This window comes from Cupressus sempervirens, chromosome 9 (assembly GCF_028749045.1).
Source record: "Cupressus sempervirens isolate cs-2001-9-10 chromosome 9, ASM2874904v1, whole genome shotgun sequence".
Lineage (NCBI taxonomy): Eukaryota > Viridiplantae > Streptophyta > Pinopsida > Cupressales > Cupressaceae > Cupressus > Cupressus sempervirens.
Window position 1 is genome coordinate 740,343,143 of NC_143126.1, and position 72,089 is coordinate 740,415,231.

Below are 72,089 nucleotides of genomic sequence, written 5' to 3' on the forward strand. Positions count from 1 at the left end.
TTAATTTAAATAATAATCTACATATTAAATAGTGCTTGCACTAATTAATAAAGTGGAGGAAAAGAAAATAAAAGAATTATAATGTTCTTTAAGTGTGCATCAAAGGATTCAATAATAAAAGTAATTATTATTTTAAAAAAGTTAGTGCCTTTAATAATTTAGAAACCCTTGTTAGAGTTATTATTTTTTATAAGGGGGTTTTTAGCTTATTTGAAAGACACATAGATTTTGGGGAGCAACATTTAGAATTCAACCAAAAGAATTGTTGAAAGTTGTAGAGGGTTTGAATATGCATGCATTCATAGATTGTCTCATATTTTAGCTATGGTTTTGAGGTAGGGTTTGAAAACACATTGTAGAATTTTATTGAAAGATCTCTCTACTACGTGTCTTCTTGGGTTCTTGCATAATGATTATTAATTTATTATACTAACTTTTGGATAAAGAATTATGTCATAGGATTTGAAAAGAAAAACTTATTGATGGAATTTTATCATATGACTGAAAACTTTGGATTTGTATTCTATTTATGGTCCTGTGATGTTTATTTCCATGATGGTTTTCTTTGTGGTTTGAGTTAGGATGTGCTGCAGAGGTGTTTTTGAGATTTTTTTTATAGTTATTTAACTTGATATCATGATATACTTTATGATTTGAATTACGATTTATGTCTTATGAGCTTTATGATATTGAGCATTTATCAAAAATTGGGTTTTCAGAACCAATGTTATTTTTTGGTAGCCTATTATGGAACCAAATTCGATTAATATTTATTTTATGGTATGACACGCAAAGTTCGTTTGTGAGTTTAGGGAAGTTAGTTTAGATGCATGTTTATGGAAGTGGCTAGCAATGGGGGTCGGGGCCCAAAGTGGTTCCCAGGGTAACTCATTGTAAGTTGTGTAACCAGTGATAACATAATAATTAAAATATTTTTCCTAGCCCTTTTCCTTGAGATACACTAAAAAGATAAGTTACCAATGCTTCCCTCACTCATGCCTTGAGTTCGTGTATATGCCAAGGATGGGAATGGGATGATATCTAGTGAGAGGTGTGAGTGGTTTTCTTTATCTTCATGAGATGCTAGTCTAGTTTTGCATGTGTCACATTGAGGGTCCAGGGTCAAAAGTGATAAGCCCATGGTAACTCAAGGCTTGAAGGTTCAGGTTTTAGTGAGAGAGTAGTCTAAGAAAACTCAAGTAGTTTGACCATGCGATGACACTCTCTAGTATTTAACCTAAGTCTCCTTCATGATTTTTTATATTTTCCTCTATTGGTCTATTTGTTGGATATTACTTTTGATGGTGTACTCATTGATTGGATGCCATTTATTGTTGACAGTTGACATTTATTAATGATTGTCAGCTATTTATTGGCAGTGTCCTTATTGTTGGATGTTCTCATTGTTGGTGATTTAGCTTTATTAATGGTGCTTGTTGTCTATTGATTATTATTCTTGCATATATGGCCTTTGACTTAAGTTGGATACCTTCCATTAGCTTTATCTTGATTTGATATGGTATTGTATTTGGTATCTGGATGTTGACTTGGTGTGTGATGTTAGTATTGGAATGAGTGTCCTTTCAATTTTTATTATCTATTCTTCTTGAGTAGTTTGTGTTACCTTTGAGGTAGTTTTGACTATTAGGATTCCTTTCCAAGGAATATTTTGTGATTGGTTATCCATTTGTGGATCTTCCATTATCATCCCTATATGGTAGGAATAGAAGACTAACTAGGTAATCACATGGTCAAGAGGTAGTGGCTTCTAACCATTTGGGTCCTTGTCACATTGCTAGTTGTTAGATATTCATTGTATGAGATGTACCTTTCTCATTCTTATTCATAACTTGGATGCTTCTATTCAATTAATGTATATATGTTAATATGTATCTTATATTTGGATGTCATTGTATATATTCTCACATACCCTATAACATGTGTGTAGTTGATGTTATTCATTAGATGTATTGTGTTAGATGTACTTATGAATTTTCTTATAGGATAATGTATATATTATATCCTTATGATACTTGAGCATGTAGTGGAGACTTGAACTAATTACTATAAACTTCTTAAATGTGACTCAACATGAAGGAACACTTCAGGAATGAAATTTGTGTTGTAATTAGATTTTTGTAAATGTTGTGTATGTGTATATTGCTTTTGGATCATTATTTTGATGTTATTTAAACTTAAAATAAAATATAGTTTCATAAACTTTGTGGCATATTAGATTTATTTATTTTGGGTTCCTAAGCAGGGTGTTACATATGGTGTCAGAGCTAGGTTTCAACATTGGGAACTCTAGGAATATTGTGTGCCATCAGTTAACAAGTAGCTAAACTTTTAACAAGATTAAACTAATTCTTATCAACATAAAGTATAAACAAAAAAATTGAGAATAATAGGACTAAATAAAACTTGGAGTCTAAACACATGGTCTTTCAAAGCTATTTTGTGACTTTATATTTCATATTTCTTATCCTAGTAGCAATAGTTGGCCTCCAAGAATAAGCCTATTTTAAAGGAAGGATGACGTAATGCGCCTCCTTTGCTATCATTTTATACTTAGTTGTGAAATTTCTATATGACTCTTCTATAGATTTAATGGACCTTATTTGATAATTGTGTTGATATATGATTGAAAAAGATCACTTGAGTAAGAAAATGTTGAAAGAAGACTATGTGTTTTCAATCATTATTTTGTCACCAATGTCAAACCAACTATATGCTGGTAAGAAAATTGCTTATATATTTCAAGAACTATCACTTAGTTGATTGATGAAGAGGATTTTATTAACAAGATGTAACAAAAGTATCTAGAGGAAAGGTTGAGTTATGATTATGTATTGAAGTGTAAGAATTAGTTAAGACAGTGATAACATAATGTATTGATGATCTACTTGGGTTACAAAATGTTTGGCTACACTTAGAAAGTTCAGAAGAATAATATTGGACAAAGTTCATTTTCTAAGCTTGACAAAGTTGATAGAAGGTGTTGAGAAAAGTTAGTGAAAGTTGAGCAAAAAGTCAATAGGAGCCAAGTGAAAGTAATTTCTAGTGGATGCCAAGCAAGTTAGTAGGTGCTTAGCAAAATAATAGATGTCGAGCACTAGTAAAATCTAGTTGATGTTGAGTGATTTTATAGTAGATGTTAAGTGTTGAGCATCAATAAATTGATAATGTTGAGTTGCTACATTATGAAAAAGATAAAATATTCACCAAATAAAAGTTGACAAGTTTGTCTTCTTGGAACTTGTAAGTAAGGAGGAAGATAAGATTGATGAGCTGCAGGCACAAAATCTTATGTAAACCATTTTGAAGGTGAATTCAAATGGATTCTACGAGAAGTTTCTAGAGAAGACAAGATATGGGGTAGATACATTGTATCCAACTTAATCCATCGAAAAACCCTAATTTTTGAGATGGATAATGAGTGGGAAAAAGAGTTCTAATTCCCTTTATGTAGGGATGTTTGGTCATGAAGAAAAGTTGGATGGAGGTTAAAGAGTCTTGGATGCAAAAATCTAACAAGGAGAAGGAAGAGGTTTTTCTCATCAAGTGACCCAAGAGGAGAAGTCTGCAATGGTGAACTAAGCAAGAAGGCTTAATAAGGATGAATCCTTGAAGGGTGACCAAGCTATCAGAACTATAAAGATAGAAGGCCAAGCATAGATGAGGACTAAATAGTGATCTGTAATATGCAAGTATAATTGTGAGTTGTATTAGAAAAAAACTCTACTATTACTTTCAAACAATTGTATCAAATTAGGGTAAATCCTTTGGAGAAAGGTTGACTTAACAATCATTGGAAAATTGTTTAACAAGGTGGCATTCCAAGTGAATGACCTAAAGTCCTTTAACAAGGCTCACTTTTAATAGGGTGATTCAAATTCCTTAATTGGGTCACATTTAATAGTGTGTGTTGTAACATTTAGAAGAGTGAAAAAGGAGTAGCATGTTGCTAGTGGTTTTTCCCAAATTGGGTTTCCATGTTAAATCATTGTGTCAAGTGTGTTGATGGATATATTGTGTCTTATGTTTTACATTTCTACATGTTAGTTTTACAATAATATATCAGTTTTGGTTAACACACAATGAGTGCATGCATGATTACGAAAGTTTGAAGGGTTCACTGAATTGTGAAAAGTTTAATTTTTTACATTTGGACCTTGAATAACTGATTCACCCCCCCCCTTCTCAATTATTCTAAAAGAATTCCAACAATTTAAAATGTAATAATTTTATATGTTGAGTAATTGATTATGCTATGTTGTAACAATTTCTTATGTGTAATGATGATGCTTTAATTTCTCTTAGTCAGTTAATGAAATAAATTTTATGATGATGATATATGGGTATGTGTAGGATCATGTTGTGCCAAAAAGTGGTGATCTAAAAAAATGTAGTTTTGAAATGCCTCAAACCATTTCAAAATCTATGCTGACTTTTTTCCTACCCATCCTTATACCAAACCAAAATATTAATATCTTTATAAGGCCTAATATTGTTTTGGATACCAACCCTATATGGTCAACTTTAAAAATGTCCTAAAAACATATTTTTGGCCTATTCTTTGCATTTTTTTTACTTCAAATATGTGTCTGATGACTTATTTCACCCAAATTTGATGAAATAAAAAAGTTTTCTTAAGAATTTTCTTATATTTCCATAAATATATTGTCTATCAAATTACAAGTTCAATAAGTCATTATTATTCATTTTCTAATGGAGTAACATATAATGTGTTGATTGAAACATAAATTGAAAAACAAATATAGATTTCAAATGGTATAACATTTTTGAAATCCAAAAGATGCATCAAATTATACACTTCTTATACTATAAGAAAAATAAAATAAAATAAACTATTGTAAAGATTTGAATTAGTTAAGGTTGTTAGACATGAGATTTTTTTGTTCCAAAAATGCTATAGTAGAAAATTCATAATTGTTCATTTATTTGTAGCACAAAGCCACATAAAATAGGTGTCACATTTGGGTATCAGTCTACTTATTATGTCTACAATATTATTTAAAAATATTATCATTTGACTTTGATTAAGATGGTTAGACATATGCCTACTTCTTATTTTTGTCTTGAAATTTTCGTACTATTGCATTGAAATTCAAAATTTTGATTAATCAATTTTTCTTTCTACAGATAAGCCCTAGTAGTTCAGAAACAAAATTTAATTTCCTAAATGCTATTTTTTGACAAATTTTTCATTGAAACTTCATAAGAAGTTTAAAATTCCATGTCAAGTTGACACAACCCTGATTTGTTGATTTTTCATTGCCACTGAAGGGAATAGTTTCATTGACCATGATCATGTACATAACTTTATGGTGTGTCTTAAAACAATGTTTATTATGTCTTTGTGATGATGAGATGTTCATATTAGAATATGATATTATTTATATTTAGGATTTATTGTTATACTTACTCCATACTTGCATGTGTATGGTGTGTGTGTGTATTTATTTTAAATTTATGTTTGGCATGCCTAATATGGTTGAGGGAGGGAGTCATAGTCACTTGCTTGTTGAGATTTACATGATGTACCACTCTCTATCATTATCTATTTAGCTTAGATATGTATTCACGTCTACATGCTCATCTTTTATACAGATTTACAAGTAGCGCACATCGACTTACATGAATTACTAGGATGAGCGTGCCCTATCACAATAACTTAATGGTAATAATGGGGAGATAATTATCAAGTCCAATCTGAACAATGGCCTAAATAAATTTCCTATAAGGAGGAATCATAACTGACCTTCCATCCTTTTTAAAGTCATGAGTTTATCTTTTCCTATGAAGTTTACTTTTGAGTTTTGGCCAGTTTTGGTAATGTTGCTTTCATGTGGATTTGGCTATGTGATTTAATTGGTAAATGATTTAATTATAAAAATTGGGTGAATTATATAATATTGAGAATTATTAAATATTATTTAATTAGAAAGAAAATATTTTAAAATTAAAAAATTTAATTAATTAAAAATTAATTAAATATGTACTTTTATTTAAAAGACTTAATTAGGAAGTTGTTGGTTAACAATTTGTCTTCCTTATCTTTTTGGTTGATACCTTGACTCTTAAACTACCCAATGACTTATGGAGGACAAAGAAGTTAAGAATAGAATGAGTTAGTGTATTTATCTATCATAGGCCGTTGAGTTGAAAGGTACAACTCCCTTTTATATGTAAGATTTGCAATGATTTTTTTTTTTTGTGGGGGGGGTTGGAGGTATGCTCTTAACCAAAGAACAGAAGAAGGAAAAACTAGGTTTCTCAACGGGTAAAAGCATAGACTTGGGTCACCCTTTTACAAAGGAAAAGACTAGCAAAAGTATAATCATTCACCTTTAATGAAATAAATCTTGTATTATTATTTAGAAATTAAAATTGAAGTAAAATAATGAAATGTGTAGAAATGGATGAAGTTTTGGATTATAATTTTTAATAACTATTTGAAAAAGAAACAATATTTCTTATTTTTTAAAGATAACTTTGTAGTTACTGAAAAACATTGGAAATTAGGGGTCTAGTTCCAACTACAAAAATACATGGAAATTAACTTATTTCCTTGTGATCTTAGATTATATTATACATAACATATGTAGTTGGAACAATCCAAAAAAAAATTGGCTTTAGACCTATATTTTCTCTTTTATAATGATTCAAATTTAAAATTATTTAAATCGATGGTTTTCATCTCCCACCATATTTATCAAAGCAAATATATTCCAACCAAAAGAAAAATTATAGATTCTTGAAGAGGACTCTCTCCTCTAGAACATCATATAATTATAAATTTTTTCTAATATGATTTAAGATATTTTTCTTTCTCAAAATTGACATCTTATCAAGTGTTAAAATACATACTTGTAGATTTTTTTCATTATAACATATTATATCTAATTAAAACACTATGAAATATATATGAGAATATTCTTGACTTTGAGCTCTATATAATGATTTTTATATGTTATAAAAAAAATCATTAAAAAAAGTAAGAGTTATTGAAACTTCAATTTTTTGAAATAATTTAATTTCTTTATTATTTGGATACTAACTACTATAAAACATACATTTAACAGATATTTCCAATTGGAATAATGTAAGACCATATATAACTTAGCTAGAATAAATTTATCAAGATCATATGTTTGAACAAAATTGATTTTTAAATAGAAATACTCAAATTCAATTGTTCTGATAAGTCAGCTTAAAAGGTGACACATCTTTGTACTTTCACCCCAACACTTTAAACAACTTAGGAATGTGAAAGGGGGACTAAATCACAACATGCAATCTATTTAGACCTAAATGCAAGAAATAGAAACATGGACAACCAACTACTACAAAAGGAGAGAGAAAAGAGGAAAAAATGGGTATTTCTTAGATTACAAAGTTAACTGATGTTTTGACAATACTCGCATTGTCTAAATATTAGCCACTTCATTGACCAATTTTTAGTTTCCTTCTGCAATGAATTGCATTAAACACATAAACTATGCCATATATTACAAAGAATGAAAGGATACTTATGCTGAAGAAATTAAAGAATATAGCCAATTGAATGAAGGAAGTAAAGCCAAGTTCATTTACATTCATTCAATTTTCAATAATAGCATATTCATTCCACATACCATATAAAAACTAAATGAACAACAAAATTAAAATTGGAGTCAGAATCACACACAATAGTCCTAGCTATAGGGGTTCACCTAAAAGTTTAAAATTTTTTTTTTTTTTTAACTTCTCAAAATGTTACATATATAGGCCTTCTCAAAATGGTCAGTTACACTATATGATTGCATGCATAGAGCATATTTGAAAAAAAAAAAGCTAAAAATAGGACAAGCTTGAATCATTGTCCATTATAGAGATTGACAAAGTACCATAAATGACTACAAAAAGAGAGAAGAGAGAGAGATAGATGTTTGGAAGAATAGCAGAACATCATGCTTGTTTAGAAGTAACTACTTTGGCTTTGTAAACTTTCAAGGAATCAGTTACTTTGTCCAGTACATCAATATTTGGAATGATGATCTTATCAGTCTGAATCATCCAGTAGTCATGAATCTTAGTCAATATGTTAGTTCTAGCTACTCTTAACTAGATCTTCTTTGATTCTCTCCTTACGATTGAGTTTTTTGCTTAGAGTTCTTGAATCTTGGAAATTTGGACATTGAGTGAGTCAATGACATCATCAAAAAATGTCAAGAACTTTGACTTCATCCTCTCAATATCCACAAGCTTACCATTAGTAGACACAAAAGACTTTGTATGCAATACTTTTAGGTATTTAAATAATTTATCGATGATCTTCTACACCTAGTCATGGACATCCTTGAGCTCATTTGCAGACCTCATGGAGCTTTCTATAATAAATTCCAAGGATAGTTTCCTAGGAAACAATGACTCCTTTCTCATCTTGAGGATCCCATGGATAATGGAAGCATTAGTCTTCATGACAATAACCTCTTGCAGTAGGGCCAACTTCTTTGTTAATCCATCTACTAAATTTTGTATGGTAGTCTAATGATTTGAAGCTACCTCCCTTAGCTTGTGAGAATCTAACACTAGGCCTCCCAAATTTTCAATTAATTGGGGAACTTGAGTGTTCATATGGTCTACCGATGCTCAGCTTATCGAAATTGTGTTTCTTGTTGTAGTTTTAGGAGTAGAATTTTTTTATCCTTTGTATTTAGGTTCAATTGGTTTGATAAAGTACTGTCGATTGTAGACCTAATGTATTCCATCAATTCCCTACTCAAGGCATTTAGGACCTCCTTTTTTGCTCTAAGTTCTCCCAACTTATCTTTAATCTTCTCATTGGTGGACATCCACATGTTCACCATGAAGTTGTGAATTGGGATGCCAAGATCCACTATTCTAATCTGGAAGTCATCATTGGAAAGCTCATGGAATCTTCCTTCCTTTTGTAGTTTGGAAATCTCTACTAGTATGTGGTCAGTAGTTGAATTAGTGGCCAATGAATCCATTTTCTTCTTCTTCTTGGTCTTGTTGGATGGCTTAGAAGAGGTGGCCTGTGTGATCAAGTCCTTCGATGGAGCCACTTCTTTGTATCTCCTCTTCTTCCTATCAATGGCCTCTTCAAGCCATAACTCTATAGAGAGAACATTGATAGCTAACTACATGGTAGTAGGATAAAAGAGCTTCCTTTATATTAGGGTAGTTTTCTTGTTCTAGGAAGCAACAAGGGAGGCAACAACCTTACTCAGTGAGAGGGCCATGGTACCCCCTTGCTGAGATGTGTCTTGCTCTTGGCCATCCATGGGGTTGGTGTTGCCATCCAAATTGATGATCTGGATAGGGGAAGCAAGCTTTGCCACTGATTTCTCTTCCTCTTTCTCCTTGTCCTTATCTCCCTTCTTCTCCCTAACTTTCCCTATGTCCAAAAGAGAGTGACCTCTATAAGTAGGAGTGATTGGCACATTCTTCTCTAGAGACAGGTCTTTGCCTTGACCAATAGATTGTGATGGGCTTGTAGATGTTGAAGTAGTAGTTGTGGTAGTCACTGTTGCATTTGACTAGATGACTCTAGTAGATAATCCACCACTAGAACCAATGCTCCATGTCCTCTTCTTCATTTCTTAGGTCCACTCCACCCACTTATCTATTATTTTGATAGGCAAACACTAGGGAAAATGTTAACAAAGAATTAAGAATTAATGATAAAGTTTATCTTGTTCTATTCATGTCAATCTAGGGGTGTAAGCTTGTGAAAGGTATCTAGGTAATATACAACCAAGGGTTGTAGGTTATGAGCTGAGCAATTATGGATGTACCAAGAACACACAAAAATAAACTTGTGACAAACCAAAATAAAAATGGTGACAAGAACTATCACTTCTTGGTGACAAGAGCTAAACTGAAACAAAAAAGCAAACCAAGGAAATTCTAGTGATAGAAAATGTCAGTTCTTGGTGATAGGAACTATCATTTACTGGAACTAATAATGTTAATAGATCTTATAATTAAGAAAATATAACTCACAAATCTAAATAAGATTAATCTATAGACCACAAAAGTACATAAGGTTTGAATGAACAATTTGATAAAGAAATAATTTCCCCAATGCACATTTGGTTTAACTTTATACTCCATTCCTCTGATTAAATTATGACAAGAACTATATAGAGAGATGATTATAAGATAAAAAAATGTTTTCTTTATTATACCAAACTTAATCTATTCTTCAAGCCAATCTTAAATCAGAATTATTTCATCTAAACAAAATTCATGAAATTTACATTATACAAATAGAAACTAAAACAAAATAACACACAAAAACGTAAAACATCACTAAGCTTCTAGAGAGTGGGCCCTTGTTCCTAGACTACATGGTGACTAGAATAAAAAGCGTCCTTATGCTAGTTCAATTAGAAGAACAAAGTCTTTATTCCACATAAGAAAATAATACCATCTTCTTCAATAGTAATTTGTAATATACAATAATCTGCACTGTTGAACTAGTCTTCATCTACATTATGTTGCTTTTCTAAGAAACTGCAACAAATAATTTTTTTAAAATAGTTTATTGTTTCTTCCTACTACAACCAAAAAACTAAATATAATGGTCTACGTAGGACCTTTACTATTGCCCATGGATTTAAAACAATATTATTATAACAAAATCTAGAAATAGATACTTCATTTTTCCTCAAAAACCACAAATGGTATGAAATCAATCTAGATTGTATATTGAGTTGGAGAAGTTATACATTCAATTGGAAATATGGCCAAAAAAGGAACAAAGTATCAGATGGATAATAGCCATCCAAATTCATTATGACATCTTGGCCATAATAGAAAATTATGAAATTTTATGTGTAGAAAACTATCTATAATTTTCCTTTGTTTGATTTTTTGAAAATTTTTTCATTAGATATTTAATTGGGCTCATCCTACACAATACCCATGTCTCAAATTTTTGATATTTTGCCTCATTTTCCCACAAAATACAGTGCAAAATTGACTGCCCTTTTCTTGCGAATGAATACATTACATGATCTAAGAAATAGGAAATGGTATATTATTTTTATTTTCTTCAAAGTTGCAATTAATCATCTCATATGCTAAAGTGAAATGTAAGTATCTGATGCAAGATTCCATGTGGCAGTAATGAGTGACAATAATAACAACCAATAATTTATTTGTTAAGATTAAACCATGGATAGAAATAACAATTACTTGAAAATCTAAACAATATTAGAAAATAATAGATCACATAGAAAAGAACACAAGACACAAAGATTTAATGTGGTTCACCCAATCCCTAGGCTACATCCACCAAATAGAAAGTCTAATATTATTACGATCTAGTGATTACAACCTGATTACAATTTGTAATCCCTTACAACTCAATACTGCTGCAAGAACTAATTTACACATCACCTTATGGAACAATCCCTAACCTTAAGCCATTTTATATAAGTATTTTTCCCACTTTAGGGTTAAAATTAGTTACAACATGTCAGCCATACATTGGTGAATATAAAAAATAGCCAATTGGCAAATAGTAGCCCAAAATTTTTTGCCATTGGTGAATGGTGAATAGTATGTTCAATACTTTATGAAGTATGTACAGTACTTTCCTAATCAGTCACAACAAATTAACAATCTCCCACTTGGGGACTGATCAGACTCCACACTAGACAACATTGTTTTCATATTTTAATCCCAAAACCATATTAAATACTAATTTTATATATTAGATCATAAGAAACATAAAATAGTAAGAAGGGATGAAATGGAATGGAAAAGGAATTGGGAAGTGAGTGTGAAATAAATAAAATGGATTAAAAATATGGCATAGAATGCATCATAAATTTCTATCATCATTCCCCCCAACTTAGCATATTGTATGTCCTCGTACAATGAATATGATCAAGAGGTCTTTAGTTTTCTTAGTTTTGAACTAGAAGCACTTTATATTTATAGATTTGGCTTTGTCTCCACCCTGAACCATGATAACTCATAGATGAACACAAAGCACTTTCTTTGAGTCATATGACAAAATGAGTTGTTTTCTTCTTCCTCCTTTTTTTGCTTCTCTATTTCCAATACTAATACCTCCTAGTTTGCTTCATCACCTTTTGTTCCTCTTTTCTTCTTCTTTCTTATCTTTCCATTTTATAGCAGCATGGGTCAAATGGATAAATAAATAGTTAAAATTTTATTTCACAATGCATAAGATGATTTGAAATGGGTGAAATAGGAGATATGATGGACAGACAAAAGGCCATTGTTTGTGGATATAATAGATAGTTTGATGGAATTATTAATAGCGATGGATGGAAGATTATAGGATGACATTCCTCCTAATAGTTAAAGGTAAACCATCCACAGGAAACAAGGAGAGGATAGGGAGGGGTATTTCAGAGTGATCAACATAATAAGCAGTATAAATAAAGTTAAGAGATAAAATAATGAAAAATTAAATTGATTATTTTACCAACATCCATGTTTAGAGAGAGAAAGGCTAGAAAATAGAGCAATTCATCAACTACCACCTCTAAAATGGACGAATCACAAACAAGGAACAAAGAAAGGCATCCAAAATCGCAACACCACAAAAGAACACCATTAGATAGAAAGCACAAGGGAGCATAGCACTTGGAAGGAAACAAAAACTATGATAGAGACTGCTGATGTAGGAGCCACCACCATCTAAAGAAATCATTATAGAGAAAGTAGTTGGTAGAATATTCCACAGAAATACCTCAACTGAATAGGTAGCATAAACTGTGTGTGATCAAATTTGTGGTGACCACACTAAACAAAAAAAATTGGAGTGAGTGACAGGAGTTTCCAAGAGTGAAGGAACCACATAAGCCAATGAGTGTTCTTGAAAAGAATGATGAGTAGAAAAACCAAGAGCAACAATTATTGCATTTAAAAAAAAAAATAGTTTTTGATAATGACAAGTAACCACTAGCAAGCCAATTTTCAATCACTTACTGTGTAATAGTGCTATAAAAATAGTTTTCACCACTAAGAATTTATTCTCAATTACTATTTGCCAGAAACTAGTTTTTTGATATTAACTGGCCAACAATGGTGAAAGGTTTTCATTGTTGGATCTTTTATTTCTTTTTCTCTCTTTTTTCCTTTTATTTTTCTTTCAATTTTTTTCATTTTAATTTTTTTTTCATTTTTTTCAATTTTTTTCATTTTTACATTTTTTTTTCAATATCTTCATAGAATGACCAAAGAAAAGGAAATGATTACATGGATGATGAAAAATGAAACCATCCAAAACATGAGGTTTGTCCATGACCTCAAAAAAGGCACTATTGAAACTTTGTTGCATAATGAACTTGGAATGATGACTACAAATAATCTCTAGAAACTTGGGAATACTAAAATACTTTACAGATCAACCTTGATCCATGTATCTCACAAGATTAAATCTGAAATTTTCTTGGAGAAATTGGAACATACTAGCACACTAAGGTAAGAGAATCACTTACAATGATGGTGATACTCACATTTTTCTATGATAAAATAGGATGACATGAAGATATGAAACCCTATTCTTTTAAATTTGCAAGTAAAACACCTTCATTACCAAAGACACAAGTATGGAGTGAAGACTGATAGTAGTCACCGATGTGTTCATAAAAATTTAGAGAAGAGGAGACACATCTCAATGAAGGAGTCTAGCAATGTCCAATATATTCAACATTATTGTACATGTCTTCAAAGAGTTTTCAAATGTGTAGCACAATAAAATAGTACCACATGCATGAATCTCATAAACCAAGTTGCACATTTTTCTATACATTACCAAGCACCAAATAAATCTCATCTCAAGGTGGTGAACACCTTATGCCAAGATCTTCCTAGGATCTCAAATAGTGAAGCACAAGTGAAAATGAGATGCGCCAAATAGCTGGCATGCCTACACAATATTAACAAAGCCAACATAGTGTATGATGTAATCTTTCTATAGAAAAAACATCATCAACAAGAGACTTGTAGCCATATTCTCAAACCAAAGAATATCAAGTATAGTAAAGCAATTTTATCCAATTAATCACTTGACCATTAAGGGTGTAATGCATTTTTACTAATGATAGGTAGAATTATTAATAGGAATAAATACTTGATAATAACAAAAAAATGTGTTTACAATGAATTAAACCAATGTCAATCAACATTTATTATGAATCAATGAAGAAATAGAAAAGTCAAAGGGTTTCCCCCAACTTAACTTCACACTACAAGGGCATGAGACTATGAAAACAAAGAAATAGGATAACCAAAGATTTCAAAAGTCAGCTTAATTTCATAATAAAGAATGATGGAGTTATTAGGAAAATCCAATGAATCAAGAAATAGGATAGTAGTACAAAGAATCAAAATTGACAAATATATACATATTAATACTTTGATTCCTTTGAAATGAATAATCATCCATGTGTAACATAATTTATTTGTCCATTAGCACATATAATCCCTTAGAATTATGCTTGATCAATTATTGGTCCTGAATCAACAAGTATGTGTGGCATACACAATTTAACCATAGGCTGCCCAAGATCAATATACATAAGTACAAAAGTAATAAAATATAGAGCTTGGAGAATCTAACAACACATTTATAGAATGAGGAAAGCATATAGTTTAATATTTCTCATTGCATGATAAATATCAACACACATAGTTATGAGTTTAATGATTGACTCACATTGAAGTATGAACTCATTTATTTTTATTTGTGATTCACTAAGTAGAAAAGAAGAACAAAGTTGATTATAATTCAACAAATTATATTTTTCTTCTAATCCAATTAAACAAAAATCACATTCCATATGTGCATCAATGCATTCCAACATTGATTTACCAATTACAAGCACATCATCAAATGGTCAAGGGATCCTTGAGAGTTTAGTATTATATGTAGTTTCAACCACCTTATTATGAAGTGTGTTATGAGGCATTATGGTTTCTTTTGGTGGACATGGCAAAGTGTAATGTGAATGAGATAATGGAAAGAATTGTTGAGGGCATAAAGTTGATGGGATTAAGGAGGATGGGTAGAATAGAGGTGGTAAGGATGGATATGGTGGGATATAAGATAGATATATGGGTAGTTGCGAGCATGCATGATTACATTCATTGTGCATACCAAGTGGAGAAGTATGTTCTAAAGAAATATGTTGGCTTTGTAATGAAATAGAGTGACCATATATGTTACTAACATAATTCATACCTTGATCTTCTTGGGTTGGTATTTAAAATGGACTACCAAGTACAAGGAAGAATTTCTCACTTGCATCCTTATCATGGCAAGGTTCACAGATATCTTCTACTTCATGTATAAAGTCATGCTCTTGGTTGTTTAGGCACAAGCACTAGTCATCTTTCCTTTAGCAATTAGAACAACAAGTGGTTAAATTATCTTCCTAAAAAATCAAATTGTTACAAGAATTCATCAATTATTTTCTCATGTTCAAAAATATATATAGAATGCTTGCATACTTGTGATAAAGGAAGATCCAGATTGTTTACGTTGCATTGACTAGGTAGATAAGGTATAAAAACATCACCTTTGGTTGATGCAATTTCAGTACTAGTTTCTTCTTCTTTTTTAAATATATTTAAAAGAAGGGGTTTGGGGATAGTAGCCACTAGTGGGGTCAAGGAGCAATGCCCCCTCAAGGTCTTGGGGCAACAAAACAATTTTTACCCAAAATTGATGTACTTGAACAACCTTGTAAATGTATTATTTTTAACATTTTTTTCTTCAAAATAACTTCTTCTTTTGTAACAATAACACACAACAACTAGTGATAATCTAAATTTGAATCTAATTTCTAAGTCCTACTTGAAAACTCTAAAGCAATGCATCAATATGATTTATGAAATGCAAATTAAGATTAATTACTTAAACAAGGCTAGAAATTGTGAAAGATTTCATACTAATGCATCATTCCTTTGACACCTTTCCTCATAAACAACACCAAAATGATAGGCCAACACTATGGAAAATTTTAAGAAAGAATTAATAATTTATGATGAAGTTCAACTTGGTCTATTTGTGTCAATCCAAGGGTGTAAGCTTGTGAAAGGTTTCCGAGTAATATACCATCAAAGTTTGTAGGTTATGAGTTGAGTAATTATGGATGTAGCTAGAACACAAAAAAATAAACTTGCAAAAAACTAAAATAAAACTAGCAATAGGAACTATCACTTCCTAGTGACATGAGCTAAATTAAAATAGAAAAACAAAGCATGGCAATTTCAGTGATAGAAAATGTTACTTCTTGGTGATGAGAACTATCATTTTCTAGGAACAACAATATTATTTAGATATAGTAATTTTGAAAATAAAACTCACAAATCCAAATAAGATTATTCTATAGACCACAAAAGCGCACAATGTTTGGATTAATAATTTGATAAAGCAATAATTTCACCAATGCACATTTGGTTTAACTTTCTACTCCATTTCTCTAATTAAATTATGAAAAGAACTATACAAAGGGATGATTATAAGATAAAAAAAATGTTTCCTTTATCATACCAAACTTAATCTATTCTTCAAGCCAATCTTAAATAAAAATTATTTCATCCTAATAGAATTCATGAAATTTACATCTCACAAATAGAAACTAAAACAACATAAAACACAAAAACATAAAACATCACCGAGCTTCTGAGGAGTGGGCCCTAGCTCCCAGATTGCATAGTGACTTGAATAAACATATTTCTTATGCTACTTCGATCAAAACAATAGTCTTTAATCCACATAAGAAATAATACCATCTTCTTCAATAATAATCTATAATATACAATAATCTGCACTATTGAACTACTCGTCATCTACATTACATTGCTTTTATAAGCAATTATAGTTTAAAAAAAATTAAAAATAGTTTATTGTTTCTTCCTACAACCAAAAAACTAAATAATATAATGGTCTACGTAAGACCTTACTATTTCCCATGGATTTAAAACAATATAATTGTAACAAAATCTAGAAATAGATACTTCATTTTTCCTCCAAACAACAAATGATATGAAATCAATTTGGATTGTATATTGAGCTAGAGAAGTTATATGTTTAGTTGGAAATATGGCCAAAAAAGTACCAAAATATAGGATGGATAATAGCTACCCAAATTCATTATGACATCTTGGCTGTAATAGAAAGTTATGAAATGTTATGTGTAGAAAACTATCTATAACTTTCTTCTCTTTCATTTTCTAAAGATTTTCTTACATGAGAATTTAGTTGGGACCATTCTGCATAATACCCATGTATCTGATTTTTGATATTTTGCCTCGTTATCCCACAAAATGCAATGTAAATTGACTACCATTTTGTTGAGGATGAATTTGGTACATGATGTAAGAAATAGGAAATGGTATATTATTTTGATTTTCTCCAAAGTTGCAATAAATCATCTCATATGATAAAGTGAAAAGTAAGAAGCTAATGCAAGATTCTATGTGGCAATAACTAGTGACAATAGTAATAACATGTTAATTAGTAAAAACAACCAATAATTTATTTTCATATTTTAATCCAAAAACCATATTAAATAATACTTATACATTAGATCATAAGTAACATAAAATAGTAACATGGGATGAAATAGAATGGAAATGGAATAGGGAAGTGAGTGTGAAACTGAATAAAATGGATTAAAATATGGCATAGAATGGGTCGTAAATGTCTCTCATCAATGGCTATAGAAGCTAATCCACTAGTAGAACTAGTGCTCCATATCCTATTCTTCCTTCCTTGGGTCCACTCCACTCCACCCACTTATCTACTCTTTTGATTATTCCATACATAAGGACCTCCATAGTGTTTATGATAGGACCTATAGGTAGGGTAGAGAAAATTAGGGTGCCTTTGATCTTCTTGTATGATGTGGGATGCATATAGGCTCCATCATCTACAAGGTTAGAAACATCAATATATTTGTTATATAATTTGATATCATTAAATTTTAGTCATGACCAAAATTGCTCCTAGGTTTGGTATTCATTGAGATACCCAGACTAGAATTCTTCAATATCAAGAACCTGCTTGTAGGCATATCCTAACTTCAAGTGATCCCTTACAAAGCTAACTAGATCATATTTAGTCCTGAGCACCTTATAGTCTACCAATTTGATCTTGTTCTCAAAAAACTTCACCAAATTCAAAGCATCAGATCTTGAAGCATACGAATAGGGCTCAACCACTATGGGGAAGAGAATTATGGCTATTTTATTTACATTAGAACACAAGGTGGTCACTTTAAGAGTTTGTTGACATGATTCAACTAAAACCACCTTGTTTTCTAGATATCGTGGAAGCCTCTTAGGAAAAACATCATAAGAACCTATCTACAAGTAAGACAAGATTGAAAATTGGATGAATGAGCATCTAAACTAGCTAATAGCTAAGTTTTCCTCTAGGGAGTATCTCATTTTTGGGCATCCTTGCAATTCTCAACATAGCCTCATTATGAAGGAATTATTTACAACCATATACTCCTTAAAAATTCTTTGCAACTATAGATGTGGATAGAAATCATACACTTTAGTGTGCTCATCATAGTTCTGGATGCTATGGAGGCCAGGCCACATGTTGTGAGTAGCCAAGGCATAAATTAGATAGGACATGTGTTGAAATTATAGGTGGGAAGATTTACTTCTAAGGGGGAGGGGGGTGAATCAAAAGTAACAATATTTAACCTCTAAAAACTTTTAACTAAGATCATTCACAAGATTTTGATCACCTAGAAACACTCCAAAATGAGAAGGTAAAATAGGGGTGGGGATGAAACCCATGAATTATCACTGTAGTAATATGTAACTAATTAACATTACAAAGTTTGACCACTTCCAATGATCTGCCCTATGAAAGGTCTACTATTTTAAAGGCTTTACACCCTGTTAAAAGTGACCTAGTTAAAAGACTTACAAACACTCACTTGGAATGTTACCCTATTAAAGAATTTACAACCCTGTTAAAGGCTTACAACATGGCTACTAAACCAACCTATCATCATAGGATTTTCATTCCTAATACAATGGCTGGAGAGTATTATAATGTATTGACCCGATGACTTACAATATTTAATTGCTAATTCCAGATCCTTGTTTTACTCAATCTGATCCGATCCTTCCTTGATCTGATATGTCTCTACTCGAAGTCCTGATGCTCTATTCTAACCAAATAGATTCTGCAATGCTGCTCTTCGTCTAAGTCATTACACCCCTCTAAACTTTCCTAGCATTCTTCCATATATCTCTACACACAAATTATGGACTATTAACTTCCTTATAAAGGATTCAAAGACTTAGGGTTGGGTATGAATCTATGAATGATATTCATCCATGTTTCCTACTCAATTCTTTACACTTTTCCTATTGATTGCATGCTTTCTCCATTTTTTCTAATTGGTTGCATGTTGATTACATAGGGAATGCAAAAGATTCGATCTTATCTTTTAGATCCTTCGAGATTCATCTTAAGTATGCTAAAAAATGGTTTACATCTGAGTTTTTGAATGTACAAATTCATATGTTGATCTTGTGTTACTCAAAAGTTACTAATTGCTGATGCTCAACACATAGAGGAATTTTATCTCGCTCAGCTCCTATAGTAACTCTATCTCACTTGGCATCTATACTTTACTCAGCACCTATAGTGACTCAACACTTGAAACTTGCTTGGCATCTAAAGTTTACTTGGTACCTATTGAATCTCTTGCTCAACACATACTGTAGCTCAACATCTATATCATACTTAGCATCAACTTTAGAAATTGGTTAAGTGTGTTGACACTCAATTGTCAAAACCAATCTAAGACCAACAATCTCACCCTTTGACATGATTGTCAAAAACACTTAACTAAACATTATGAATATGATCTCTATCAGTATAATACAGATTATGTTTGGCATATGTAGAAAACTTTAAAAACTTGTTCAAATTTTTTTATAAGACTATATACCTTAAAAATTTGTAACTCCACCTGAGTTGATGTGCCATTTTTGTATCCAAAGTCTCTTATGGTAGATTTGTCTCATGCTGATGTTTTTGATACTCTTTTCTGCTATCTTTGTACTCCCCCTTTGATTTTTCTCCCCCTTTCACACATCTCCTTGCAATTTTTGTATCCTTTTGGCTTTATTTCATTATCTCTCCTCAAAATTTTATTATCTCCCCCTTTTGGGTATCGTTTATTATCTCCATCTCTCCCCCTTTATTTTTTCTCCCCCTTTCACACATCTCCTTGCAATTTTTGTATCCTTTTGGTTTTATTTCCTTATCTCTCCTCAAAGTTTGATTATCTCCCCATTTTGGGTATCGTTTATTATCTCCATCTCAAAAATGTATTTCTCCCCCATATCTACATAATGTATTATCTCCCCCTTTTTGACACTTATGTCAAGGGGTCCTATGAATGAATGGAATACTTAGTCAAAAAGGTTTTATTCACCTCCATGATAGTTTTCAGAGAAGCATCCCAATTATCTAAGGCAATTTCTAGTGCTTTTAGCTAGATGGTTGTCTCTGCTGCAAGGTGTACCAGGCCTTCTAATGTAGAAAGATTTGGATATTTCTTCAAAAAATTATTTGCATAGGCCATCTCTTTATGCAATACTTCCATATGTGGAGTGATTTTAGACTGAATATGTATTAATTTGGCCTTGATGTTGGCCTCTTCTACTATAAGTAGAGCTAATTCTTTTTGGGTATGAAGCATTGTGGCAAAATGCTTCTCATTTGGAGGTAGATCCCTGGGTAGTTGTGTGCTTGATATTTTGAGGTTCCTCTCCAAGTTCAATATTATCTGGCTAGTCTCTTGTGTGAAATATGAGGAATCACACAATTTGGAGTATAATGAGAATATATTCTCAAGTACTACTTTCACTTTCTCTACCTTCTTAGCTAGTTCAACCTGTGATAGTGCTATTTCACTAGATATTTTCTCATTGACCTTCATTTGAAATTTCTTCCTAGACCATTCCAGTAATTTGACATTAGTATCAAGGTCTTCATTTTGTACCTAGTCCACTATGTTGGATATTTGGTCCATAATGGGCTTTGTTTCATTAGGTATTAGCAAGATGAATGCATCAAGAAAGATGTCTTTGGTTTTTATTAATGTTTTCCTTTGTCTATACTCATTTTTGAGTATCTTCTACTTCTTCTTCTTCTCTAGTACCTCTTGTACTTCATTAATCTATGTTGTGTTCTTTATTTTGTAGTCATAACTTGGTATGACTATTTCCTCATCAACTGCAGGATCTCCATAATGAAGCACCCTTGCTACCTTGGTAGAGCTTGAGCCTAGTGCTGATATTTGCAGTGGTACTGCATCAATGCTCGGTTACTTAGTAGGAGTTCCTATAGTAGGCAAATTGACTAACATTTGTATTGCCTCTTGTTCTCTCTTTAGGGGTCTTCTCCTCTTCTTTTTCTTCTTCAATTCTACCTTGATCAATTATGGTGATAAAAGGAGGTTCACCTTGATTATGTGCTATAGGATTAGAAGTATATTTTTGTCCTATATTCTACTTATCTTCCTCCTTGTAAGTTACTGTGACTATAGTGTCAACCTTATTAAATGTATCTTATGCCGCTTGCTATTGTGGTTGACCACTTGTAGCTATTGGATTTTGCGAAGCTGGTTCTTGTCTATTCACCTTCTCCTTGTTAATCTTAGCTACTACTTTCTATAGTTCCTCTACGCTCACTAGAACTAGATGAGTGCATAATTGTGCTTGCAAAGTAGTTTGGTGAAAGATCTTTTTGACATGCTCTATAGTTAGTGGATTGATGTTTTGACTAGAAGTATTAGGAACTTCCTTCACAATTGTAGTTTTTGCAGATGTAGGTGTTGCATGTAGAGGACTAGGTGATGGCAATTGTGTGTCTTGGACTCTCTATTCTTGTTGCTGCTCTTTAGTTATTTCCATGTCACCTTTCTATGTCTCCTCTTCCACTATAACCTCTTCCTTTTCTTTCTCTACTTCTTCCTTTTCATTTTCCTCTTCCTATTCATCATTACTTCTTCACTCAAATGGATCTTCTTGTCCTTCTTTTACTATTTGAAGGCCATAAATCACTTTCCACGTAAGAGTGGACTTCTTCACAACATCCTCAATCTTATTTTGTAGAATGTTGAAGGCTCTTTATTTGGGTGCAAACTTGCTCCCACTTTTCTTGCTAGCCTTTCTTATTTGACCTTTAGTGAGATCAGGCATTACATGAGCCAATGTTGACTCTCTTATTTCTTTCTCCATATTTAGGCAATAATGTCATTTATTTTCAACAATGGAGTATAGCTCCTCAGACATAGTATTATCTAGTTCAAGTGGAGTAGTCTTGAACTTGGTCATCATAGTGTAGATTGATTCTTCCACTATGTTCTACTCCTATTCACTTAGCTTATTAAAATCAATATCTTTTAGCCCTAATAGATCTGCATTATCCCTAATATTATCACAAATATTTTCTATGTTAGATTTGATGGAGTGTCTTACCACTCTGAATTGCTGATTATCAGATTTCATCCTCTCCTCATCTGATTCTAGTGGTGCCACATATTTTCTTTTCTTTTTCTATGCTAGCCCTTCTTGCTCTATGGCTTTCTTCTTTTCCTATTCTTTTTCCACCTTAATTGTTTCCCTTGTATCTACCCTAGTGGTAGCTTTGGCTAGGCTTCGCTTAGCCATTTTCTTCTTGCCTTTAGGCTATGTAACATGCTACCTTTGTGCTTTCCTCTTTTTGGGCTATGCCTTAGGTGCTTCCTACTTGGCACCTTCTTCTTCCTCAACATCCTAACCCATGCCTTCGGTTAATGCTAGTGGCCCTTGCCCTTGTTCTTCTTCATCATCATCTGCCTCTTCATCTTTTTTTGCCTCCTCTATCTCTGTTGTGCCTTCTCAAAATTTGGCCTTGAGCTTTTTCACCAATTTATCCTTTTTCTTTAATGCGGAAGCAGTTTTCAACTACATATCTACCTTTGATATTACCACATCATAAGTCCCAAAATGTGGTGCACTCTTATCCACTTCCTCTACTAGCAATTTTTTTATGGTTGTAGATGCCTCGTCTATGTTAATTTCATAACCAAGAGGTCTAAGCCATCTTACCCTTGGTATGGATGCTTGTATGTAAGTATAATCAATATCTACAAGAAGAAAAACATCATTTGCATGCTGCTTAACTAATGAAACAGGTATTCTTAGTCCATGTTTCATGGATTTCTTGAAATCTTCAAAATAACTTGTCATAAGTATCTCAATATTTGCCCCAATTTGATCAATAAACTCATTTACCTAGGCTACAATGGATCTATTGGTTTTCCAGCTAAATTTTCCAAAGGATGGAAATTCATTCTATACATAGAAAAATATACAAATAAAAATTGCACCAAATTTACATTGTGATCCCTTATTTCTTCTTATAGCTCCAAGATTTTCATTGATTTGCTACAATTGTAATTTTACTAGGTCATAGGTATGATCCTTTTTGACTAATTTGTAGCCAACCTCTATTGAAATGCAAGGAACACTATTGAGTGTGCTAGATGAGTAAAACTTGTGAGAACTGACTCTAGCAACAAAGTCAACAAGAGGATCTTGGATGGTATCAATGGTCATGCCTCTCTTGTTCCATTTTGCTCTTATATTTTTCTCAATAGCTTCCTTAGAGTCACTTCTGAGGGTTTTGGGTTGATCTAAGGTTGGATACTCTATTACTCTATGAACAATCCTCTTTGATATCTTTATTGGGCCATCTTCTAACCACAAATTTCCATCATGAATCCTACTCAATGCAATTTTGATCCATTCAGTGTTAAAAATAGTAGGAAATTCTAGGACATGAGTTAAACCCTTCCTTTTAATGATTTGGAAATCTTCCTTCAAGACCCCATTTTCACATGACCTATCATAAGCTTCTCTAATATTCATATCTCTAATAGCACATATCTTGTAGTTATAACATCTCTTAATATCTTGTACCGTTACTACCCTAGGAGGAATTAAGAATAGGGCTCCAGTTGGGTCATTTTTGTAGGCAACTTCAGGGATAGGTTAAAAATCTGGTTGTTTAACTTCATTTGACACAAGTTGAACTTCAAATGACTCTTTCTCCTAAAGTTTCCTAGAACTAGAGGCCATTTCTTTTATTTAGGGTTTAAACATGAAGAAAATTTGAAATTGCATAGCTTAGCACTAGTGTAAATACCTTGGAATCAATGAAATTGTGTTGAATCTACATAGAAATCTACTCAAATGCTTAGAATAATGCTTAGAAGTCATTTAGCTCTCTTCTTTGTCTTTGCTCTTTGTTCACAATGAGGAAAAATGATTCAAAATGTGAGCATATACCTTATTTCATAGAATTTAATGCTTAGTGCATTTATAGCTATCCACTTGGCTTCTTAAGCATTTTTGCATTACTCAGCTTCCATTGTCTTTCAACACTTAGCATAAACTAAATTTTTCCTTACTTGGCTTCAGCCAAAATTTTCCTTCACTCAACTTCCACTACCAACTTAGCTGCAATTAACCATTTTGCTTCTACTAACTTTGGCAATCAACTCAACATGTACTGGGATTTTACTAGGTATCTAAAGGCAACTCAGCAACTATAAGGATCCTCCTCATATGTACTTATCAAGTATGAATCCTCTATTAAAAACATTATAGGAAAAATAGAATGGATATGAAATAATGTCTTATGGTTTAGATGTCCTAATAGAAATTGAGATCGGTTGATACATTCATGTTTTAAATACTTAGTGATTCAAGAACCACTAGGTTATCTTGACTATGTAAACATTAATTTGCACTAACGATGATATAAGGTGTTTCACCTGATGATGATGATTATGGTACCTCAATGATTAGGTTATATGCATTCAGATAGTTCATTATTTGTTAATAGTGATGTTTATGATGTTTAGGTATATACATGCCTAATGATGATTATTCTAGAATTTTAATCTAAATAAATAAATAAGTTATGTTATATTGATTATGTAATTATTGATGATTAAATGTGTGTAGAAATGAGAAAGGGTTACTTAAATAAAAGATTAATTTTTTAATTTATGTGATTATCCAAATAAGTTTTGAATATATGTATGCGATCCTTTAAGAGCTACTGATGTGTGAAATGAGTGTGCAAGATTTATTAGCCAGAGAATCTAATAGAGAATTAGAACTGAACCTTATGTATCATTTATGGAAATTAGGGTTGAGTGTCATAAAATATGTAGACCCCATTGTTTGTATTTTATTTGTATCATGAATTTAATGAATGTATCATTTTGTAATCATTAAGTGTTAATGTTTTGTAATAGTGACTTTATAGTGTCACTTGACACTCGTGATCAGTATATGCATATCAACATGATAATTAGGGTTAGCTGAGTAACCTTAGAATTTGAGCTGGACTAGGTTAGTGATCTATTGCTAATTAGTGGAGAATTAGGAATAAATACCCTAATTAGGATTAGTAATTATTTTACATTTTTTTAGGGTTTTAAGAATTCCAAAATTTTCAAGCATTTTATTAGGTCACTAAATAGTCCTAGAAGCCAAAACTCAAGAAAAATAAGTACCCAAGGGGTATATGTATGGGTTGGGGGCATTTCCACCCCTCTAGCCCCTTTTGTTGACTTTTATGGTCACCCAAATATCCCATTTTTTCTTTATTACGAAAATTAAATGTTTCATCATGAGTTTGATAAGATAAATTCCACATTGAGGTTTTCTTTCATGGTGAATTTAAGTTAGAAGTTTCTAAAAACCTTAGTAAAGTGGGCAAGTTGTTGTATTTTGTACTTGATTGAGTTAAGAGCCTATTTAGAGGCAATTTTGAGAGTGAAAGGTAGTTCATCCAACCTCTAGTTTTAGAGAGCAATCCAAGATTGAAGGAGAAGGAGAAGGAAGGGAAGCTCATCTCAAATTGTTCAATTGCCATAACCCTATTTTGAAGGTAGGAATCCCTTAGCTCATGTTGTTCATGTTGTGTTCATTCTTAAGTAGTTTTAATTTCATATGTATGTTCATGTGGTTGATAAATATGTTTGGGAGGGATTGAAATGGGTTTTACTTAAATATTTTCCTTTTTTTTTCACTTTTGATTTTCGAAGGGATTGTATGGGTTGTATTGGAATTACTCACCCTCATATAGGGTAGAAGTGGCCATGTATGGGAGGAGGGCATTATTTGGACTCCGGTAGTGTAGTGTCTCTCCTCATGACGAGGAGAGGGAGAGAGTAGGGTGTTATGGGCCCCTACTCATCAGCACAAACCATGTTTTGAGTTTTGGAATTTGAGAAATGAAAGAATGAAATTCCTTGTGATATCAACCTCAAAACGGTATCTATGGAAGAACATAAGTTCTTGATATTTTAGCCCCGAAAGGGCATATGTTATGGTGTTGTGACCGATGTCTCATATTTGGAAAAATCCACCTTCTCCCTAGTCTAGTTCAATTATGAACCTATTGTGCAAACTTGGATGGGAGTAAATATTTGATTTTGTCATCATGTTAAATTTGTTTGTCTCCTAGTCAGTTCGTTCTCTCGGTGTTTACCTTGATGGGTTTCAGATTCCATAATGGCTACCCTATGGTGGAGCTAAGTAGGACATTGAGAGTTGTTATTTAAATTTAAATGTGCTGGGAATTTTCTCCTCGAGATTAAGATCATGTTGTAAAAATGTTATTGTTAAACTTATTATTGAAATGACTATGATCTCAAGTTTTATTCCCTAGTTCTTTCCCAAGGGAGTCCTCAAATCAAATGATTGAATTAAAAAATAAAATGGAGTGTGATCCTTTCATATGATATTTCCTGCAATTTAGTTTATATGCATGTGTTTATAAGAAAATGGATTCAATATTCAAATTTACACATTCAACTGCATTGCATTTTACTTACCTAGAAAATTCAATGCTTAAAATGATGGACTATAGTCCTAATTGAAACCATTTGTAAAACTACCTTAAATCATCCAACAACTATAGGGAAATAAAAATATATAGTGTAAAGAAATCCATGAGAAAACTTTAGTGTCAAGGAAAGAATGCATATTTCATACTCTTAGTGTTCTCATTAAGTTACTAAATGCAATTATGGATAGGACTCTATGGTTCTTGATTAATCCGACGCACATTCTAATACATGTATTGAATTGCTTATTTTAAACTTTGTGGAATATACCCACTTAATAAACCCCCAACATGAAGAAGACCTAGTAGAACTAATATATCTAATCTATTGACCTCCTAGTTGTTGAATTGATTATCTAATTCCTTGAAAATTAAATGATGCATAGAAAACTTCTATTATCCTTATGCCCTTCTCAATACTTACAAATCCAAAATTTTATGAAAATGCTATCTAGAAAAGAAAATAAAGAAAGCAAGGGAAAGGCCCTCAAAATGAATATTTCTCATACATTTCTTGGGAGAGCACATTTGTTCTCTAGAAAATGTATAGGAAAATATTAATGCCACCAAAAGTTAAATCACAGATCTCAAATTTAAAATAGAAATAAATTAGAAAGCAAAAAAAATAAAAAAATGCAAAAAAAGGAAGAGATTAATACTTTTAAAAAAAGCATCACACTCAATCACCTTTTCAAACTCACCCATAAAACTTTAAAACCATAACTTCTCTTATCCCTAAATACTTGCAAGATGACATCACCTTCCACTTCATAGTCCTTCCACTTTATGGTATGTTGACTTAGAAAGGAGTAAAGTTTTCAAGAATTTTTTTTGAAAACACTTTATAATGTTTTTTTTTTTTACTTGGTCTCTTTCCTTCCACCCATGCCTACATTCCTTTGGCTTATGTGTAGACTTCCTTGGTCAAAATGAGGGGACCTTGGTAGCCTACCAAGCTTTGGGATGAGCCATAGGATTTGATAGGGGATCTTGGCAAGTGGCCAAGTGGTGTGGGGAGATGGGTAAGGTTAGATGTAGGGGAGTTTAGTGGGGTTACTTGATAGGGATTACTAAATTTTAGTTGTATTAAGATGATTAAGTTAGGATATTAATTTTGTGGTGTTAGGTGTTAATTTTTAGTTTTTAAATTAATTTTGTGGTGTTAGGATATTAATTTTTAGTTAATTTTTAGGCATTTTTAAAATTTATTTTATGGTTATTTGACTTGATGTCATGATGTACTTTATGATTTGAATTAAGATTTTTATTTTATGAGCTTTATGTTATTGATAATTTATGAGAACTTGGGTTTTGAGAACCAATGTTATTTTTTGTTCGCATGTTCAGGAACCAAATTTGGTCAGTATTATTTTTATGCTATGAGACACAAACTTGGTTTGGGAGATTTTAGAAGGTTGTCTAGGTGCAAGTGTGTGGGAGTGGCTTGTAATGGGGTCCAGGGCCAAAAGTGGTTGCTAGAGTAACTCATTGTAAGTTGTGTATCAAGTGATAACATAGTAATTAAAATGTCTTGCTTAGCCCTTTTTCTTGAGGTACACTAAAAGGATAAGTTATAAATTTTTGCCTTGTTCATGCCTTGAGTACTTGGATAGGTTAAGGATGGCAATATGATGATAACTAGTGACAGGTATGACTAGTTTTCCTCATCTTCATGAAAGGGTATTCTAGTTCTGCATCTATCACATTGAGGATTTGTGGTCCAAAGTGACTAGTCCAAGGTAGCCCAACACTTGAGAGTTTGAGATCTAGTGAGAGATGAGTCTGGGGTAACTCAAATAGTTTAACCATGTGATGACACTCCCTAGTATGTAGCCTAAGCCTCCTTTATGGTTTTTTAAAAAATATATTTGCCTCTATTAGTGCCCTTTTTCAATTTTACTTTTGATGTTGTATTTATTGTAAGTTATTACTCATTGATTGGATGTCATTTATTGTTGACAGTTAACTTTTATTGATGATTGTAAGCTATTTATGGGTAGTGTACTTATTGTTGGTGATTTACCTTTATTGATAGTGGTTTTTATCAGTTGATTATTTTTCTTGGACATATGGCTTTTGACTAAAGGTGGATTCCTTTCATTGATTTTATCTTAATTTGATACAATGTTATGTTTGGTATCTGGATGTTGACTTGGTATGTGATGTTGGTATTGGAATTAATGTCCTTTCAATTTTGATTATATATTCTTTTGGAGTAGTTTTTGTTACTGTTGAGGTTGTTTTGGTTATTATGATTCCTTTCCTAGGAATATTTTTTTATTGGTTGGCCATTTGTGGATCATTCTTTATCTTCCCTACATGGTGGGAGTGGAAGCTTGACTGGGTAATCACACGATCAGGAGGTAGTGTCTTCCTACCATTTGGGTCCCCCTCACTTCATTAGTTGTTGGATGTTCATTGTAGGAGATGTACCTTTATCATTCTTATCCATATCTTGGAGACTTCTATTCATTTGATGTATATATGTTAACATGTATCTTATATTTGGATGTACTTGTGGGTAAAAATAAAAAATTGTGTCACCTTTAAGGCTGACTTGTTAGAACAATTACATTTGAGTATTTCTATCTAAACATCATTATTTTTGCAAACATATGATCTAGATAAATTCATTCTAGCTGAGTTATATATGTTCTCACACTTTTCCAATTGGAAATGTCTATTAAATGCATGTTTTATACTAGTTTCTATCCAATTACTAAAGAATTAAAGTTATTTTAGAAAACTAATGTTTTGATAACTTTCACTATTTTTTCTAATATTTTTTTAATAACATATAAAACCATTTTTAAGATCTCAAAGTCAAGAATATTCTCATATAACATTTATATTATTTTAATTAGACATAGTATATTATAATTACAAAATTCTACAAGCACTTATCTTAACACTCGAAAAAATATTGATTTTGAGAAGGAGAAAAATATTAAATGATATCAAAAAATTCAAGATTTATATGATGTTCTAGAGGAGAGAGTCCTTTTCCAGAATAAATAAGTTTTCTTTTGTAAGAATATATTTGTTTTGAAATATGTGCTAAGAGATGAAAACTACCAACTTCAAGTGAGTTAGAATTTGAATCATTATAAAAGAGAAAATATAGGTCTAAAGCTAAATTTTATTTTTGATTGTTCTAGCTATATATGTTCTTTATAACATAGTCTAAGATCAAAGGGAAATAAGTTTATTTTCATATAGTTTTGTGGTGGGAACTAGACCCCTAATATTCAACAATTTTTTAGTAACTAAAAAATCATTTATAAAAGTTATGAAAACATATCAATTCTTATTCCAAATAATTATTAAAAATTAAAAATTTCATAAACTTTATCTATTTCTACGCATTTTATAAGTTAACTTCATTTTCAAATTATAAATAAGAATACCAATTTTATGTTATTGAAGGTGAACAATCATACTTTTGTTAGTTTTTCCTTTACAAAAGGGTGACACAGGTTTGTGCATTTACCCTTGTATCTATTCTCACATACCCTATAAGATGTGCAGTGAATATTATTCATTAGATATATTGTGTTCGATGTACATATGCATTTTCTTATGGGATAATGTATATGTTATATCCTTATGATTCATAAACATGTACTGGAGACTTATACTAATTATTATAAACTTCTTAAATGTGACTCAATGTAAAGGAAGGCTTTAAGATTGAATTATATATTATTATTGCATTTGTGTAAATTTTTGTATTTTTGTATGTTGCATCCACACTATTAGTTTGATGTTGTTTAAACTTGAAAATAGTTTTTTAAGCTTTATAACATATTAGATTTATTTATTTTGGGTTGAGCGGGGTGTTACAAGTATAAATTTAGGTAAAATCTTTGGGATGATCTCATGAAATTTGGAAATCTTTTAAATTTACTTTTGAAGGTGATAGTCATGCTAAGAAGGTTAGATTTCAAAATTGGATATGTCTATTTCAAGAGGATAAGATGAAGGAAGATGAATCTTAAAGAAATTATATTGGTAGAATATCAGATATTGTTGCAAGAATAAAGGCTTGTAAAGGAACAAAAGAAGAAGATGGGTTCATATGGAAGATCTTGAAAGTTTTGACATGACCATTCAAGAAGACAACACAAATGATTGAACAATGGGTACCTTGTAAAGATAAATTCTTTATGGAGACTCTTCTTGGAAGCTTAGAAGCAACATCTATAAGTTTGGGATAAGTTAGAGAGTTTCCTAGAGTAGATATTGGCTTTAGTTCATTAAGATTTTTTCCTTCCCTATCAAGGAGGGAAAGTAAAAGTGGAGATTATGCTATTAGAAGTAGATAAGAATGTGAGAAAGATAGAAAGATTGAAGAAGGAATTGGCCTACTTTTGAGAAGATAACTAGATGGTAATAACATATTTAAATGTTAGATTTGTAATGAATTTGGTCATTATGCTGCTAAATTTCATAAGAGATTAAGAAATATAAGAATAATTTCAAGTCTAAGAATCCTAGAGAATATTTGTATGAAAATAATGCTATAAAAGAAGAAAATCCCAAAAAAGAAGTTAGACAAGAAAAATACTTAGTGTCACAAATTGAGAAGAAAGTATATTGGATCATAGACAATGGTTGTTGACATCATATGATTGGTGATATGAATAATTTTTTTTTACTTCAACACTTGTGATGGATGAATTGTTAGAATCAATAACAATGTGGCATATCATATTAGGGGAATAGGATCTATTACTCTTGATGGTAAAACAAACACAAATGATGTTTACTTTATTGTTTGAATAAGAAATAATCTTCTAAGTGTTGGATAGATGGTTGATAAGAGATATCAATAACACTTCATAGAGTAGACATGTATCATCAAGGTTAAGAATATGAAGATTATTAGCACTAGCACAAGATCTAGAGGTAACATTTTCCAGTTGAATCATACAAAGATGACATGTTTGGTTGTTAAAGTTGATATTAGTTGGCTATGGAATACAAGATTTTTTTGTTAGAAACTACAATTGGAATAATTATTATGTCTTCATTAATGTAAAACCTTATATTAAGATAGTTACCATCTAAGTATCTAAGTGCCATATCAAGATGATTTATGAAGAAGATTTGAGAAGACATAACAAAAGGACCTAGATTAAAGGTTGAGTTATGAGGAACTACAATGAGCACTTGATTAGCTAGACCTTTACAAGATAATATGATTGTTGAATAATAACAAAAGTGAAGAAGACAATTGTACTAAAGCCTAGAAGAAGGGATTAAAGAAATACCAAATGTAGAGGCTTGATCAAGAAAAAGAGAAAAATATTAATAAACAACAAGTTTATGTTGAGTGTTGTTAGAGTTAATCGAGTGATAGTATAAGCCAAGAAAAATATAGTGTCAGGTGAGCATCAATATCGAACAACTATCAAAAAGTATGTTGGACAAGATAGTTAGTATTGACCAAGTAAGTCACTAATGATTGAACCCAATTTTGGCCAAGGGATGGCATTTGAAAGATTAGGAGAAAATCTTTATTTCTAGCTAACATAATTGAATTCTTGGAATACAAAAAGCATGTTGAAGATTAGGATGGATGACATGGAGGATTTAAATTTAAGGGAAATAATGTTTGAGCATTTCTATGCATGAATTCAAGGAGTAGTCTAGAGAAGTTACTAGAAGAGAAAAGAGGAGATGAAATAATCAAAGTATTTAATAAATCTATCCAAATCTTAAGATCTATGGCGATGTTTAAGTAGAAAAAGATAAGAATTACCTATTTAAGGTAGTACATGGGCTAACCTAGAAAGATTTGAGTACTTGTTGATTTTGTTGATAGGTGAACTTGAACAAAAGGTTGAACAGTGCAATTTTGAGGTGAAGAGTGATTGCTTGAAGGATTTTAAAGAAAATAAGTGATGGAGATGTTAATAGAGGCTAGTCATTGAGTTAGTTGTTGGACTAAATTTGTAATTTGTATTTGCAAAATGAGTTGTATTTTTTTAGATTAGCCTACAATTAATTTCTAATCATTGTATATGTATTGAAATCATTTAATCAAGTTTGATCTAATAGTCATATGAAAATCCTTTAATCAAGGTGACATTCTAATGGAATGTTCTTAAGCCCTCTAACAAGGCCACTTCTAGGGTGATTAAATCCTTTAGCAATGTAACATTTAATAGTATGTTTTGAAAACTTTAACAAGGTTGGCTCCTAATAGATCTCACTTCAGAAGAGTGAAACATTGGTGGTATGTTACTAGTAGTTTTTCCCAAATTTGGTTTCCATGTTAAATACTAGTGTCAGATTTGTGTGGATGTTACCTAAGATGTGTTACTCTTAATGTTTTACATTCTACAAGTTTTTTTATTATTAGGACAATAGACTACAATTTTATGTTACTGATTATTTTCTATAGAAACTGAGCTACTAAATGTTTATATTTGAAGTATTTGAGGTGATTAAAAGTTTAATTGGTACATGCAAACTTGAGGATACCTGATTGACACACACACGCACCCCCCCCCCCCCCCCCCCCCCCCCCCACTGCCAAGTTATTCTAAATCATTCTGACATTAGTCAAATAAACTTTGATAATATTATTAAAGAAAACAATATATTTTCTGTTATGGATTGTCCTAAAATCATGATTCCTAGAAATCTTGTGTGCAAGGAATGTGTTATGATTAAGCAAAAGAAAATCTCCTTTCCTAGTAAGATGTTTAATAAAACAACAAAGTAGGAGATTTTTCACATAGAACTTAGTGGTCCTAAAAAGACAAGAGGATTCTATGGTGATAGGTATTTGATGATTATAATTGATGACTTTACTAGGATGATTTTGCTAGCATTCCTTAGAGAAAATTGAGAAGCATTTAAGAAGTTTATGTTGTTCAAGAATAAATTTGAAAATTGTTTGAAATTCTAGGAGTAACTAAGAGAGGAGGGGTGGATTAATTACCACAAAAACAATTATATATTGTCTTTGATGTTACACAAAATTTAATAAATTTACTAGTTAGTGTATGTTGAGCTCAGTTGGGTGATGTAGATAGTTTCCTATGTCTTCCAACTATTCTAGTGTTTGCCAAGTTTAGAAGATAGAGTTCACTTGGGCATCAAAGAGAAGTTCACAAAAGTTGAGTGTTAACCAATCTCACTTGGGAAACAAAGGAAATTTGGATGAAACTAGTGTTAACCCAGCTCACTCAGTTACCAAAGGAATTTTTTGAAGTTGCAACATTAACCGAGTTCACTTGGTTATCATAGAAAAATTATTCTAGTGTTGTTGACTATCAAGCAGGGTCAACTAACAAATGATTTTCTTTTTTTAGCATATTGGGTTTAATAGATTTTTTTTTTGGTTCTAGATGACTAAGGATATGAATATTAATTATTCTAAATTTGTATTCAAACCGAATTGACAATATATATGATATAAGTATAAGGTCAAGTTGAGGATTGAATATGTAAATGTGTAGAACATAAGAAGATGCTAAGAGGAAGAAAAGTGAAAGGATAAGTATAATATCCTTGTTGGGCAGCAAAAATAAATTTGATTAGGAAGGATCAAGTGCTTGAGCTAGAATTTAGATCTAAAATTAGTAATACAGTTACATTAGCAATCGCATCATATCATTGTTACTCTCTAACCATTGTAATGTAGTCTATCAAATCTCTTAACCAAATTGGCTTAACAACTATTTGCCAAATCTTCTAACAAGGTGGAATTTCTAGATTTAAGTGTCTAAAGACCTTTAGCAAGGGTAGTCATAAAAGGGTTGTCTCCTAATAGCGCTCACATCGAAAGAGTAAAAATAAGTAACTAGTTGCAATTTTTAGTTTTTATCAAGTTGGGTTTCCATGTTAAATCTTTGTGTCATTTGTGCTCATTCTATTTATTTAATGTGTATGCAACTAAGTTAATTAAGGTTAATCATAGTTAGTATCTTAAGATCTACATGTTTAGTATTTGCCAAGTAATAATTGATATAGTGGAGTTTGCTAAGTTACAACATATTGTTAGTGTGAACCAAGTGCCTCTATGCTAACGAAGTAACACAAATCTCAATAGATATTATGTTTTATATTCACATCTAAGGGATCTATGATATATTTTTGTGGTAAATGATTCACCCTCCATAGAATTTGAGGGGCCCTCTACACACATTCATGCATGTTGGCATACACCACTTCCATGTTTAAGCCGACTAATGAAAGAAAATATATCAAATCAAACTCTCTTTATTAGTCAGTGCCCTACTATTCTAAGGATCCACCACCCCATAGCCTCCTCCTAAGTTCCCACCCAATCCCATAGAATTATGGTGCTTGAAAGGGCTATCTGTAGAGGGGTGGGTTGTTGATTTTTGCCTCACCTTTGGACACTTCTCTTCTATTTCCAACCATTGATATTAGATCTTTTGGTTCTTGTAGAGAAGGTTTCAAGGACCTAATCTAAAGATCAAAATGTCTTACAAAAGAGAGATTCCCAAGTCTACCGAAGATAACTTTGAGTCATGGAAAGAACTTATGAATCTACATCTAGAAACCATTAGTGATTTAGGTCTGAAGTATTAAATTCTCAGTATAAGGATCCTACTCAAACATTGACTATGGAGGATATTTCTAAAAAGAAGAGTCATAACATCATGATGGTTGACATTGCATGAACTCTTAAATATGTTGAATTTGATGAGATCAAAGAGTGTGCTACTGCTTATGAGATGTGGACAAAGGTAAATAAAATCTATGGAGGTGATGATAATGTGAGAAGATCCAAAGAAGAAATCTTGAGAGGTTAGTTTGATCAAATGAAGATGAGAGAGGATGAAAATATTGAAAAATATGTTGATAAAATCAAAGCGAGTGTATGTGCAATCAAAGCCTCCAAAGGGACAATTAAAAATGCGACAATGGTAAGCAAAGGTAATCAGAACCCTTCTTCCTATCTATTGAATTAGAGTGTCTACTATTCAAGAGATGAGATGTGATCCAAATAATAAATTAACCTTGGATGCTCTAGTGGGAAGATTGACAACATTTCAGCTAGATAACTATGATAATTATGTTCCTAGTTCTAGTAATCTCGAGTTTGCATTTGAAGACAAGTTGTCACTCAAGAAGGGAGATGCAAAGTGTAAAGGAACACAATCTAAAAGTGAAGTGAAAGATAGTTTTTAAAATGATCTTGAGTCCATTAAATCATTTCTTGCAAGGAGGTATCCCAAAGAAAAAGGAAAATACAATGGTAAAATTCCTCTAATTTTTTTTTATTTTGAAGAAGTTGGTCACATTGATATAAGGTGTCCAAATAGAGAAGACAAATATGGAAAGAAGAACAAGTATAAAGATAAGAATGATTTCAAAAGCTACAAAGACTACAATGACAAAGGTAAGAATTATTGTTTCATGGCTAAAGATTGAGATAGTAGTGATCATGATGAAATGGTCTATATTGTTATAAAAGATGAATCTGATAATGAAGAAGATAAAATGGTATTTATCTCCCATGTTAGCAAAAATGATACATGGATTATTGATAGTGGTTGTTCTCATCACATGACTGGTTATAAGAAAATTTTTGAACATATGGAACAGTATGATGGAAGAAGTGTAAGATTTGGAAACAATGAACCATGTTGCATAAAAGGGAAAGTTTGTATTTCTCTAACCAATGAACTCAGATGTGATAATGCTTATTGGGTTTAAGGATTGAAACATAATATATTGAGTTTGGCATAGTTGAATAACATTGGTTTCAAGGTAGCATTCATGAATAGGAAGGCCAAGATGCTAGATGGAAAAGAAAATCTAGTTCAGTCCAATAACAAAACAAAAGGTAACTTATTCTACTTAGATCTTAGTGAAAGTTTATGTTTCATTGCTCAAGCAGAAGAAAGTTGGTTATGGCATAAAAGGTTATTTTATGTTAACTTTGATAACCTAATCAACCTAAGAAAAATAAAATAGTGATAGGTTATCCTACTATGAGGAAACCTTATATGAGGCTATGCAAAAATTGTCAAATTGGTAAGATGGGCTAGAGAACTTTCAAGAGTAAGAACTATCATTTTGGAGAGGTCTTCAAGCTGGTTCATATAGACCTTTGTGGAGGACCTATTGGCTTTGAGAGAAATAGTGGGGATAGGTATTTTATTTTATTTGTTGATGATTACTATAGAATGATGGTATTAATGTAATTGAAAGATAAATTTGAAGCTTTTCAAAAGTTTAAGTGGTATATGGGAAGAGTGGAGAAGGAAATAGGAAAGAAGCTGAAATGTTTGAGATCAAATAGAGGAGGTGAATTCATTTCTAATGAATTCAATAAATTTTGCACTTGAAAAGGAGTCATAAGACAAGTATCAACCCCTAGTACATGTCAGTAAAATGATATAGCAATCAAATAATGGAAGGAAACAATTAGTACAATATCTCATATCTTGAATAGAATGTAGCTAAAGAAAGGCTAAAATTAAACTCCTTATGAACTATAGTATGGCTACACACCTAATGTAGGTTACTTGAAGGTATTTGGTAGAAAATTTAATATTTTCAAGGAGACTAGGAAAGGTAAATTTGATGTCAAAAGTAATGATGATGTAATCCTAGGATACTCCAACAAAAGTAAAGCATGCAATTTTTTGAATCTAACTAGTCACAAGATCATAGAAAGTGCACATGTGAAGATTGATGAGTTTGTAGAAAATAGTGAAGAAGAGAGCAGCAAAGACCCTAAGGATTACAAAAATTTTATTTACTTTGAGCCTTATACATTCCCCAATCTAATTGAAAGTCAACTAACTTCATCCCTTGAATTCCCAAAATCTCTAGAAGCACCCAAGTTGCAGCTAGTGCAACTTGAGTGAAAGTTTGAAGAACTGAGGTCATAGTCTAAGGCTACCAAGTTCCAACTACTGCAAGCCGAGTTAGAATCTAAAGGACCCAAGTCACAAATAGTGAGACACAAGCATGGTGCAAAATATCATGGTGAGGAAAGTGGAACAAGTTATACATCCAAAGTACTTGTATTAGCAAGATATTTCAAAAGGTACCATGCACATGAGAAAATCATTAGAGACAAGTTAGATGATATAATGACAAGGAACAAATTGAAATGTACATGTTGTATTACTAAATTTGAACCTAGAATAGATAAAGATTCTTTGGATAATAAATGTTGGATTGAAGTAATGAATAAAGAGATGGAACAAATAGAAAGGAGTAAGACCTAGAATATTTTTCCTAGACCCAAGGATAAGATTGTAATTGACACAAAGTGGGTTTTTAGAAATAAGTTGAATGAGGATGGAACATTTTCAAGAAACAAAGCAAGGTTAGTATGCAACGGTTATTCTCAAGAAGAAGGTATTGATAATGGTGAAACTTTTTCTCATGTTACAAGATTAGATTTTTAGACATTACTTTCTTATGTTGCATAAAAAGGATTTAAAGCCTATTAGATGCATGTGGAATATGAATCTAATGAAATACTTGATGAAGAAGTTTACATAGAAAAACCTGAAGGATTTGTAGATCCTAGCCAAAAGGATATGGTTTGTAAACTGCACAAAGCATTGTATGGTCTCAAGCAAGCTTCTAGAGCTTGGTATGAAAGACTTCATAATTATTTGATGAAGATTTTTTTTCAAAGAAAAAATGATAAAAATAGCCTTTACATCAAAGAAGGACCAGACAAGAAGATTGTGTTTGCAAAAATATTTGTGAATGACACATTGTTCACTAGAAATGATGATTTATACAAATATTTTTTCAAGGAAGTTAGTAAGGAATTTGAGATGTCAATGTTTGGAGAAATCAAGTTCTTTTCTAGCATGCAGATTCAATAGAAGAAAGATGGTATCTACATTACTCAATCTAAGTATATTAAGGAGATACTAAAGAAGTTTGGAACAAAGGATTCAAGAATAGTTGGAACACCTGCGTCTACTGGACATAAGAATTCCCAAAATGATGATCCCAAGGAGTTTTAGATTAGACCACATATAGATCAATGATTGAAAAACTTCAGTATGTTGTACATAATAGGCCTAATATTGCTCTTATTATTGGTATGGTGGCAAGAAATTCAACTAATCCTAAAAAAAATCATATGATGGAAATAAAAAAAATCATGACGTATCTAAAGGGTGTTGAAGACTATGGATTATGGTACAAGAAAGGATGCAATTTAGATTTGAAAGCCTTTACTAATGTAGATTGGGTAGTAAGTGTTGATGACAAGAATAGCACTAGTGTTTGAGCATTCTATCTTGGTAACAAAAAAGTGTCTTGGACAAGTAAGAAGAAAAAATGCAATTCTCAATCTACAAAAGAGACAAGGTATATTGCAGCAGTAATTAATTGCTCCAATGTTATTTGGTTCAAGCAACTATTGACAAGTATTAAGGTAGAAATCAAGAGTCTACTAGTTATTTTATGTGATAACACAAGTGCAATTAATATATCAAAGAATCCTATGGAACATACCAATAACAAGAGCATTGTAGTAAAATATTATTTTTTGAGAGAATTGATCGAAGACAAAGATGTAATATTGGAATATGTGAATACTAAAGAACAAATTGTAGACATATTCACCAACCCATTACCTAAGAATGCATTATTGTATCTAAGAGGTAAGTTAGGGGTTTTTCTCCTATTTGAAGCTTAATAAATGAAGTTTAGTGATGCATCAACCATAGCATGTTGAAGACGAGTCAAGTTTATGTGGTAATGAAAGGGCCCTATACATATGAATATGTACATTAGGTACACTATTATTCACTAAATATTGTTTTTTCCATAAGATGTCAAAGAGGGAGAAATTGGTTGTCATATCACAAATATTTTGTTTGAAGAAATCAAAATGAAAGAACTTTGTCTGATATCAAAGAGGGAGAAATTGAAGTTGGAGGTAGTTCACACAAATAGATGGAGTTCTCATGGATGAGAATTAGAATGAAACTAAGGATATTTTCCTTAATTTATTTTGCTCTAAAATTTTATGGTATTATGACATGTTGTGTTGCCATCAATGCGAAAGAGGGAGATTATTGAGAAATTGTATATTGTATATGATCCTACACAAAATCTCATATCTTTACCAGTCAGTGTATGTTGAGCTCACTCGAGCGATGAAGATAGTTTCTTGTGTCTGTTGAGCATTCTAGTGTTTTCCTAGTTCAAAAGATAGTATCTGCTAAGTTCACTTGGTTGTTGAAGAGAATTTTGTGGAAGTTGATTGTTAACTAACCTCACTCTAGTAGCAAAGGAAATTTTGATAGAATTCCTCGATTACCTCATTGGTTTGATTAGTGTTGATGCATCTCAATAGGGCTCCATTGAAATATTTTATAAACAGTATCCCATCTAGTAGGACAAAAGGGATAGAATACAATATAAATTATCTTGGTTTGGCTCTTCTCAACCCTTGTGGATATCCTCTTCACAACAAGAAGTTTTTCTTGTCCTCCATCCAATTGTTCAAGTTTTCATCCCCTACTAATTCTATATTTTCTATAACTAGAGCAACCTGCTTAGTTGGCTACTAGGATGAAATCACCTATTTGCACAACCCTTTACCTCTGACCAACTTGGTGATCTTGATGTTTATGTCATACTCCATGACCCTAGTGGTCCATTCAAACCTCCTTTTATTTACATCCTTATTTAAAAGAAAGTCCTTCACACTTGCATGAGGAAACATGAGTTGGATCTTGTTGTGGAACATAAGGTGCCTGAATTTCTTTAGAGCTCTTGCAACTAAGAGGACATTTTTCTCTACATAAGTCTACTTATCTTAAAAATCCTTTAGCCCTTTAATGAAAAATGCTATAGGTTGTTCTTCATTTGTATCATTTAGCTACGTCAATATAGCTAATACACTTCACTCACCTCCAAGGGTATAGAGAATGAAGTCCTTATAAAAATTGGGGTTGATAAGGGTAGGAGATGATGTTATTGATGCCTTAATATCTTAAAAATTAGCCCTCCCTTCCTTTGTCAAGGTGAAGACCATTTTATTTTTTAGCATAGCTTTCAGGCTCTTAAGCATGGTACCAAGATTAGGGATAAATCTTCTTACAAGGTTGATTCTATCAAGGAAGCTTTGCAGCCCTTTCTTATAAGTAGGAAGTGGGAGAAAAAGAATTTCCTTTGTTCTCTCTAGATCAATAGTGAAACCCTATTTAAAGAATATATGTCAAAGTAATTTCACTTGATTATTGGCAAAAACACACTTTCTTTGATTCATTGACACACCATACTCCCTACATTTGATGAACACCTTCCTCAGCTAACCAAAGTGATCTACCACATTTTTAGAGTAGATGCTGATATAATGAAGGTTGGCCAACACAAATATTTCAACCATACTCTTGAAATCCATTTCCATTGCCTTTTGAAAACTAGCACCTATATTGGTGAGTCCAAAATACATATTACTATAGGCAGAAGTGCCCCATTTACTAGTGAAAGCAATCTTATATATGTTAGACTCTTGATCAAGTACTTGGTTATAACAAGAAAACTCATCTAAGAAAGAAAATATCTCTAAACCACTAACCTTGGATAGAATTTGTTCCATGGAAGGGAGGGGATGATGATCTTTAAGAGAAGCCCTATTAAGGTTTCCAAAATCTACACATAGTCTAATCTCTCCACTCTTCTTCCTAATAGTAACAAGGTTAGCTACCCAAGAATAATTCTTAATAGGAAAAATTATATTGGCCTCTACTAACTTGGATAACTCCTTTTTCATTAATGGCTCAATCCTAGGATTAATTGGCCTCCATTTTTGTCTAATAGGTTTGGCATTATTACTCAAATCTATGATATGGTGAGAAAACCCTGGGTCAAAACCCCTTAAATCATCATATGTCCAAGAAAATATATCATTAACTCTTGACATAGATGAATAAAACTTTCTTGTTCAATTTTAGAACATACATTTCCCACATTGAGAGTTCTCCCATCAATAATAACAAATGATATGTGATCATCTTTATTTGTAGCCAAGTTTGACTCCATGCTCATTTCCTTATCATCAAGGTTGAAGATACTCTCCAAAGTGATTAGGCATTTGGGTAACTTGTTTGAAATGAGATTCATGATTTGATCACTATACTGGCCTTGTAGTCTAGATTATTCCTCTTAGAGAATTTTGCTTCATTTTGCATAAAATTGACAATTTGTACATCTAAATCAAAGACTTACCAATAGATGCAATTTTCAGGGATATCAACCTTTACAACCAATCTAAAATGTTTTTCTCTATTATCCTTAACATGTTATGGCACATCATAATGAGCACCTATTGTTGCTAATATGTCAACATGTTTATTTTCTCTCTTAGTAACACTCTGAAAGCTCTCAAGATAACCCCAAACCCTGTATGTATATGCTTTGAGTAGATTTTTCTTTGTGATATTTTAGATCCTTACTTGATTGATAGCCAACTCAGTAACCCCAAATAACCTTGTAGCCCTGATTCCTCTCTTTTGTGGAAGGTGCATACCTTGGATCGGAGCTTCATACTCTACTACATTACTGGTGCAACTGACTTAGAGGCCATAAGAGAAATGGTATCTCTCCAATTCAAGAGAAATGAGCATGAAAATAGCCCCTAAACCATTTTTATTCCTTGAACCATCAAAGAAAAAATTCCACAATACAGTTGAATTTTTTCTTGTCTTCATAAGATTATCAAGTATGCAATATGTGCCAAGGCCTATCTCTAGGGCTTCTTGTACTTGATCAAACTAATAAGTAGTGGTCCACTCATCCTAGAGATAATCAAGCATGTCTAGTAAAGAATTAGTAGGATCCTTTGCCATGTCTTCATCTTCCTCTTCAAAAATAGTGCAATTCATGTTTATGGGACTAGGGGTGTAGGTTTCTATATGAATAAGGGCTAGAGGCTCTACCCTTATGGAAGCTTTTTTTCCATACCTTGTTATAAAAAACATGTATGACCAATTAGAAGAAATATAACCACCTATTTGTGTAGTAAAATCCATGAAAAGATAGATGGAAAAATGGGGTTTGACCTCAACTACTTATATATCTTGTGTAATCATACAACAAGGGCAAGCATGTAATGCCATATCCACATTTTTTAGGATCCCTTGACTCTTGATAGAACTAGCATCCAACTAAAGCACATCCCTAACAATTGGTTCATAATTGATACCCATGAGGTCAGCTATACACCTAGGCATTGCAAAACTACTAGCCCCTACATCTGTCATACAATTATGGACTAGTTTGTCTCCTATGATCAAGGAAAGATAAAAGATAGGAAGCTTGATTTTCTTACTAGTTTCTCCCCCTTATATTGGTTGCATCAAGCTTGATGCATTCTCTTCACTAGGTGGTTGATCTTTCACTTCCATGCTCTCTAACTCTTTTTGTAGCAACTTCTTTTGTGATGGTATGGTAGAAACAACATCCCATATAGAGATATTGAAATTACTCTTTTTAATTTGATTTATCACATTGAAGGGAGTATTAGTTTCCCTAATTGAAGCCTTGGGAGCTACATAGATAGGTAGCTGAATTTAAGAAGTGTAGGGTTTAGTAGAGTTCTTGTTGCTCATATCTTGCCTTTGTTGAGGAGAAATAGTAGATTGTGCATTCATCAGTACCACATGATGAGCAAAATCTAAAGTTGAGCTTGAATTGGGAGAGTTATAGAATCCTCAATAGCTCTTCTTTTTCTTCTAGTATTGTGAGCTATGGCATCATGATTAGCATGACAATGTTCCTCCATATGATGGTTCATGAAAGAATAATTACCTTGCTATTGTAGATGAGAAGCATTAGTAGGTTGACTAACACTATGCTTATGCCTCATTCTTTTCTCTTGTGTAGTTAGTGCTAAGCAAAAAATTTCCTTCTCACACATACAATGTCCATATGTGTAATTACAAGAAAGGTAGAAGTCTTGATCTTGAGCAAGATTATTCTAAGGGAGTAATGCCCCATTCAAGTTTGTATTTATAGAAATGGTATTGCTAATAGGGCTATTATGATTATATAGGTCATAACCATTATTTTGATTCAGAGGTCCATTATGCATGCAACCTTGATATTGAAGTTGGGGAGGCTTATTGTTTTAAGCTTCTTGCCTTTCTAGGGTCCCCACCTTGTTACTAATCTTTGGTATCATTGAGAAGCTATTCTCTATCTTCTTCTCCTAACCATGCAAGTTCTTATATATATTTTGCATCATACAATGTGTTGTATCTATAATTTTATCTTATTCCATTTAAAGATGTGGATGATGAAGGGACAATGGGAAGGGGCTCACTTGTAGATGTGGTAGTGATAGGGGCTAGAATAGGATGATGATTGGGCATATCAGGAAAGAAGGGAATTGGAGGACTTGGAGATAACTTCCTTACTTGTATCAAGATATTTTAGACCCTTATAGAAATTTTATAACCATCTAGTAAAGTATCTCCTTCCATAGTTTGTGCCATGGTAGCTATATCACAATTGAAAGGTCTAAGGTAATGTAAGAAATTATTGCTAGGGGAAGGGCTTAAATCAATGGGTATTCTATCCCATGTCTTTTGAAATCTATATTTAAAATTTTTCATATATTCATGGAGTGCTCTCTTGATGGTTGCTAGCTGCTCAAAAAGTGATAGGTGGTCACTTTTTTCCTCAAAATGCTTAAAAATCCCTACTCCTAACCCATCTCAATCAGTAATGGAGTTATGTGGTAAACCTTTATACTATTGCAATGCTTTTCCTTTTAGTGATGAATTTAGCAACCTAACACCAATGTCATCCTCTATAATACCATGTGTATTACCAACATTTGAAATCTCTATAATATGTTGTATATGGGAGATCAAAGTCTAACCACTAAAATTAGGCACACTTTTTAGATCTGACACAAGAATATCATGTCTTTGAGCCAATAGTAGAGGACTCCCACCATAAAAGGTGGCAAAGGCATGTGATCTAGGCTATGCCATATGGAATAATGCTCTAGTTAAATGAAAATATGGAAACCTAGGTTGTGATCTATTAATAGGAGTGGAGAGAGATCTTGCAAGTGTATGTGCTAATTTTCCACTCCTAACTAGTGATAGAGATAATTTATTCCTCTTTCTCCTAGGGTTTGAAAATGAAAGCTCAATGAATTGAAAAGTACCTCTAGAAGATGCCCTTCTATGAGATTTGGGCATGAATCTCAACAAATTTGGTCTAGAAACTAGGATGTAGAGTTGGAGTTGAAAAGTACTTTAAAATGAGCCTATTGAAGACCTAAAAAGACTAAGAGTAGCACTATCTTCTTAGCATATATTTGAAGTTCCTTTCTTTGACACTAGTGAACCTAGAATGCTTCAATACAAGAGTCTCATTGGGCATGCCAAAAAATATTATCAAAAAAGCCTACACCCTTGCCCAAATTTTTTACCTAAAGGAAACCTTGTGAAACATGGAAACAATCTCCAAGCTTAGGGACTTGAACTATGAGATTGAGTCTCTAGAGAAAGCCAACTTCCTTACTATAAAGGTGCACCTAACTACTTTTTAAGAGGAAAAGGGAGAATGAATACATGAAATCAAACTACCTAATCTAATCTAAAGGGGGTCATACACCAAAATAGTTTATTTAGTCATATCTCTACCTAAAAATGCACTATTCATTAATATAATCTCCAAATACATTGGTTCAACATTTGTCTTAGTCCAATAGTTACATACAAATCATAAACCAAATTAAATGCCAGAAGGGAGGAACTTCATTTTATAACATTCAAAGGATAGAGTGGGTACTATTATGAAGATTGAAGAATGAAAACAACACACCAATAGAGGCAATGATTTTGCACTAATATTAATGGGAGAATAAGGTAAAGCAGAAGATTACATTCACTCATTAATAAAAGGAAATTACAATAGCAGAGTATAGAATACTATTTTTATAGAATCGAAGAAAAAATGATCGACCCTAAGAAAGGTTACAAAATTTTCTTTTATAGTCCAAACATAACTTTGATATCTTCTACCCTAAGGTAAAGCACAACCACTACATTTAAGGTTGTAGAGAACAAACACTACAAATTTGAGAAATATTTGATTAGGGTACACCTCTAGATGTAGAAACGAATCATATCTTTCACCAAAAGAGCCATGAGAAGACATAAATAGCGGCCATTATTTTTTAGCTGAGTAGATGGATAAATAGGTGCTGAAGGGAATATTCTTTGCATTTATGATGGCATTGAGAATGATTAAAGTGGTTGCAGGTGATTGAGAAGATTAGATTCACAATTAAAGCTTTGTCTTTCTTTCTTATCAACACACCAAGTCAGACATGTCATCAGTCAACTAGAGTCAAATTGCAAGCTTCAACATGTGGTCCAATCATATTAAAATATATTTGCACCTCACCAGCATTCAATTTTATGTTGATCTGTGTCTTTACCCTAGTCACAACTTTTCCACCTTTTATGTTAACTAGAAATTTTACCTTTTGAAACTGTGCACTTAACCACCACTGCTTACTCATCACCTAGGCCCATTGAGACACATATCAACCTATCATTACATTGCTATGAATAATGACCTTTCATCTTTTGTTAGTGACATAATGATAGCTGCACATCTACCTTTACTCTTGTGGTCCTAAAGATACATTGATCCCTCTCAGTAATTCAACCAATCAAAACCCTACCCTATGCTAACTCATTTTGACACCTCCTCACTTGTGGCCTATAATTGAAATAGGTACCACATGTCCACGTGTCACATCATTTCTATATTTCTATAAAAAATGATCATACATTTTTGCATAGGGACAAGGCAACAATAATTGATCATCTTCAATTTGACGGTGGACAAGGTACGCCATTAAATTTTAACACCTATTATTTTCTTTGACATCCCTTCAAGTCAAAAAATGAATTGGCCCACTGGAACACATGGAACATCATTGATATGTCACTATGGAAAATGGTTGTGCAACTTTCCATAGTGACAAAGCAACACCTATTGATCTTGGAAGATTGAAGGGTTGCAAAGATGCAGACCCTCTAAGGTGTTTATCAAGTGAAGCAGCCCAAAGACTTAGGATATAAAATGTAACCCAAGGTTTAAATATATATTTATAATATTTGATCATTTGAATATTTGAAAATATGACCATTGGCCATGCTTGACAGGAAAAACCTAATTTTTTGGCAGGAGGGAAAAAGTGTCCAATAGTTACCAAAGGAAGTTTGTAAAGTTGCAATTTTAAGTGAGTTTAGTTGGATAACACAAGAAAATTATTCTAGTGTTAGTGTCTATTGAGAAGGGTCGGCTAACAAATGATTTTCTTATTATTGATTTTAATGGATTTGTTTGGTGGTTCTAGCCAATTGAGGAGATGAATATTAATTATTCTAAAGTTGTATTCAATCTAACTTGACAATGTATATAACATAAGTAGAAGGTGCTACACCTTTAATATTGGTGTATATAGGGTTATTAATAGTCAATTTATGGCTATCTTAATCCTCAATTAAGTCATGTTATCATTATGATATTATTATTTAGGTAGGTAGGTAGGCCTAAGTGCTATGTAGGGTTGTGTCTATTCAACCTAGGCATAATTAGGTATATATAGGAGGTTGTGAGTCTTATTTCAACATCATATTGTGAAGTGTGTTCTCATTGGAGATATTTGGAGGTTTCCCACTTGAAGTGTCCTATTACTCTCAGTTATTATCAATTATTTATATAGTATTTCATATTATTTCTTCTATTGTGCAAGTTATTTCATTACAAGTGGTATCAGAGCATGATCTTGGCACCATAGAGGCAATATTGTTTCTCAACATTGGGGCAATTTTGGGAAGATCACAACTTTTAGATTTTAGAAAAAATTTAAAATATTTTTAAAGGATTTTGAAGACCATATTAAAGAAGATATTATGCAAAATTTAAAGGAATTGGATCAAATTTCAGAAAATTACTGTAGAATTACTATTTCTAAACAATTTATTGAGATCTTTATATCTCTCACATCCTCTTGAATTGGAGTATAACTTGTATTGGATTTTGAATACAAAGTAGAAGAGCCTAAATTAAAAGCTTGGAGAAATTTAAAAATAAAAATAAGAAAGATATTGCAAAGTTAGGAAAATTCTCTCTCAAGGAAGCAAATTTGCTAAATTTGTTTGGGATTTTTTTTGAGTAAGGTTATCTTGGCCCTAGTAAGTTATAGTAAAAAATAAATAAATAAGGAAATTATAGAGTTTAAATTTTATTTGTGTGATTTATTTCAAAAATATTGGTTTCCATCATGAAGGGGCCTTCAACAAGAGGCAAAAAGAATGCTATCACACTGAGGGAATCCTCTAATCAAGATTAGGAAGCAACAAAGGGTCATAATCCCAATGAGGAACTTAGTAAGTACGAGGAAGAGGTTAAGAGGGATATGTGTAACCTATGAGGAGATATATCAGATACATGAAGCATGCTAAGAACCTATATGAATGAAACAAGGAACGAGCTCTCAAGCAATCAAGGTGAAACCTTCATGTCAACTAATAATGACACAAATTTTATTAATCTTAAGGATCTAGGAATTTTTTTCCAAAGGAAGATATGCACAAATTTGATGGTAAGGATCCTCTAACATGGATAAATCAAATGGAGAATTTTTTTTGAAGTGCCTCAAATCGGTTATGGACAAAAAGGTCATGATGGCTTCCTTATATCTAGAACTAGATCAATTCACTCAGTATCATTGGCTTTGTACTCATAGGAGGAAAAAGGGTCTCACTATACCATGGTCAATTTTTATAGAAGAATTGCAAGCACAATATAGAAATAGTATGACAAAAAACATCTTTAGCCAACAAGCTAAGCTTTAAAAAAAAAAAAAATTAGCTAAGGATTATATTCAAAAATTCTAAAATCTATCATTAAGAGTGGATACAATTATAGAGGAGAACGTGAATGATTTATTCTTGGGTGGTCTCTAGGATGACATTTAATGTGAAGTACACATTTTTTGAAGTACATCAAATCCCATATGGACAAAAGGTCATGATGGCTTCCTTATATGTAGAACTAGATCAATTCATTTGGTATCATTAGCTTTGTACTCATAGGAGGAAAAAGGGTCTCACTAGATCATGGTCAATTTTTATAGAAAAACTCCAAGCACAATATAGCAATAGTGTGATAGAAAGTTCTTCCTTAGCCAACTTGCTAAGCTTTAACAAATGAGATCAGTTAAGGATTATATTCAAAAATTCCAAAATCTATGAGTGCATATAATTACAAATCAGAACTTGAATGATTTATTCTTGGGTGGTCTCAAGGATCACATTCAAGACGAGGTAGACATATTTTGTCCTATCTTTGTACATGAGTCTTTTATATTGGCACACAAGGTAGGGGATAAGTTCTTTATTCCTAGAAAGCAAGGGGCTAATGTGATAAGAGAAAAATGACATTAAAAACCTTTTGTTCCTTAACCTACTAGATTGACTCCATAACAAATTGAGGAGAAAAGAGAAAAAGGGTTGTGTTTCAATTGTGATAGAAAATATAGTTGAGGACATAAATGTAGTGAAAATAAATTATTCTATATTGAAGCTCCAAGTGAGGAAGAAGAGGATGAGCCCATATTAGAGGAGGATAGATAATTAAGTGAGGAATTATGTGATTCTCAACCAATGATTTTATGTCATGCACTTTCAAGTTTTAGTGCACCACAAACTCTCAAGGTAGTGGGTTTCTTAAAGAAGGAGAAAGTAACAGTGTTGATCAACTCAGGTAGTACACATAATTTCATCAACAAAAAATTCACAACTCTTGTAAATTTTTTTGGATATCTAGCCTTAGAGTTTTAAGTTTTGATTGTAGATGGGGGCACATTTAGCTATTAAGGGAAGTGTCATAGCATCAAATTATCCATGGGAAGTTATCAACTTGATACCCCAATATATGCAATATCCATGGCTACAACGAATATTGATTTGGGAGTATAATGGCTTACTACATTGGGATTAATTGAGATGAACTTCCAAGAACTATTCATGTGATTTCAATAAAAAGGAAAGGTAGTGGAGCTAAGGGGATTGAAGTAAAAATCCCCACAAATGGTAAGCTCTCTTCAAATGCAATTTAAAAAAAAAAGAAGGTTTGGATGGATTTGTAGCCCAATACTCATCCAAATTTACAACGAATAAATTATCATCACTTGGTGATTCTTGGAGATATGCCTAAAGGACTTCCTCCTAAGATGGATCATGACCATGGCATACAACTAGTTCTAGGGATCTGACCACCAAACATTAGGCCTTATAGGTATCCACACATACAAAAAAGTGAGATAGAAAAAAATGTTGTAGAAATGCTAGAGGAAAGAATTATCAGGCATAGCTAGACTGCTTACTCCTCACCTGTTGTGATGGTGCATAAGAAGGATGAAATTTGTCACATGTGTCAAGACTATAGAATTCTTAATGAGTAAACCATTAATGATAAGTTTCCTATTCCATTCATCAATGATCATCTAGATGAACTATATAGAGCTATGCATTTGATCAAGTTAGATCATAGCTCAGGTCATCACCAAATTTAGATTAAGGAGGAAGATATTTGTAAGACAACATTTAGAACTCATGAGTGTCATTATGAATTTTTGGTGATGACATTCGGTCTTACCAATGCACAACCTACATTCCAAAGTTTGATGAATTCCATTTTAAAGAAGTTCTTGAGAAATTTTGTGTTAATATTTTGATGATAAATCAATTTATAGCAAGATTTGGGAAGAACATTTGCAGCATGTAGATCAAGCATTACAATTACTTGAGATCATCAACTCTATGCTAAGCCATCCAAGTGTGCTTTTGGTCTTAATGAGGTGGACTATTTAGGTTACATAGTTTCAAAATTAAGTCTATCATGGAATGACTTTTTCCAAAAACTATTAAGAAGCTAAGGGGTTTCTTGGGATCTGTTGGGATTAAAAATTGCCTTCCCGATTTTGAGTACCATTGAGAAATTCAAGCCCCATAAACACTTTTAAATGCATTTGTACCCATCTATACCTTTGAGCCCTGTGAGGATTTTAATGTTTCTAACACCTTCCATTTAGCCTATCCACTCATTTCATGAAGCTAGATTGACATTCCAAGTCATTCAGTGAAGTCCCATTTTGAGCACTTGCCATTTTTGCATTTTCACCAAAGCCTCAAATAGTGACAAAAGGCTGTGTTTGCAAGTGAATATCTCACGCCTAGAAATGTTTCATGACTTGCCACTTTGGGAGTATCTAGTGCCTATACCTAAGAGCCTATGTTTCATATTTTGAGTTGTTTTGAATCCATTGGACTAGGTTTTGAATCTCTCAAAGTTGATTATTTAGTGTTGTCATGTTGATGCACTTAGTTCTGAATTCTGGAAAGCCCTTTTTCACATGTTATAAATTTTACCCAGTTGACCCAAATGTTGAAATTATTTTTACATTTCATTATAGATGTTAGAGACTTGTTATGTTTCAAGTTTAAGGTTATGAAAAATCCATTTGATTAGTTTTCAAATGTGATTCCAAATGCAATTTCTATCTTTTCACTAGTGTCATAAAATGAAGATTGATCGGTACCCTTGTTCTGGATGTTATATCTTAAAATCCATGATAGGTGAGATTGAATGGATTGTAACACTATTGTTTCCTCTAAAAACACCTTAAGTGTGACATTTTGCAAGTCATGATGAATCCATTTGCACACTTTTCCAAGTCCATTCCATTCACAAAAGTCACTTTTCTATAAATGCTTCCAGTCTGTAAAATCCAAGTAGCCCAGTTTGTCTGTTCACCAAATCCATCATGTTATTCAGCATGAGATCAAATAATAGATTTATGCTCTCCTCGTGGCAGAGAACCAATGCCCCAAGTTTCATTTTCCCAGGTGTCAGTTTGCCCAATTTTCAAAGCCAAATCTGAACCTAGTTTATTGTTTTCTAACATGTTTATTTGTAGGTAGTTCTAAGAGGTCAACTTTGACAGTCAATATCTTTTAACCTAAAATTTTTCATGAGATGAGATTCAATAGGGTGAGAGTATGTGGAATGAAGTATCAATGGGTCAGATTTTAGGGCCTGGTCAGAGGTCTGGGTCAGTTTTTAAGGCCAGTCAAAGAACCTCCCAGCACAAAATTAACAAGTTGTAGAAAGAGGAGAATTAGAGTTTCAAATTTTGATTCAGCAGTTGAAATTGTTTCTAATCAGTATCAGATGTTTAATTGATCAATTTTCTAGCTTAGTTGTTCAGAAATAATTTTTTTTTAACCAGACCCACTTTGGCGCCTGGCTAAATTCATCAGATTTAGGACATTTGTGAGGACAATATGTTTTAAAGCCAAGTCAACATGCCGGGTTTCAATTTGAATGTGGTAATTATTTTGGGGCACTTGATTACTTATATTAGTATTGTGCTCTTCATACAAACAGTGTCAGGAGTTTAAGTGTTTTGTGGGGCAAGCTTGCAGCAAAGATTTGATGCATAATCAAAATAAGGATAAGAACAAGAATTTAGAATCTCTCAATCATGGAATGACAAGTAGAATAGAATTAAAAACTCATTATAAGGAGAAAGATAAAATTAATATGAAATGAAGAGAAAAAATTAAGAGTGTAGTTAGAGATGTTGCAATCCCCAATCACATTTCTTATTATAATCAAGGTGGAGTTTGTACTTGTGGTGGCCAGATAGAAACTATAAATCCTAACAATAGAGTTTCTCATGTTAAAGAGGGTAATAGTAGAAGAAGGAAGAAATCTCCAAATATGCACCATTACTATAGACATGCAAAGAACTTCCAATTACTAGATCATAAAAGTGAGAATAGTCGCATGAAGAGAGATGAATGTTTGATGGATAATATGGAGAACATACATCATTAAATTGCAAAGAGGAATCCCCACATTGGGTGTGTTGATATTAGAATATCAACACACCCAACATCAAGAAAAATTTGCAATTTCAAGGCACAATCTACTGCATGAAGGAAAGAAAGCCTCACACTTTGATTAGAAAGAGAAACCAGTAGGGAACCCATGCTTTCTGATGGCAATCAACACAATGTAAAAGGAGGTGGCAAGGTATAAAGAAGACACATGCCATGAGAGCATGAAAAGTGCCATCAATTAAGAAGAACTCCCCCAAGAAAAATGCAACAATATGGAAAAGCCAATGTGCTAGAAAAGTCACAAGTAAGATCCCCTTGTAGAGTTAAAGACACATCTCCATAGAATAGTAAGAATCCACACCAAGAAATGGGGAGTTCAATGTTGAAGATCACAAGAAATTAAGCAACATCATCCATGCAATAAGAAAGCCTCCATGCCATTTCAAAAAAGCTAGAGCACCCATGTTCATGTTGAATGACAAAATCCTCACAACAAAAGAAGAAGAAGAATAGATGCATTAAAATGGAGTAGTTGCAAGTCAAAGCAAAGCCAAAGTCTAATAAAAAGGATATGAAAATAGTGGTTAATGCCCATGCATTATAAAACAAGCCACCATCCAAGCACAAAGCCCACACAAATCCAAAAGATGAGCAAAAAACATTAAGAGTAAGCCATGCATACATAAGAACACTCTTGCAACTGGATAAAGTAGCCTACATGAGAAGAAGGGAGTCTACACATAAAAGAGGAGCTCCATGTTCAACTACTTCAAAGAGAGAAAGCACAAAGTTTAAAGCCATTATCCCACATTGTCCATGGGAAGGGATTTTTATATCTTTAAATACTATCTTACAAGCCATCTATTGTGTCTCAAAGGCAATGGCTTTTTGGAAGCCCACAACCATGGGTGGTGGGATCCAACCTTGATGACCTTAGCCAGAGAGTGATGTCAACATAATTTTAAATGAAAAAGTAAAGAGGATGACGTGGGGAGTTCGAGAGCCAGTACACAAGATGATACCATGTGTCAAAATCTTATGGGTGCACGCTAGCAAAAGCAAAGTGTTCATAGTTTAAATATTGTGGGAGTGTGGGAAGATGCCACATGTTAGTGGGTCCCATGCGTGGTGACTTAGATCATGACATGTGTCATGATCCAATGGTTAGAACATGTCCGCATTACAAAGATGCAACCTGGATAAAAGAATGCGGATGAGTAGGCATGTGACATGTGGTACCAGGTCCTGAGTAGATGGTGAAATGGCAGATGATGGAGATTGAGTAGCTAGTCAGGAGAGGAAAAAAGTTAAGTCATAAAAATTGTAATATTTTGAACTCCTAAAATGCACACCAAAATTTTAAATTCAAAAGGTCATTTTCCAAAGTTTCAACTTTTAGGCAACTTTAACTTTTTGAAAATTTAAAATCAAGGATGCAGACCTTAGTGTTCTACTTGAGGGGGACATTTTCAAACTAAAATACTGGAGTTTTTCAATAAGAAAAAATATACAATGGTATATATTGCCAGAACTAGGAGAGAACAAACTTTCTGATTTCAAGGTTAGTTTATGCATAGAACGCAATTGGTTCACGCTATAAGAGGTTTTCTTCAAGATTCCTATTTTGCAACTGTATTCAGATTAGGAAGTTTAGAACTGATTTTTGACATAGTAATGACCTAAATGTGGTTAAAAGGCAGTGGAAATGTAGTTAAGGTCGAATCTAATCACATTCACTCAGTGAAACATCAAATTTTACCAACATTTTCATAAAGCAGATCAAATTTTGCCAAACAAAAGATTTCATCATTGAATAGATGATATTTTGAAATGTCCCTTTTTTGATTTTATATGATATTTCCAACCTCTAATCATATCTTTAAGATCAAACAACCAATATTTCAAAGATCCACCAATTTCTCAATAAACCCCAAATCGGGTATGCCAGAAATAGAGCCAAAAGCTTCACAACTTCACCTATTATTAATAAATCTGAAAGTGGAATTTTTTACATAAATATGAGCAGCATAAAAGCTTATAAAATGAAATTTCCAGATCTGTATAACATGCACACAATAGCTCCCAAACAGAGGACAAAAACAATGCTCATCGGGCTTCCGAAAATAGCAAAAAATAGCCCAGAATCACCACAAAAACTTAATAATCTATCACAAAAGTATAATCATATTCAAATACATATTTTCAGCTCTATTTTAACATTTAAAAGTCTGATATATAGCAGCAACCCAAACTGATATGAAATACTCAACCAGAAACACCAATCTCTTACAAAAAATACACCCGAAAACTCACAAATCTGCACTGTTCAGCACAAAGGCAAACTCTGCATGAGCATGCACATGGAATGGCTTCAAAATCCTATCCTTAGACTTCTTGGAAACCTACAAACTCCCATTCTTGGGTCTCCCTAGAAACCTACAAACTCCCATTCTTGGGTCTCCTTCTCCATAGGTTTGGCAACCTCTGAAGAATAACAAAGAAATGAGCAAAAATCCAGCTCTGGAATCAGCCCAAAATGCCTCCAAACTCTTTAAAAGAGGGCATAACCCTAACTCACGTCCAAGAGGGGTTAATAAAATATATTTTAATAATAATTTTCATTTATTAGTCCATTAGCTTCCAAAGATTATCCACTTTTTTTGAAACTTCACCTTTTTGGGCCTGCCTGCCTTAGAAAAGATTATTATTTTTAATTATTTGAAAAGGCGACATGACAAGTCCTCCCCCCCCAAATATTTCTTGTCCTCAAGAAATGGCTGAACAATAAACCAATCAATCCACCTAGATCCCAAATGTAGTCATGAACTATACTACTGCCAATTAACACAGGCTCCTGCAATATCCTTTGTAATATGACCAAGAGGAATCCATAATCAAACTGACAACAGCTCAACCAAACTCCAAAATCACTACTGCCACAGTTAGAAACCCATGAAACACAAACTCTTAGAACATCAAAACCCAAGTAAAGTGGACAAATCAAACTACCAACACAGTAAATACCATCAACACATTCCATTGGCCTATACGGAATGTAAAATCCAACTCTGTAATAATGGTGAACGCTCTCGAATGAAACTATACCAAGTATGGAGAATCCACACACTGTACAACTCCTGCAGTCAACACAACTCTGCAAATCACTGGCCACTATCTCATAACCATAACTCCCATGCATTGCTGATGGTGAAAAGACATTACAAGATAAAGAGTAAGAAATGGAACTCAAACCAAATTTGTCATGAACAAGTAATATAGCCCACTGTGACTGACTAACAGCTAAGTTAGGAGATGTCATAGCCAAAGGAGTAGAATCAGTAACAACAACTACTGAAGCATCACCCCCAAACTCTTGCTCTAAGTCATGTATTATCAAACTGTCAACTGTAGAACCTATCACCATGTCATGCCCATCACAACTCTCATCCCAAGGCGTCAAACTATCCCATAACTTATGACAAGCACTAGAAATCAAAGTACATCTTTGTATCATCATCTCATCAACATGGTCATCAAAGGTAAATTGATGAGCATACCTCACAGTGTAATGCCGATAGAATGTGCCAATCTTAGTCAGTGGCTCAGACTATAATCCAGATGAAACTAACTGCAATTGATCAGTAACCATGTTGGAACTAACTACTACCTCTGAAGATATCACCAAGGGAGTAGTATTACTAGAAGGAACCATGCCAACTGCTGACTCACCAACATCACACATGATCTTTGATACATCTCTAGTCTTCATGCCATTAGTACTAGAGGCCACCACCATGTCAGGCATACAAAAATCTGCTACAACACCCAACTCAACTAAACCTGACTCTAGTGGGAATGAATCTGATATGCCAATGTTTGTATCAAGGATGGATGCATCCCCATCTCCACTTTCTCTGAAAATATCGGCCATGGATATCCTCTGATCACCAAACACAATAGCTTGTGACTATATAGAATCAAGTAAAGATTGTAGTTTCTCTAACTCCATGGTCACCTTAGCCAAATGAAACTGTGACTCCTTGAAAGCCAACTGTGTACTCTCAAGAATCTTAGAAGTCACCTCAAGCTGCTTAGTAAGCTCACTCACCTCATCTTCCTTGGCCAAAAATGCATCATATGTTGTACTGCCCCACTCCATAAGATAATCTCTGTCGGCTACCAACTGCATATAATCCTATCTTAGAATTTGAATAACCTCCCATAAAGAGTGGAACTCTATCAAGGAAAGATAGCTGCCTCCATGCTCATCACTAGTAGGAGAACCCCATCCATAAACTACTAACAATTGATGACTAGCATCGAAATGTTGGCAAGTGATAGCAATATCTCACTCACTAACTCTCAACTGATTAGACACATGATGGCACTAGCTTGACTATCTCCTACAAAGCTCCTCTGATGCACTATCTAAAGGAGTATCCTCAAACTTACTAGTCTCTAGATTATTACCATCGATATCCTTTGAATCAACTCTAAAGCTCATCTCAACAAATAAAGTATCAAAAATTGTAGCACTATTGTCCAACTCCTTTGTACCCAAAGAAACTAAGTCTTCAAAATTGTCCACTACATCCTCCTGGATGTCATCAATGCCAATATGATCCTGGGACTCATCTGTACACACTACCAAATATGAAAGATCATCAACACATTCCATAAAGTATGGTCGATTGGATATATGAACAAAGCCCAACATCAATGTATAAAAACTAATACCAACATCGGACAAGCTGCTAGCACAAGAAAAGACAACACTGTGCAATCTACTAATCAAATCCATGACAGCACCCAAACAAACACTGCTACCAAAAAGTGTTAAAGATCTCCTATCAACTTAATCCCAAATGCCAATATAACAATCTCGAGTCCATATCTGTAAACTAGAATTAGCTAGTAACTCAAGAAAACTCCTCACCTTAGTAATATGACCAATACCAACTAACTCCACATACCTGTCATGATGGGATAATGTAGTCAAAATACTATCTTCACTCACCTTCAGCTGGCAGGATAAATCATGTGAAGTACTACTAGCCTCAACCTCATGTGACGAAGCATCTAACTGTGCCTGGTACTCTCTCTCAGAAAAGTCATGAATGCTCAATGTTTTCTCATGTCTACCAGGTATCTCACCATCATGCACAACAACATCCTCATAATCATCATCCTTGAGGTCAAATCTATCTATCACTCTTTGACTAAAATCATCAAATGTAGTTACTTGATCATGACCTTGAGTAGTCATTCCATGATAGCACCAATCATAGGCTGCATCTGCCAAGTGTAGACTTGCAATTTGAACATCATCACTCTCCTTCATGGGGTTAACTGTGAAGAAGGTCTGTAATTTTTGTGGCCATGCTCTAGCTAAAATTTTATTTGTTCTATCAAAAGTAGGTGCTATAAACTTGTCATCCTTGAGGTCAAATATATCTATCACTCTTTGACTAAAATCATCAAATGTAGTTACTTGATCATGACCTTGAGTAGTCATTCCATGATACCACCAATCATAGGCTGCATCTACCAAGTGTAGACTTGCAATTTGAACATCATCACTCTCCTTCATGGGGTTAACTGTGAAGAAGGTTTGTAATTTTTGTAGCCATGCTCTAGCTGAAATTTTATTTGTTCTATCAAAAGTAGGTGCTATAAACTTGCTTATTTTATTTTTGAGCTCTCTTCCACTTATGTCATGCTCCCTTCTATACTCTTTCTTGGGCATCAAAGTTTTCATCATATCCACATATTCTCTAAAAGGAACTAAACTACGAAAGTCATCATCTAAACCATTGTAAGTAGCTCTTAATGCAATCAAGTTACCTGTAACCTCTTCCATGGGATTAAGGGCCAGCTTTGGCACTGGTGGCTCATCTGCATGCAGAAAAATAGCTTTTTTTGATTGAGAGGGTGTGAGTTTTACATTTCTTGACTCCTCTAAAGTGCTCCCTTTCTCATTAATAGATGCAACTCCTTGCAATTTTTCTATCAATATTTGGAAAGCCTCTCTAGTTTCTACCAAACTATCCACTGTTTGCTTCTGAGTATTTTGGATGTCTTGGAAGAATTTCTTTGCCATCTCATCTAGATTATCCATACTTTTTCCTTCCTTAAATTTTATACTTTTACTTTCAACTAGAGGTTTGATAAAAATTTCTTTATTCTTTTCTCGTTGTAAATATCTCTTTTCTCTTTCACTTAGTTGCATGCAACCATAAATTTTGACATGCAGCTAATTAGAAGCAACATGAAACCACCAAATTCACCAAGAACTAACATGAAAATTATTAGAAGTAGAATGCAACCATAAATTTTGACATGCAAGATCTGAGTAGTTGTCAAAATTGACATGCAAGATCTGGGTAGTTGTCAAAATTGACATGCAAACTTCTACAAACCCTTAGGCTGGCAAGATCGTGGCTCTAATACCACTGAAATGTCCCTTTTCTAAGTTTATATGATATTTCCAACCTCTAATCAGATCTTTAATATTAAACAACCAATATTTCAAAGATCCACCAATTTCTCAATAAACCCCAAATCGGGTATGCTAGAAATAGAGCAAAAAACTTCACAGCTACACCTATTATTAATAAATCTGAAAGTGGAAATTTTTACAGAATTTGAGCAGCATAACAGCCTATAAAATGACATTTTCAAATCTGTATAACATGCACACAATAGCTCCCAAATGGAGGACAAAAACAATGCTCATCGGGCTCCCGAAAATAGCACAAAATAGCCCAGAATCACCACAAAAACTTAATAATCTATCAAAGAAGTATAATAATATCCAAATACATATTTTCAACTCTATTTTAACATTTAAAATTCTGATATACAGAAGCAACCCAAACTGATATGAAATACTCAACCGGAAACACCAAACTCTTACAAAAAAATACACCCGAAAACTCACAAATCTGAATTGTTCAGCACAAAGGCAAACTCTGCATGAGCATGCACATGGAATGGCTTCAAACTCCTATCTTTAGCCTTCCTAGAAACCTACAAAATCCCATTCTTGGGTCTCCCTGGAAACCTGCAAAATCCTGTTCTTTGGTCTCCTTCTCCACAGGTTTGGCAGCCTCTGAAGAATAACAAAGAAATGAGCAAAAATCTAGTTCTTGAATCAGCCCAAAATGCCTCCAAACTCCTTAAAAGAGGGCATAACTCTAACTCACATCCAAGAGGGGTTAATAAAAAATATTTTAATAATAATTTTCATTTATTAGTCCATTAGCTTCCAAAGATTATCCCCTTTTTCCGAAACTTCACCTTTTTGGGCCTGCCTGCCTTAGAAAAGATTATTATTTTTAATTATTTGAAAAGGGGACATGACATATTTTCAAATTAGTTACAAAGAAATGATGAAACCAAATTAGATCAAAATGGGAGAAGAAAGAAAAATGTTGTTTAGTTGCAGAAGATTGAATTCCAAGTGGACACATGTCAAGCATAGATCAGATCCGAGAATTCATCTTCTCCTATATCTTTCTATCTTTCTTTCACTGTAGTTGTTGGCAATTTTCTCTGAGTAATACCTGTAAGGTTCTAGTGTTTTAATATTGAAACCATGGTTGTTGATGGTTTTATTTCCTGACTATTGAGTGGAGCTCTAGTAGTGAAAGCCACACACCTATTTATGTGCAGATGTTCATTTCATGTCATGTGTTATTTTATGAGATATAGGAATTTGATGCTAGATTATGTGACATATCTATAGTTTCATTCAGTTTTACAAGTTTATGTATTCAGTATTTTTTATGGATGAATATAAAAAAGGGGATGGACATGAATTATCTTAGTTCTCTTAACCTATCTCCTAATTCTTCATATGTCATTAACTTTTTGATTGAGTGGATAATGTTCATTTGATTTAAGGTAGTTTGGATAAGTTGAATATCAGATCTGCTGTTGCTTTTGACTCAAGGAGTCAAATAAATGCTTCATCATTTTGATAGGTTTTCTAGGTGTATGAAGGGATATTACATAAGTATGGGATTAGGGGTTTTAGTTGATAAACTTGATTGTAATGCAAACAAGTTAGGTCATCCTACCAGTAATGACTCTATGTTGCAATGGATAAGGAACTAATCACTAAATTAGAATCAAGCTTATATGAAGGTTATTTGCACAAAATCTTTTAATCAAAAGCAATTAAGTTTTTGCATTTTTTTGTGGGTTGAAAAGAATTAGCACTCACTTATCTTATGGTATCATAGGTTATGATCTTTAGCTACTTCATTCCTATGTCATTGCATAAGTACTAGAATATAAAAAGGGTTGCATATGCTATTATTAGGTTCAGATTTATGTTTAATTGCACTGGTACCATATCTTAGAACCTCAAGGTTAACCCACCTAGGTCTTGCAAAGCCTAAATTGAACAAGGAGTTATGCCTTATAGCTGGTCCAAGACTACAGTCGAGTGTATCTATCATAGGAATTTTCTAGCCTTAGATGCATTGGTCTAGTTTCTTGGTCATTTTCAAAATTGTTAAATCAAGAGCCAACAAAATGGCGACTCTGCTGGGGACTATATTGAATTTGAACGATAGAAAAAACTTGAGAATTTGAGAAAATAAATTCAATACAATAGGATAAGTGTATGAAATAATTGTAGTAGTAAGTTATCTGATGTGTTTTCTAGTTTTCTTACTCAAATGTCATGCACCCTAATGATGCTTTTTTTAGGACAGCAGTATCTTTCAAGGTTGAATGTAAATTGTATTGCTAAAAGTTGTTCATCTTCAATAAATTTAGTTGATTGTTATTTCCAAAGTACTTTTGTAATTTCAAAGTCAGAATTGTTTAACAAAAGTTTTATCTCTTCTAAATGCTTGAAGGTTTGCAAGTTATACAAGTTCAAAATCGAGTTCAGATCTGTCATGTTATAAATCATATGTTTTAAACTCTTTCTCACAATTGTGAGTTGTGACTCTCTAAAGGGTCTCTTTACCAATGTAGATTGGTTAATATATAAATGTTTTCAAAGAGTTTTTAGCTTGGTAATGCACATCTGAAAGTTAAGTTTTAGACAAGAAGAGAGATATATGAATTTTTGACCAATGAGTTTTAAAGTGTTGATTGATTTGCTCTCATAAGAAATTTGAATTGTTAAAGTGAATCACAACAGTGATTTCATTTTGTTCTCCTCAAGGAGATGGCGGCTCTATAAGGATTTGACCAATGGTGTGAGGGAATTTTAGTCTTTCATGTATGCCAAAATAGTAGATCAAAGTTTAGCATCAACACTTGAGGTATTTTGGTTTTCATATTTCTTTTTCATGGAAATCAAGTGTTTGAAAAGATTGCCTCTATTCACTGATTTTAGCACTAGAAGAAAGAGGTAGAAGTTTTATTTTATAATGGAATCACATCTCAAATTTGAAATTAGTTTACCCAGATATGAAGATGTGTTGGAAGATATGATACAAATAAGAAAGCTCTTCACAATCAGATTATCAGATTTATAAGAAATGTCATAGGAAATGTTCAAGGTCTAGAAGATGATTAGATCTATGAAAGGTTTAAATCAGCACTTATGCAGTTGCACATGTCTTTAAGACCCAAGGAATCTTCATGGCCTATTTCTTTCTTAGATATCTTTATACATAACTCAGTTAACTGACCATCACATTTGAGTGTACAAAAGATTTTTCATGTTGATAGTCTTTTCAAGAAATTTGAGAATGATTTATATAGCCAATATGAATGTGTTGGAAGTAGTAGTGAGTCTAGTGAATCAATAGATAATGACAAAATTTCTTGTCATTCTAAAGAGATGGATTCTAGATCTACTGAATTAGATGATTTTAGTTAGCCAGATGAAGATGGTCATGTGACTGAAAATGAATCATGTGATAGTATCCATGAGAGTGTGGAAGGTTTTCACAATACTATGGATAATTCCTCTTTTGGTAAAAATGAGAATAACACACCTAGTAAAGAGGTATTGTGTAAAGAACAGATAATATGTTGTAGTATGGATTCTAGTTTTTTAGATTTGCATGTTATTGGTACTACTACTATAAGTTTTTCAGATTAGCCAGTTTATGATCAGAACCTAGGAGACGAGACTTATGATGAAGTCTTGTTGAGTGTTGATGAAATTTCAGAACTACTAGCTCATGATTTCAAAATATATGAAAATTTTTCTCTAGATGCTTATTTTGTCCCTTGTTTTATTTCTACTAAATGTGAGGTTATTTCCCTGAGGTTTGATGTTGAATTTGATATAGAATCAGAACATATGTTGTCAAGTTTTGGAGGTGTATTTGATAATAGATCAAGTATCAATACACATGATGACTTTTCTAACAACGAGAATACCAATAGGGAGAAGTTTCATTTTGTTTTAGATCCTTATCATGCTGATTATACTAAAATTGGTTTTGAATATAACTAGGAAGCAAAGGCTAGAAGTGATAAATCTGATTCTAAGTTTTCACTATATGTTGGTGATAAGTTCAAAGTTCATTCTAATGAATTATTTGATGAAAATCACAAACAACATGATTTATGTCAGCACTTTCATGATATTTTTTTAGACTTGGTAACTAATAATTTGTTTGAGTGTAAAGAGGTTTTAGTGAAAGATAAATCTAATGAAATGAATGACATGATTGCAAGTAGGCAACAATCAAATTTCACATACTCTTTTTTAGTCAGAGACACAAGGTGAGTTGCAAGTTTTTAGTACATCCAACTTGGTGAATGATGTAGAATATGAATTCTTTGTGTTTCTGATCAGCATGCATGAATTATTGTTGGATTTTGATTCTCAGTTCAGTTTCTATAATTATGAGCATGCTGATGTCTTATCTCATAATGAGCATGAATAACAAGTTAATGCTAATGAGTGTATGCATTATGAGAATAAAGGAAGTTGTTTCATTTTGCCAAGTAATTTGTTTCAAGATGCTGATCTGGTTGGTAAAACTTATAGAAGAGATAATTTTGGTTTACCTCATGTGAGTTCAGATGAGAATCATGTTTATGATAGAGGTAAACAATTTTGTTGAGGTTTGGTGGCTTGGGGCCATCGTTTGTACATAATCTTAGTGGCAGTTTCTTGCTTTCAATAAAGTTGTTTAAGAGGAATATTTGGGAATGGTTTAATTCTACAAGAGATTTGAATCCTTTCCATGCCTACAAGGGACATGCATCCCCATACAAAGCCACTATTGGGACTCAAAATTGCCTTCCTGATTTTGAGTACCAATGATAAATTCAAGCCCCATAAACATTTTTAAATGCATTTGTACTTGGCTGTACCTCTGAGCCCCATGAGGTGTTTAATGTTTCTAACTCCTTCCATTCAGCCTATCCACTCATTTGATGAAGCTAAATTGACATTTTGAGTCATTCGGTGAAGTCCCATTTTGAGCACTTGTCATTTCTGCATTTTCACCTGTGTCAAACAATGACAAGAGGCCATGTTTGCAAGTGAATATCTTGCACCTAGAAATTTTTCATGACCTACCACTATGGGAGTATCTAGTGTCTATACCTAAGATCCTATGTTTCATATTTCAAGTTATTTTGAATCCCTCAAAGTTGGTCAACACAATGTAAAAGGAGGCGACAAGGTATAAAGAAGTCACACACCATGAGAGTATGAAAAGCTGCCATCAATTAAGAAGAACTCCCCCAATAAAAATGCAACAGCATGGAAAAGCCAATGCATTAGAAAAATTGCAAGTCAAAGCCTCCTATAGAGTTGAAGACACATCTCCACACAATAGTAAGAATCCACGCCAGGAAATGGGGAGTTCGATGTTGAAGATCACATGCAAATAAGTAGCACCATCCACACAAGAAGAAAGCTTCCATGCCATGTCAAAGAAACTAGAGCACCCTTGTTCACATTGAATGAGAAAAATATCATGAAAAAAGAAGAAGAACATATGCATTAACAAGGGAGTAGCCACAAGTCAAAGAAAAGCCACAGTTTTCTAAAAAGGATATGAAAATAGTGGTTAATGCCAACACATTATAAAAAAAGCCACCATCTAAGAACAAAGCCCATGAAAATCCAAAGGATGAGTAGAAAATGTTAAGAGTAAGCCACACAGACATAAGAAAACTCCTGCAACTAGAGAGAGTAGCTTGCATGAGAATAAGAGAGTCTACACATAAAAGAGGAGCTCCACATTCAGTTGCTTTAAAGAGAGAAAGAATCAAGTTCAAAGCCATTATCCCACATTCTCCATGGGAAGGGATTTTTATAACTTTAAATACTCTCTTACATGCAATCTATTATGTCTCAAAGGGAGCAACTTTTTGGAAGCCCACAACCACAGGTGGTGGGACCCAACCTTGATGACATTAGCCGGAGGGTGATGTTGACATAATTTTAAATGAAAATGTAAAGAGGATGATGTGGTGATTTCGAGAGCTAGTGCACAAGATGATGCCATGTGTCAAAGTTCATGGTTTAAATAGTGTGGGAGTGTGTGAAGATGCCATGTGTCAGTGGGTCCTGCACATGGTGATGTGGTACTCAGGAGAAAGTTCAAGTGGGAAGCACTTAGATCGTGACACGTTTCATGATCCAAAGGTTAGCGCATGCTCGCATTACAAAGAAGCAAGCTAGATAAAAAAATGTGGGTGAGTGGATGTGTGATACATGGCTCAGGCTTGGAGTAGATGGTGACATGGTAAATGATGCAGATCAAGTAGCTAGTTAGGAAGCCCACATGGCACCTAGTCAAAGGAAGGTTGACCCCTGAGTTTCAAGGAGAGGAAAAATGTTAAGTCATAAAAATTGTAATATATTAAATTTTAGGTAATTTTAAATTTTTGAAAATTTAAAATCAAGGATGCAGACCTGAGTCTTCTACCAGAGGGGGAAATTTTCAAACTAAGATTCTGGAGGTATTTGGTAAGCAAAAATATTCAATGTTATATATCGCCAGAAGTGGGAGAGAATGAACTTTTTGATTCTGAGGTTAGTTTTTGCATACAATGCCACTAGTTCAAGCTATAGGAGGTTTTCTTCTAGATTCTTATTTTGCAGCTATAATCAGGCGAGGAAGTTCAGAACTGAATTTTGACATAGTAATGACCTAAATGTGGGTAAAAGGTAGTGGAAATGGAGTTAAGGTTGAATCTGATCACATTCACTCAATAAAACCTCAAATTTTACCAGCATTTTCATGAAGCAGATTAGATTTTGGAAAAAAAAAAGATTTCATCATTGAACAGAAGATATTTTCAAATTAGTTACAAAGAAATGATGAAACCAAATCAGATCAAAATGGGAGAAGAAAGAGAGAGGTTGTTTAGTTGCAGAAGATTGAATACCAAGTGGACACATGTCAGGCATAGATCAAATTCAAGAATTCATCATCTCCTATATCTTTCTATCTTTCTTTCATTGTAGTTGTTGGAAGTTTTCTTTGGGTAATACCAGTAGGGTTCCAGTGTTTTACTATTGAAGCCATGGTTGTTGATGGTTTTACTTCTTAACTATTGAGTTGAGCTCTAGTAGTGAAGGCCACACACCTATTTATGTGTAGATTTTCATTTTATGTCATGTGTTATTTTTTGAGATATAGGAATTTGATGCTAGATTATGTGACATATTTATAATTTCATTCAGTTTTACCAATTTATCTATTTAGTATTTTCTATGGATGAATATACAAAAGGGGATTTACATGAATTATCTAAGTTCTCTTATTTTGTCTCATAATTCTTCATATGCCATTAACTTTGTGATTAAATGGATAATGTTCATTTGATTTAAGGTAGTTTTGATGAGTTGTATGTAAAATCGATTGTTGCTTTTGACTCAAGGAGTTAAGTAAATGCTTCATCATTCTAATGGGGTTTCTGGGTGTATGAAGCGGATATTGCATAAGTATGGGATTAGGGGATTTCAGTTGATAAACTTGATTGTAATGCAAACAAGTTAGGTCATCTTTTTGGTAATGACTCTATGTTGCAATGGATAATGCACTAATCACTAAATTAGATCCAAGATATTAAGGTTATTTGCACAAAATATTTTAATCAAAATCAATTAAGTTTTCACATTTTTTAGTGGGCTGAAAAGAATTAACCCTCACTTAGCTTATGGTATCATAGGTTATGATCTATATCTACTTCATTCCTATGTCATTGCATAAGTACTTCAAGATAAAAGGGGTTGTATCTACTATTATTAGGTTCAAATTTATGTTTAATTGCACTGGTACCATATCTCAGAACCTCAAGGTTAACCTGCCTAGGTCTTGTAGAGCTTAAAGTGAAGAAGGAGTTATGCCTTATAGTTGGCCCAAGACTGTAGTCAAGTTTATCTATTATAGGAATTTTCTAACCTTAGATGCATTGGTCTGGTTCTTTGTCATTTCCAAAACTGTTAAATAAGGAGCCGACAAGATTGACATGATACTATAGAAGATTTGTGAAGAATTATGGTTATATATCAACACCCCTTACAACACTATTGAAGAAGGATTCTTTTCATTGGAATGAATCTGCTAATGTATCATTTGAGAAATTGAAGAAGGCTATGTGTACAAATCTAGTGCTTGCCACCCTAGACTTCACTAAGGAATTCATTATGAAATGTGATGCTTCTAGAAGTGGAACAAGAGAAGTTCTCATGCAAGAAGGTCAACCAATTTCTTTTGAGAATTGAATCAATTAAAAGGTAAAAATGAACTCAAACCTATTTTGGAGAAGACAATTTTAGAAATCCTTCATGTAGTTAAAAATGGAGGCCTTATTTAATGGGGCAACACTTCAAGGTTAAGATAGATCATGATAGCCTAAAATATTTTTTGGAACAAAGACTATCATTAGAAGAATAAAAAAAATGGGTCTCTGAGATTTTGAGATATGAATTTGAAATTTTATGCAAGAAAGGGAAAGAGAATATTGTGGGTGATGCACTTTCTAGGAAGGATGAAAAAGATGAAGCCTTTTTGCATTTCTTTTCAATATTACAAGAAAATTGGGTGGTAGAAGCCAAAGAAGAGTGGAAAAATGATGTTGCAACAAGTAACCTCATCCAAGAAATAAAAAGTGACCCTATTAGTTTAGATAAGATTTTTTTAAATGTTGGTATTCTTTGGTGTAAAGAGCACTTGTATCTTTGCAAGAATTCCACTCTTAACAACAATATTCTTAAAGAACTACGCGAGTCACCAATTGGTGGTCATTTAGGATTTTTAGAGACACATCATCGAGTCAAGCATGATTTTTTTTGGGAAGGGATAAAAGGTGATGTTAAAAAATTTGTGGCTAAATGTTTGGTTTGTCAAAGAAATATGGAGGAGACAATTAAGACACCAGGTCTCTTGCAACCTTAATCTATTCCTAGCCAATTTTGGGAAGAGGTATCCATGGACTTTGTCACAGGGATTCCCAAATCTAAAGGTCATAATGACATCATAGTAGTAGTTTATCACCTCACTAAATATGTGCAATTCATTGCATTATCACATCCTTTTATAGCAAGCATAGTGGAAAAAGTTTTCTTGGAGAATATACAAATGCTACATGGTACACCTAAGGTTCTTGTTAGCAACAATGATCTTGCCTTTACAAGTCATGTTTGGAAAGATTTATTCTCATGTTTGGGTACTCAATTTCTTCATAGTTCTTCATATCATCTACAATTAGATGGGAAAAGTGAGGTTATTAATAAATCTGTCAAAGGACATCTGCATTGTTTCACTTTAGAAACACAATCTCAATGGGTAGATTGGCTACCTCTTGCAAAATGGTCATACAATACTTCTTTTCACAACTCACAAAAAATGTCTCCATTTTTGGCACTTTATGGATATCATCCTCTTTCCATAATATCATCATTAAAGGTATCACCAAGAGTTTAGGTAGTAGAGGACCATTTGTTTCATCAACAACATGTACTTTTACGACTCAAGGAAAATTTAGCTATGACACAAAATCAAATGAAACAAGTGGACCAATGTTGTAATGAAAGAAATTTTGAAGGTGGGAATTGGGTCTTCTTGAGATTGCAGCCTTATAAATAAATCTCACTGAAGAAACAAAAAAAGAATAATAAGTTGTCTCAAAGATATTATAGACCATACCAAATAATGAAAAAGATTGGTAGTGTTTAATACAAGCTTGAATTGCCACCAAAAACAAAGATACACCCAATTTTCCATGTTTCTTGGTTGAAGAAGGTAATTGGGCAGAATATTCATATTCAAATAGCACTACCAGAACTTGATGAAGAAGAAAGAATAATTTTTGAACTTGATGCACAAGGAAGCTAAGGAACAAAACCCTGACTGAATATCTCATCCAATGGAAGAATTTACTAGTTGAACAAGCCACATGGGAGGATGAGGAGTTCACTAAAAGAATCCACATTTGGTTAGTATAGAGAACAATGCTTCTTTCAGAAGAGGAGGTATGCTACACCCTTAATATTGGTGTATATAGGGTTATGAATATTCAACTTGTGGCCATATTAATCCTTAACTAAGTCATGTTATCATTGTTACATTATTATTTAGTTAGGTAGGTCAGCTTAGCCATTATGTAGGGTTGTGTCTATTCAACCTAGGAATAATTAGGCATATATAGGAGGTTGTGAGTCTTATTTCAATATCATTTTGTTAAGTGTTCTCTCATTGGAGATATTTGGAGATTGCCCCCTCAAATTGGCCTATTACTCTCAATTAGTATCAAGTATTTATATAATATCTCATATTATTTCTTCTATTGTGCAAGTTATTTCATTACATAAGGTCAAGTTGAGGATTGAATATGTGAATGTGTGGAACATAAGAAAATGCTTAGAGGAAGTGAAGTGAAATGATAAGCATAATATCCTTGTTGGGTAGAAAATATTAATCTAATAAGGAAGTATCAAGTATTTGACCTAGAATTGATATGTAAAATCAGCAATGAAGTTGCATCAACAATCATGTCATATCATTGTTACATGCTAACCATTGTAGCAGTGTATTAAATATCTTCACAAAGTCAGCTTAACAAATATTTTCCAAATCTTCTAACAAGGTGGTATCTCTAGATTGAAGTGTCTAAATACCTCTAACAAGGCCACTACTAACAAGCTATTTAAATCCTCTAATAGGGTCACACCTAACAATGTGTTTTGCAACCTTTAATAGAATTGGCTTATAAAAGGGCTCACTTTAGAAGAGTGAAAATCAACTTAACTAGTTGCAATTGGTATTTTTTCTCAAATTTGTTCCCATGTTAAATCTTGGTGTCGCTTGTGTTCATGCTATTTCTTTAATGTCTATGCAACTAAGTTGCTTAAGGTTAATCACACTTAATATCTTAAGATCTACATGTTTAGTATTTTCCGAGTAATAGTTTATATTGTGGTTCTTACTAAGTTAAAACATCTAGTTAGTGTTAACCAAGTGCCGATGTGTTAACCAAATAATAAAAATTTCAACAGAGTTTATGTTTTGTATTGACATCTAGGGCATCTAGGATATATTTCATGGTAACTGATTCACCCATCCTCTCTCGGTTACTCCACTTATATTCCAAACAATTGTAACTCAGCTAAAAAAGTAGTCTTAAGTTATAAATGTGTATTAACCTTTACTAACATAGTTTTAAGCACATAAATAATTAAGAAAATAACATGAAGACATGAAATACCAAGATTTAATGTGGAAATCCAATTTGGGAAAACCAACAAGGCAACTAGTTACAACTTTTTACTCTTTTGATGTGAGTCTTGTTAGGATCCAACCATGTTAAAGGTTAAAAAACACATGGTTAAGTGTGAACCTGTTAGAGGATTTGTATCATTTTGTTAGGAATGGCCTAGTTAGAGGTCTTTAGACACTTCAACATAGAATGTCACCTTCTTAGAGGATTTACAAAATGGCTATTAACCCAACTCTATTGAGAGATTTATTTACCGCTATAATGGATAGAGAGTAACAATGATTGACATGATTGTTGAAGCAACTAACTTTGTAGATTTAGATCACTATTCTAATTTAACCTCTTTATCCTTCCTATTCAGAATATTCATTATAACTCAATCTTCTAACTTGGATGCTCTATGCTTAATCACATATCCTTCTCATTTCAATTTTTTTACATTTTTCCCAATTATGTTTTTCAATCCACAACTTGACTTTTCATATATATTATACTCAATTCAAAGTCAAATTTAATACCCTTTCATACTAATATTTAACATCCATTTGGTTGGATTGTATTAACCAATTAATTAACAAGAGTAATATGTTGATAGTAGGCTAACACTAGATTAATCACTTGATTTATATAGAGCTTCCTTTGATGACTAGCCAAAATTGGTTAACACTAACTACTCTTCATTGATCAACCAATCTTGGTTAACACTAACTTCTCTTCATTGATTAACCAAGCTCAGTTAATACTAACTTCTTCTTGTTTGATATTGGAATATCCTTTAGTGCTCAACTAAGCTCGACTAATACTATTATTGTTTAGAAATTTATATTTCTATAACATCAATGATAATATACAATTGAGTAATTATTTTCAACAATTTTTCTCGTTGGATTTGATGGAAATAAAACATGTCATTATGTAAAGAAAATTTAGAGCAACAAAATGATTTAGAAGGTTTTATAATATCCTTAGTTTCATTCTAATTCTTCTTCCATGAGATCTCCCTCTAAGATTCTTCCTCTGTCATCTATCTTTAAATTTTGTCTTATTTAAATCTCTCCCTCTTATTCTTTTCTTTAAAATGACTAGAACCTTTCCCTCTTTGATATCAAATGCCAAAGAATTAATACAATGAAATTTTGGTGTACCTGATGTAACTATTCATATGCAATTTTCTTTGATAGCCTTGAATCAACTTGATAATTCTTCAATGAAGCTCAGTCAAAGCTTAGGAATCTATCTTTGGTAAGACATCTTGATCTTTAGCTTAGGTCATTGAAACCTTTCTTTCAAGCACAAAAAGCTCTACTACCAATTATTTTCACAAATATCTATAGACACTAGATGCTCAATTCACATTGATCAATCTCTCCCTCTTATTTTTTTCTTTTAAATGACAATAATCTCTCCCTCATTGACATAAAATGCCAAATAATTCCTATAACTAAATTTCAATATACCTAATGTAGTGATTCATATTCAATGTGCTTTAACAAACTTTCATCCACTTGATAATCTTTAAT